At 41.7% G+C, this 71,794-nt stretch overlaps 2 protein-coding genes across 7 annotated transcripts; one reads left to right on the forward strand and one right to left on the reverse strand.

Annotated features, from left to right (window-relative positions):
- Positions 1–9,446: 9,446 nt before the first annotated feature.
- On the reverse strand, positions 9,447–39,306 carry EXOC5 (exocyst complex component 5). Of its 2 annotated transcripts, XM_075753273.1 has the most exons (19): positions 39,140–39,305; positions 35,239–35,330; positions 30,397–30,544; positions 29,803–29,997; positions 25,453–25,517; positions 24,994–25,022; positions 24,732–24,841; positions 24,229–24,273; positions 23,989–24,129; positions 22,820–22,902; positions 22,139–22,348; positions 21,838–21,873; positions 20,795–20,942; positions 18,692–18,800; positions 17,859–17,979; positions 17,023–17,109; positions 13,720–13,828; positions 12,297–12,512; positions 9,447–11,827 (listed from the first exon to the last, which is right to left on the reverse strand). In XM_075753273.1, exons 1-19 carry the CDS (start codon positions 39,164–39,166, stop codon positions 11,639–11,641), a joined length of 2,160 nt encoding a protein of 719 aa, XP_075609388.1. In that variant the 5' UTR covers positions 39,167–39,305; the 3' UTR covers positions 9,447–11,638. The 2 variants fall into 2 exon arrangements, with proteins under 2 accessions (XP_075609388.1, XP_075609389.1); XM_075753274.1 differs by lacking the exon at positions 21,838–21,873 and having other exon boundaries at positions 39,140–39,306.
- AP5M1 (adaptor related protein complex 5 subunit mu 1) lies at positions 39,301–49,464 on the forward strand. Of its 5 annotated transcripts, XM_075753276.1 has the most exons (8): positions 39,336–39,472; positions 43,253–43,898; positions 45,394–45,621; positions 46,057–46,196; positions 46,922–47,007; positions 47,111–47,226; positions 47,482–47,578; positions 48,392–49,464. In XM_075753276.1, exons 1-8 carry the CDS (start codon positions 39,405–39,407, stop codon positions 48,472–48,474), a joined length of 1,464 nt encoding a protein of 487 aa, XP_075609391.1. In that variant the 5' UTR covers positions 39,336–39,404; the 3' UTR covers positions 48,475–49,464. The 5 variants fall into 5 exon arrangements, 3 of the variants coding, with proteins under 3 accessions (XP_075609391.1, XP_075609393.1, XP_075609392.1); XR_012835524.1 differs by lacking the exon at positions 48,392–49,464 and having other exon boundaries at positions 39,301–39,472; positions 47,092–47,226; XR_012835525.1 differs by lacking the exon at positions 48,392–49,464 and having other exon boundaries at positions 39,301–39,472; positions 47,092–47,226; positions 47,361–47,491.
- Positions 49,465–71,794: the final 22,330 nt, after the last annotated feature.

A 71,794-nucleotide genomic window follows, 5' to 3' on the forward strand; every position in this document is an offset into this window, starting at 1 on the left:
GTGGGCCTTTGTGGACCATTAGTCCATTTTAACCAAATGTGGCAGAGGCACGGCAGATTAAAAAAAAATTATGCTCCAATAAAATTTTTGTGCAAAACATTCAATGCAAAGTTCAGAAACACAAATTAGTGCCTCACTAAAGCAAAGGCTGCAGAGCAAGCTCAGCAGTAGTTTGTTGTTTATCCCATCTGTTGACCAGTCAATGTGTGTGAACTAGTGTCCAGTTAGCACATATATTAACGTATGTGAGATATGTGAGGCATTAATGTATATCTCACAGGGATCCACAGCACAGACTGCCACTCATCCACCCAATGTTGGGGGACACAGCATAACACAGAGGGTACTCTAGAGCAATTTAAGGGAGTCTTAGGAGTCTCCAGGGAGAGGAACCTGTTGGACATCATTTCCCAGGAAACCAGACTTGCATTTACTCCACTGTTCAAAGAGCAACTCTGACACAAAAAAGCAATTAAAAAAACCCTGACAAAATAGATATTAATTCCATAATCAGCAAATCAGCCTTCTGCACCTTCTTTCCAGTGCTGTAAAACCCATTGTTCTCTACAGCCTGAATTCAATCTTGACCCTGCTTCAAAAGTAGAGGGTGGGACCACATGACTTTCTGAGGTCCTTATTAATCTGAATTATCCTGTAATACCTAGGAATACAAGCACTAAGAACTATACCTGCCATACAGCTTAGCCATTGTTGAATTGGCCAGTTGCAAAGGTTAGACCATAGGAAAATCCAAGTCAATAAAGATTAAGCTCCCGTACGACACACTGGCACAGTGAGTCTATGGCATGCTCAGGTACAGGAAACAGCTAGCGATTCCATGAACCAACTATCAAACATTAATCACAACAAGGCAACCTTGGGCTGGAGAGGACCCATATTTCATTCTATCAAGGCTGACATCAACCACAATTTTGCAGAATAAGAAGCCTGCCTTCAGGTTACCACAGTGCAAAAAGGTGATCTTTCATCCTGTCACTCCAAATTGTTCTGTTTTACTGAGTTGAATCAACTAGGCTCTGTTAGCAGTTGCCTCCTGTGTTGCCAGACGGGGAAGCTCAAAGCCACCTGTGAATCAGGAGGGGACAAGATGACAAGCAACTGCTTGACTGATGAAGATTCTGTTCTTGGAATAGTTCCTGTCTATCCTGCCAAAACGTCTTGGCTGAAGAGTGTGTGGTGGCTTGGGAGGAGGGGTGAAGAGAGGGGAAGGAGTGCTGAGGATCAAAACTGCCTCCAGGTAAAGTAGGCCCAACGCAGTGTCGAAAGAGAATGGCAGGTCAGATGGAAGCACCCTAGGAGAGACTGGGCGTCTGAGAGGATATCCAGCCAAACCCAGGATTTTCTTCAGGAGGAGATAAATAATTTCTCCTTGATGTTAGTGGTAGCCTTCAGCCTTAGGGACTCTCAAAGTCCTAATCTGAGGGAATTCATTTAAAAAAAAAAATATATATTAGGAATCCCAAGTGGTCCTTTATTGGGACAAAAAGATGTTTTGTGGTTTACAGTTCATAATGGAGAAGGACAAATAGGATGGCTAGAAATACCATTCACTGTTGCATATGGAAAAAATTCTCTATTTCTTCAGCTCCCCTGGGATGGATAGCAGACAATATTTCTGTAATGGCCTGACAAGCACTGGCGAGAAGATGGATCCAGGAAAGCATGAGGGCGAAAGTAGTGAGAACATATGAGGGCAGCTCATAAACAGAGCCCTGCAGGAAGCAGACAGACATGAGGTGCACCCCAACAGACTGCCAGAGTAGCTCTGAAATGTCAAACAGCCTGAGAAGTCACTCAGAGCAGGACCAGCACTGCAGAACTCCACCTATAAAGGAAAGTTCACTGTATTCAGTGTGGAAGAAGAGACCCAGAAAATAAACTGTCAAGGACAAGGGAAGAAAGCCCATTTCTAAGAGAAGCCAGTGATGGAACAGACGGATGGCATCTGTAGATTGTCTAACTTGTATCGTACCTCATTGTGCAGTCTTAGACAAATGCGCAATCATCAGTCGACCAAACGGTCAGACAGCAGCTGTCACTCATGCAGGCAGAGCTGGGATCCAAGGGGGAGCAAAATGAGAGGGCCTGTTCTTCTCTGCCAAGGACCAGCAGGTGTGGAAGGAGAGAGATGCCAAGCAGAAGGGAACCAAGCTAGAAGAAAACTCATTTTGTTTGAAGTTAGCCAGTGTCAGATTAAAGAAATCAAAGACTTGTTTAGAGTAAAGCAAAGAGAAATAAAGGAAGCATTTTTCAGATTTCAGTCCAAGCCTTTTGTCCAGTTTAACCTCTTTTCTCTTGTTCCTCCATTTGCTCGTTTTCTTCATCAGTCACAACAGAATGGCTCCTCCAGAAGAGACTCATCCCTTGGTTTTGAGATCTCCAAAGAGACCAAGATCAAAGCAATTCAGGAAGCACAGTTTTCATGCCTGCATCACCATGTACACTAACATGCTTCTTCACACAGCACTGTCAATGGTGATAAATCCACAAGCAACACTGTGCCATAGCAGCCAGAGCTACTCTGCAGCCTTTGTAAAGACAACTACTAAACACCAAAAGGCAGTATTTGCTTGCTATCAGATTCTCTGTTCTCTAGTCTACCATCAGACTTCCAAATGAAACAAAAATCAGCTCTAGATTCTTCCATTTGCCCGGGAAAATGAAATCCAATGGGCCAAGCAAGCTGAAAGGGCTGAATGCATTACAGTCTTCAGGGGTCAAAATAACAAGTATCAGTGGGCTTCCTTGGCCTCTACAAATAGGTGAGGCAATCTTACCCTTTAGGCATCTCATTTTAGCTGGTTGAAACAAGTTGCTTGCATCCCTTTATAAGCGATGAAGTGGCTGAGACTCTTCTAGGAAGCAAATCATCTGTCCTACTTCAGTTATATGCGAGGATTAATCAGACTTTGGAATAGCTCTCCTCTCTCTTCGTCCATGATACAGGGAGCCTACACAACTAGCACACTACATATTTAAATATTTAAATTGACAGAGTGGGAATTTGGTGATAGCAAGTCCTGCACGATGTTACCATGCCTTGAGAACTGTTCCTTTTTTGCCTCTTTTGCCTCCAGTTACGTCTTGCATGGCAGTGCAAAGTAGCTGTGTCCTCTTCTACAATCTTGTTTCATCACAGAATTGACTCCGTTCCATTTTCCCCTTGGAAGCCACATAGTTTGACATCCAAAAAAACCCATCCCACTAAATTAAAACAAAAAATTAAAAATGTTATGTCACTTTCCCCTAGCTTCCTCAGCACATCTAGTTCCTTTTATGTCTATTTTATACAGAGTAAGTTCTGCTCAAGAATGAGAGCCATTTCTCGTCTTTTATGGCCTGAAGCAATTTGCTGGCACTTAAAGGAAAGTACACTTCCATTCAAAGATCTAGACAAGTGTAAGAGTGTATCTGACAGCACACCATATAACTCTCACAATTTTTTACACCAAGTTGACAGATTCTTACGAGTTTCTAAGAGTAAAGGGCAGACGTTTTCTGAGCCTGATTAGAGTTTTATTCAGTCCTTGAAATAAAGAACCAAGATGAACTCTCTCCCTTAGCTGATATTGCTGCTGATTTCTGCCCTCACAACATGACTGAACAGTTGAGCACTAAGCACTCCCGTTGAATCATTATTTTCTGCCTTCTCTTTTTAAGCTAGGCCCCTAACGTTTCTAAATGTACCATTTTTTTACATGAAACAAAACAGAAAACTGCCCACCTTCCTGTTCGTTACCTCATACGGTGGGTCTGAATTGAAAACACCAACATGGAGAGAATTACGCATTGCACAAAGAATAGCTTGGGTTTTCTCAATGTGCGTGGTGTCTTAAATGGGAAACAAACTACGTTTTGGATCATATTGCTGCCACACGAGGCATTCTCCCTCTGGTGGTCTGATCTGAGGGTACGTTCCGGAATAATTTCCTAGAGGGAAAGTGACAGCTCTTTCACACCCTTCCCCTCCTCCCTACACACAACCAGCAGTATTATTCTTACAGGATCATTATTTATCAAGACCAAATAAAGTAATTTCCTTTAAAGCAAAGTGCCTTCATAGTATAAAGACTTCAGAGTGATCTTTGCTCGTCTTTGTAGGGGCTACCACCGCCTACTGCACCTGGGACATGTCTTTTTGTACCCCCAAAGCCCCTTTAACCTACCTTTCAATTTTCAAAAGAAAGAGACACTCTTTGTTTCTAACAAAAGCACCACCTTAGCACCTAACTTGCCAACAAATTAAGTGCTATCAGCTAAACAGGGCTCCACTGTCTGCTCTGAGTTATCCACCAGTCATGGTATGTTTTAATTTGATTAGTGATTGGGCTAAAAGCAGCTAAATAAAAATTATAATGCCCAAGAGCCACTTAGACTTGTTCAGACACTTTAAATACCAAATCCCTTCAGCAATATAACATTATCTTTATAGACAAAACTGAGTTTAAAAGTACAAATCTAATTGATCTCAAGTGCATTGGAATTACTATATTTAGGCACTGGATTATGTGCTACAGAAAGCCTCATGCTATGTAGGCAACAAAACTAATTGTGGAAAGACAAAGGTATGTGTCTAACGTGCTTATGGACTTTTAAAAATTCATATTTTCATTGAAGCTGGCAAAGTTACAGCTGCTCACCAGCAGTGTATTTGGCACAGCGCCCTATATGTTGAGCAAACATAAGCCGGCTATTTCTGGTCTCTTTCAGAAGACCTAGACTTCAAGGCCTACCTCAAAATTACTATTTAAGGCTCTCACTGTTCAAGAAGAAAAAAGTAAATTAAAACCCAGCAAATTGATTCTCAACAGCTAAGCAAGACTTTCTTGACTTTAGTCTCAACTGGGGGCTCAGTTCATGTAGGTATTTATGGCAGATGCTCAGACACCATATGGATAGCGTTACACTTTTAAAGGATGCCATTACACTTTTAAAGAAGCTTTTCAAATATTATAAGCTATTTCAGAATAAACGAGTTACCTAGACAAGAGGAAGCAGCAATCTATCCCCATAGCCACTTCTGAGATTAATATATACCAGCATGTACTAAAAAAAGACACAGAAACAGAGAGATTCACCAGAAGTTGTGTCTGGCTGAAAAGGGAATTCATTTTAGAGTCTTCAGATGGATGCATGGATTCTGCCTGCTGTGAACTCGGCTGCTGCGTGCAACTCAGTTGCCTGCCTGCAGACAGACATCCCTGGGAGGGAAAAAGCAACAAAATCCATTTTTGCCTGAATACAACCCCATACCTGCATCTCAGAACAAAACAACCATCAAGATACACTTGCAGACAACATGATTCAAGATATCCCTCTAAAACGTAATGGCTCACCCCATGTTGTACTTTCTGCTGAACATGGGATTTTCCAGTGACAACAAGGACCAGAGAGGAGTCTCTCCTCTTTCTCCCCCTTTATAGAAGGAGATACATTCACTAGATAAAAACCCCTAACTTTACCCTCAGAAGCTGCCAGAAAAATGCATGAAGAGGGAAAACCAGCAACCAGCATCACAGAAAACAAAAGATGTCTTAAAAATAAAAAAAGTTAACAGTGATCTTCAGAGGGAATCCACGTATTAAGCACCTAAACCGAGGCTGTACCCCAGTGTTAATACAAGGGGCTGGGCTGGGTCTTGGAGATTTCATTTCAAAATGTTTCCTAACAGGCTAGGGAGAGCAGGAGTGAAAGCGATTTGGATCAAAAATTCCACAGAAAAGCAAACATCTTTCTAGGTTGAAGAGTATTGGGTTGTTTTTTTGATGTGGGGGAATTTTTTTTTTTTTTTTTAAAATGAGAAATTAAAATCATACACATTGGGAAACAAAGTTAAGTTAAATCTAGCCCAGCTTTGCACATTTTAACAATTCACTCTGCTGTCTGTAGAACACAGCAATATAAATATTGCTATCTCTGTTAAAATGAATTATTGACAATTTTAATACATGTTGCACAGTACATATTAATATAGAAAAATACATGTTATCAGCAGTGCAATGTTGACCATGTACTAATCCATTCCACCTGCTCAAATATTAGTGCAAATAATTATATATTTGTAATGCATCATTGCTGTCTAGTTTGAATCTCTGCCTCCAGAATAAATGTCTCTTCTCTGAAGTTGTTTGCTATTATGAGTAAAATGTTATATATTCATACTCAAATTGACTTTGGGTGGATAAGTAAAATGAGCAACCTTCAAAAACCCACTTGTCTAAGACTTAGCAAGTCTTTTTAATGAATTGTTTACAGTAAAATGAATGTTATAAAAACGTTTTAAACAGAAGCTCATGTTAGCTGGCTTCTCTACAACACTCAAATATCACACATCAAAACAGTGTAGAGTTCAAAATGACCAACTGGCAGCATCAACCGAGGTGAACCTTAACCACGTCTTTCAGCAGGAGGTATTTACCCTGATCCTGTGCAGTTTATCTACGTATAAATTGATTCTGGGGACATCTTCTCTCCACAGTCTCACCTTTCTTTTCAAGCAAAGAGGTGGCCTTGGTGGGGCCGGACACCTAGTACAACAGCTCCTGTCTCCAATAGACTGATGGTCAAAATAGGAAAAGCAGATGTGCAACTGAGACACTTCAAGGGCTCGCTTGTGCCAGGATAGACCCTTGGGTAGAAGTGAAGTTGGAATAGGGCTGAGAAGGACAAGGGTAGCCCTGAGAACAGAGGAGATGAGGTTGAAGTGAATAAATTGCAAAGGAAGACTGTGGTGCTAACAGCCAGTTCACAAAGAGGTAGGGAGCAGAAACAGCCCCAAAACCTTATAGAGCCCCGTTGTGCACAGAAAAGGGAGGAATGAAAAGGACCGACATCTCTTAGTGCATTCTATCCTTGCTAAATCCAGGTTCAAGAACAACAAAACAGTGTGAAGAAGCTTTCAGCGACAGCCGCTGCTGCCATGACACCTGTCTCCCAAAACAGCATTTCTTCACGCTCCAGCAGCCTTATGGACAATTTTGGGTTTCAGTGAAAGAAGAGAGAGAAGTTTTAACTCTTCAAGAAGAAAAATCTGAAAGTATCACCTTTAAGATAATACTGTATGTTAAAAGATCAACTGAACAAGGTCTCCTAGAAGCCATGCTGCAAAGTTAAAGGTTTCTCTCTCTGGTAGTGTGGTAACAGAGGGGAAAGGATAGTGCAGTCCTGAGATCTGGAAAGGAAAACAGGGCATAGGGATGTAAAGCTAATAGAATAAAAAGTAAAAGCCAAGGCTGCCACATACACTAAGGCCTGTATTGACAGAGCAAGCAGTGCCCCATACAAGAGAAAAGACGATAGGCAAACACAGCTGCTTCCCCACTCTAAGATAAGCAGAAGACATGGTATAGAAATCTCCTACCACCAAAGAAATTAGGATGGAGGAAAAAAACAGACAAGCAAAGCAGTGAACATGAGTGGGCAGGAGATCTGGTTCCCTCCCCTCCATAACACAGGTGTAGAAACACTGGGAAAGAACAAACAAACAATGTGCCAGCCTTGATGTCCAGAGAGAAAATACTCTGAGGTAGGTAGATTTGTTTTCCCATCTCCACTTAGAACTAGCACAGAGGCGTTGGTGCTGGTAGATAATGCCTCAAAAGCCAAGATCCAGCAGAACATGAGGACAGAAAAGGTGCTCTTACCTTTCAGTTGTCCTCTAGAAGAGTAGCTTTTGATGCTGATGGCTGGCTTATCATCCCTGCTGCTCCTGGGACAAGAAGTGCAAAGGAGAAGAGTTGCTACCTGCATCTAAAATTAGACAAGTAATTGTTTAGGTATCTGCTTCCTTCATGTAAGAAAACCCATCACCTCAGCCTGGTTTCCCTATCCATGACACGTTCAACTCAAGTGCTAATCCAAATTAAGATAGTTATTGCCATGAAAAATTAACCCAAAGAACATCCCTCTGTTTTGAAATTTGTCAGGACTAAACTGAGTACATCAGAGTTACTGACATGCACGTATTGGCTTGAGAAACCTGGAAACAGGCCAACGTGCACTGGACCTGTGAAGGAACCCAACGAGCCTTTCCCTCTTCAGGGCACTTTGTAAGATGCAGCATTTTTGCCACATTTCCTACAGAAACTGAGCAATCAATTCAGAAAACACTCAATCACAACATCCCAGCATCACATAGATGGTGGAAGAACACTCCTTAGATACCGAAATTGTGAGTTATCTGAGGTAGTCAACCACTGAAGCAACCAGTGATTTAAAATAACTGCGAAAGCTAAGATGAAAAAAACCTCAACCCAGCCCAAGTTCTCTTCTTGATTGCAAGATAAACTGACCTGCCACCAGTCAAATACCTTGCCATTCTCAAATCAAGCACGCACCCACCATTATCCAGCTCACTGTAGCCTTCAAAGAAAAAAGAAAAAACAAACACAAACCAAAAAAACCCCAACTTGCTCAGCTCTGGCAAATTCTCCTTCCCTTTAATCAGACTGCATATTGCTGATGCGCTTCTCCTCACAGTGGCAATTAGCGGAGCTCACATTCACAGCATCACTACCTGTCCTTCACAGCACATTTACGCTCGTGTATGGATAGCCTCTTCCTGTTGAATCCAATGGTTTCCAGGTGAATGAACAGCTCCACAGCAAAGTATTTTCACCAGTCCCCGTCCTCTAGAGGCTCATTTCATTTCAGGGATTTTAATTCTGATCCTGCTTATTCTCCTAGGTTGATGTGCATGTCAGGTTTCTATTAATCACATTTTAACCTCCTCCTTCCATGTGCTATGCTACTTCATTTAAAATTGCTTCTTCTCCATATCTTTTTAGTTCATGTCTTCTTCACTTCTTACCTTCAATTTCTAAATATCTAGATCTTATTTTTCCAAGCACTTCCATTTCCCAATATTTTTTTTTTTTGTGTTGAGAAGTACTGTTACTGAACAACTCCTTCCTGCCCTCTGTGCATATGCAAACAGAATACAATACTAAATCATGTTAATAAATTATAGGACTTGTAAAAACACAGCTTACTTCCCAGCCTACAACAGTTTACTGCAAAGCCATTTTCCCCAATTGTAGACAACATAATTACACACACATATACACACCTCCTCTCAGGCATTCATTTGGCTGCCAGCCTGTTAAATGCCTACGTTCTAAGAGCGAACATTAGAGAGGCAATACTTTAAGTCATTACGTGAGCATTAAAAGGCATATTTGTATTTTGGATCGTACTTTATTGTATTCAGAAGCTGCTGGAAATATTTTCCCAAATTACATGCTATAAGAGCTCTAAACTTAAAAATGTGTGAAAATTATAGTTCCTCGCCCCATCCCAATCCAACTTGTAAAGTAAACTTATTGACAATGTAGTCTTCTCTAGAAATAGAGACTCTTTCAGTGTGTGGATGGGGAGGTCTTTTTTTTAAAAGGAAAGGGAAAGGGAAAGCTCACACCAGTGATAAATTTGATCAGTAAAAGTACTTTTATTCTTTTTTTTTTTTTAAATAGAAGGGCTTATACAATTGAGTATAAAGATATTTGAAGAACATGGAAGTGAAATGAAAAAGTATCTGGAGGGAATTCTTTTTATTGAGGAAGAGTTTACATATCTAAGTTTAAGTATTCACCTACTTTTTGCTGCCTCCTGTTAACAGGCATAATGAAAATATTGCACTGAGCATATGCATGGAAAAACACAGCTATTAAAGCAAGAAATATGGTAAATACATTTCGTACAACCTTAAAATAATTCAAACAATCATACAACAAATTCTGAAGCACTTCTGTGATCGGCAATCTTAAGATGATGTTCACTGTTCTGAAGTGTTTACAAATTGACACTTTTTTGTAGAAAGATTTTGTACTGGTTAATAAAACTACAGCCTTAAAATTGTTGGCTTTCAGTTACAGAGGTAACAGAGAGGTATTATCTGAATTCACATCAGAGCTTTTGAAAAAAATAAATGGCAGCAGTACAAGCATGTTCCTCCTCCAGTGTCCAAAACTCTTTGTGGCTTTGCCATGGCCAAGGAATAGAGCTACGCAGCTCAACAAAGCACCCAGTCTCCCCAAATACTTTGAGACAGTCTGGCATCCCTTGTTTATTGATATAATGCTCTGCTAAACATAAAATGAAGCAGAAGAACCTCAACTAACCAAGAGAAGTTCCCAATCAGTCTGTCAATATTGACTGCACCTGGGAAGTTATTAAGAAAAGAGGAAAATAACTTTATTTGACCAACCCATAAAGTAAATTTATAGAAATGCTGCTCTGAAGATGGGAGAGAAAGAAGTTTCCGTAACATACGTTGAGCCCACAGTAGAAATAAAGTGTTACAGATGATTTGTTCAGGGATGATGCAAGTTAGATTGAAGACACAAACCACAGCAGTTCCAACCCGTTTTCCACAAGAGCTCACTCCGAACAAAGGTCTATTTACAACAGTTTTCAACTGCTCGTGGAGAAGCTACCCCAGATGTTTCAAACATCACTGTTGCTTTGATTCACTCTATGCACACTCTGGGTCCATTTCAGAAACACCTTGAATAAATGCTGGAGCATAATGGACATGAGTAGCCTGTCTCCAATACTAAAATTATGATCAGTGGAAGAGAAGCTTCCGCACACTTCAACATTTTATATCGCTCAGGCACTGAGGATCAATTATCTTCAGCACAGGAATTTTCAACGCTAGGTTTTTGCTAGATTTGCTCTCTGTTCCTCCCACATGTGAACAATTGGGCTACATTTTATCCTTTCACTTTGTTATAATCTGAATTTATTTACATACAAAACAAGAGACAGAAGAAAGTTCTCTTATATTAACCCAACAATGGGCACCTTCACCTTGCAATAAGGACGCCTTAGACAAGGCAGCTGCATTTATTTTAGGAGCATGTATAAAATTCAGTGTGCCAGCATCAGAGACAAGAATGTCAGATCACACAATGCCAATACATTCTGGTGGGACCTCGACTATTAGGTGCAAAAAAACCCCAAAGCCAAAGCACCAAAAACACCCCCAAAACTTTGCACAACTTTTGTTTAGAACACTACGCAATTAATAAATTACATCCTTCTGGGACAGTGTTGCTTTTACTCCTACATCTCAAAGAAATTCCAGGCTAATTAATTAGAGCAAGAAATTACATTGAGCAGGATATTTTAAATGAAAGAAATTACTTAGAAACACCAATCAAAGATAATTTGATTATGATTAGCTGTGCTGAAGTCAAAGTCATTAAAACTGATGAAGAATGTTTTTACACTGCTCTATTCTATGTAATCCATTACCTACGCTATGCTCTGTAGTTCAAGTCTAACAAATGGTATCTGATAATTCAATACTGAAGACTAAAATGCTTTCAATGTACCACTTGCCTTCCTACACCAACATGTTTCCAATAAAAAAAAAAAAAATCAGTAGCAAGTAGATTTGCAAACTTATTCACCGGGAGAACTTTAGCTTACATGAAATACCATTCAGATTTTTACCTGCTCGCCTTCTACATAGTCATGTTTAAATATGGCTGCTGCTTTATTTTGAACAGTCATTACCCACAAAAAGTTACAACCATGGTTTGGTAAGAAATCATTCCCTGTGCTTTCTAACAACTGAGGCCTGCCCAAAGGTACAACATTTCTTTCCATGCTCTCAGCTGAAGTGACGAGCAAGACGAGCAGACCTATAATCAACACGCAGCTGAACAAAGGAGTGAAGGATGTTCTTGTCCAGGTTAGCAAGTTGTTCTCCTGAGCAAACTTGCTTTAAATTATCCGGAGCTACAACCAGAAGATTGCAAAGTGCATGCAAAGTATCAAAGAGTTGTAACACCAGCGCAATCTGTGGTTGAGAGAAAAACAGAGAAAGACAGATATTAAGTTAGAGTTGCTTGAACTCTTATGACACAATGTCCACCTAGATTCTCAAAATACTTTCTCCCTACAGAAGATTTACACGCATCATTCTCTCCTCATGTGTGCATAAATATGTATAGACACGCGCACTTACACATCTGTGGGGAGATACGCATGCAAAGTTATACACAGAACAGAATAATACGAACTCAATGCTTCTTCAATATACACACGCAGCCTACAAGCAATAAAATGGTATCAGGAAACTGGTCTTTAGGACACGCTGGTATAAAGAACTGCTAGTATAGTAACCGAATATATAACATCAGTATATAAAATGGTGATATTCAAACAGAAACAAACTATTTTTATGAAGAAAAAACATCTGATTAAAAATAGAGAGTCCTGATACTAATTTCAACATGGCTGTACATCACCAACGTGTACGTGCTTACCTTGAAGTCTTTGGCACACTTCCTATATTCAGCCACATCACAAATAGCTAACATGCCTCCCATGCAACTGTAGGAATATTGCTGAAGGTGTTCATAGATAAGTCGATGAAAACGAACTCCAAGCTCCATCAAAACTGTGTCCACATTCTTACCATCCATAGAATTTCTAATCTTTTCCACCTGCTTTCTAACATAGCCACAGACTTTAACACAAGCCTAACAAAAAAAAAAAAATAAAATTAGGTAACTTACTTTCTAGAAATGCATTCTTCTTGAAGTGGCTTCCATATCATAAGCTGAACATCAGTCACTAAGTCTTTACACTTCCCACAACACATCACTGACACTAGTCTTTTTCAAATTAGTAATTTTCTAACAGTTTTAATTTGCTACATAAAGATAAAAAATGCGAGTAGAAAGATGGATGCAAGACAATATTCAATTAAGTTATAGTTCATATCAGGCCAGAATAGAACAGTTTAATTTGGGCTTTTAATTCAAACAATGATCAACCAAGCTCTGTGTGCGTGGGGATGTGATTAAAACTCTCATCAGCTGCAATTATAAACCCTAACTAACAGCCATGCCACGTAGTACAAGACTCTGTGTCCTACTGCTCCACTTCACAGAATCATAGAATGGCCTGGGTTGGAAGGGACCTCAAAGCCCATCCAGTTCCGGCCCCCTGCCATGGGCAGGGACACCCTCCACTAGCCCAGGTTGCCCAAAGCCCCATCCAACCTGGCCTTGAACACTTCCACGAACGGGGCAGCCACAGCTTCTCTGGGCAACCTCTTTCCAGTGCCTCACCACTTCTCCCGTTCCCACCTGGCTGCAGGCATTCAGGTGGCGCTCTCACTTCTTCCCATTGACTGTAGTTTGCTCTCTACTCCTCTCTGCATTATTCCCTAACAAGAACCTAATGTAGCCTGGCACTACACCTTCTCAGCAGCTCCCAGGCTGGGATGCAGACAGATCTGGTGGTAGAGACAATGTTCTGCAGCAAAGAATGTTTATACCGTACCCACAATGCTTTGTCACGCTCCTGTCATTCTAAGGGGAAAAAGTGTCCAGGAACTAGACAGTACCTGATGCTTGATTTTCTGAAACTGACAGCTTAAAGCTAATTTATCAGCTAAAAATCTTGTTCCAAATCTGAGCCTCTTGGGCAGGGAAACAATGTGACATTTTGTCTAGCACCTACTGATTCCTGTCTGACACTAGATACAAAACTGCTAATGTCCCTTTTCAGCTTGACAAAATGGTCTACAACAGAGTTTGGAGGTGCTTAGCGTAAAATGGAATAGCTATTTAATCAAATGCATATGTTGCATAATGCATGTTCGGTAAGGAACATCTTGTACCTGGTAACACTTGTGAGCATTTGAGGCTATACTGATGAGCTGGGACTTTGTTTACTTACATTAGTATATTGAATCAGAACATTGTTTTCGTCTTCTGGTTTAAAATCTGTCTTCTTTTGCTCTGCAGCCAAGATGTGCTTCATCTGTCCAATCATACAATTCAGTGTCCTTTAAAGTTACAAATACAGATTGGGTTTTGAAGGGAACATTTTAATTTCCTTTATTTTTATATTTACATATATTAATATCATTCTGTACACAAGCAAGCAGCATAAAGCAATGAGGAAAACACCCCTCTACCTAACATTTGAGTAATCTACAGAAGATACACTAAAAGCAAAGATTTATTGTAAGCAGTAGGGTACTAGGGCAGATCAAAGGAAATACTTCATCTAAACATACACTCTTCTGAAGCTGCAATGCAATACTCTAGAGAAGATAAGCTTTATTTTAAGTAGTTAAAAAAAGGAGAATTTGCAAAAAAACCCAACCCCAACAACCGTAAAAATACTCTTTCCTCCAAGTTCAGTGTCTTGGAGCACAGCACACAGCATGCTGGCCAGCTGGTTTTAAAGGGGACACATTAATTGTACAGTAATTCATTCAAATCCAGCTCTTCAGAGAAACTGGATAGCATTCTTCAACGCAGAGGGAACCAGAAAGCTGAAGGAAGCATTCCAAAGAGTTTAGTAGAATTAGATCATGTTGCATATTACTCAGAAGCAAGCATCAGAAAACACTTGAAAAATGAAGGGGGGGAAAAAAAACCAACAACCCAAACAAACAAAAAACCACCCCCAATCCTGAACAAACAACCTCTTCCTTTACCAGAGCTTGGTATTTCTTTTGTTCTCAGAAATCTAAGAGAGTTTTACTGTGTCATTTATTTCTCCCTCACGGGATTTATCTTTTCAGAACATTATCTAAGGTCAAGGCCCTGGTTTACTTTAAGTCCAAACCAAAGGTCAAACAGCAAAGCAACTGAGAAAGGCTGCACACACCTCTCAGTGCCTACCTTTGCCAGGAACCTCCGTCTCTCCCTTCCCCCCCCTCCCCTTTTCTTCACCACCCTCACCCCTCCAACCTCCCTGAAGAAAACACAATCAAGGCCATCGCATGCTTTAAAGGATTCAAGTTGGGGTGAAGGGCAGAAGAATATATGTATCCAAAGAGGGAAAAAACTTATTTTCTATGCATAGAGCTCAGACTTGCATTTCAGATGTACTTCATTCAACATTCCACATACCAACAGAAATTTAAAGAAATTATATCTGGCATTCTCCTCAATTTCCATTTTCAACAAATACTCCCGGAAAGCTGTTTACACAGAATACACACTGAAAGAAAACCAGTTGAACTGATTTTGTTTGTCTAATAAATGACTTTCACAGAGGTAGACAACTGCTACGAATGCCATTCAAGAAGCTGCTATTAGACTCTTTCAGATTGGATAATGTTTAAGCCATCAACATTTAGAAATTTGCTTTTTTAAAACTAGATCATTCCTTTAAGCAAGACAATCAATTCTCAACAGCATCAGCAGCACCACAAAGCAGCATGTAAGCAGGCACACAAACTCATTTTACATGTAACATTCATCTCAAAACTAATCTCTTTTTTATATGTGCCAAAGCGCAAATATTTTTGAAGTCTCCGTCCACGAACCCTTGAAGGTACCATTTTTCCAACAGGGACTTGTTCTCCTATATCTTACTATCACTTTTAAGAGATTAATTATTTTACACAAACAGTTACAAACTATTGTAACACTGATGACTGATCTACACCTGTCTAGATCTAAGCTTATGGCCTCAATGGTTCAAGTTGCTGGAGTGTGTCCAGAGAAGGGCAATGAAGCTGGTAGAGGGACTGGAGCACAAGTCTGATGAGGAGCAGGTGAGGGAACTGGGGCTGTTTAGTCTGGAGAACAGGAAGCTGAGGGGAGACCTGATCGCTCTCTACAACTACCTGAAAGGAGGTTGTAGCCAGGTGGGTGTTAGTCTCTTCTCCCAAGTAACTAGCGAAAGGACAAGAGGAAATGGTCTCAAGTTGCAAGTTGCGTCAGGGGAGGTTTAGATTGGATATGAGGAAAAATTTCTTCACCAAAAGAGTGGTCAAGCATTGGAACAGGCTGCCCAGAGAGGTGGTGGAGTCACCATCCCTGGAGGTGTTCAAAAAATGTGCAGACGTGGCACTTCAGGACATGGTCTAGTAGACATGGTGGTGTTGGGTTGACAGTTGGACTCGATGATCTTAGAGGTCTTTTCCAACCTTAAAGATTCTATGATTCTAAGTATTTCAAACCTTGTGTTTAAACCTCTAAGGTCACTTCCAGCAGGAGCAGCTATAAATCTCAAATGCCACTTACACATCCTCTATCTCCACCTTTCTTTTTGCACCTACAGAAAATGCAAGTGCAAACAACATACCGAATCTCTTCCCCATCTCTCTGCAGAAAGTACCCAGCAGGACACAAACACAATGCCTGTTTTTCCTATACAGTGCTGCTCTCACCCCTCACCAGTATCGCATGATCCTTACAAAAACCTCAATAATCATTTTTAGAGTAGACCTCGTTACCCACAGGATGGCTTATTTCCGTTACCACAGAGAGAAAACAGGCACAGAAAGCTTAGGTAACATCTTCTATGTTAACTAATGCCACCTTAAGATATGGGAACGCTACATGCTTCCCAGACCAAAGTAGGGCATCGTACAACAGCTCCATGTCCTAATATTAAAGTTTGTTAGTTTGTTATTTTCCTCTGCTGCAAAACAGCTATGATTTTAATTTACAATTTTTATAACTATCCTCTCATTTTTATTTGGAGAAATAGGAAAAAAAAAAAAAGAAGAGATTAAATGAGTCACTCACAACCTCAAAGCAAGTCAATGTCAGAATCAAAATTATTCCAGGTCTACAGACTTCTATGACTAGGTCTAATCCATAGCACTGCACAGATTCAAGCAAATCATCTAACCTATTTTTGTCAAACTTTGCTCTTAATGGAAATCCTGCAAGTCTTTAACCTATTTCAATCATCATTCCTTTAAAGTTGAAAAAAGTAGTTTGAGACAGTAGGGTAAAACAGAATTATTGCATTCTTTCAACATAACCAAAATCCTTTAACGTCCTTCCAGAAGTATTTATGGGTCAGAAATGTGCCATGAAAAATATGACCCTCTAAACAAACAGAATCTAAGTTTCCTATGCACAATAATGCATACTTCTGGATTTAAAAAGGAAAAAAAAAAATCAATTTTGTGTTCATAAATAATTCTTCATTAAAAGGAAAGCTAACGCATCACAAGGGAGTTTTACAAGAAGCAATGATTAACAGAAAGTTGAAATCTGTACTTGCCTATCAATGCCCATATCCAGCTTCACTTCCATTTGTTCTATGATATCCTTTTTCTTCTGAAGGCATTCAGACAATTTAGGAGAAGAACTGCAACAGCATAAAGGGTTGGGTGTGTGACAGAGTATTAAAATATCAAAACAAATTTGTCTGCTGACAACAGGATTTTGTGAAGATTTCCCATCCCATCAGAAAGGGCTAGTTTACATGAAGTTAGCTGGCTTCAGAACAACCAACCAACAACCCGAACAGCCATCTGACCCCGAATAGGATTTGCTGAGTGCCAATGGGCAGTTACTGCAAGGCATTTCAGGCAGCACTGTGCCAACTGAGCAGTGCCTCTCAGCAAACCCAGCTTTTCACAGGCACTAATTCACAGTACATCAGTGTGCTCTACCTCGACTGTATCCATCTCCTAGCCCCCAACAACACTCAGCTTTTGTGTCGTTCACAGGTGGCTCCCATGGCATGGCCAGCTGCTCCCCCTGCAGAGCCTGCGAGGCTCCCCTAGGAATCTCAGCAGCCCCAATATTGCCAGCTCACCCCAAGGACACCCTCTAGTCCTGGCCTGTAATGCAGCAGTGAAGTCTAAAGAGCAACTTGCCTCTCTTTCCTATCAACACTCTTGGAACTCCCTCTCTCCCATTAGTTCTCCAAGATACTGATTTGTTTAACTTCCCTTCTTCCCCCTCTCATTACAGCATTTTGCCTTCCCACAACATCAAGCTGAACAACTCCAAGAATAAACCCCTCGTAAGAGAGATGAGGAATGAAAAAAAAATTGCTTTCTTCACCAAAAATGACTGTTCACAAAGGAAATGATAATCAAAATAAGGTACCTGATTAATGGCATCAGATGATCGTTAAACTGCTTGTCAAATAAATGGAAAATAGTATTGGCTTGGTGGACAACATCCAAGAAATAAAGATTTGCGTTCTTTGAATCAGATGAAGGAATGCCTTAAGCAAAGAAGGTTTCATTAGGACTGTAAAGATATGCAGTTCTTACAATTAGCATGATGATTTTTTAAATATGTGGAATTTTTCCATGAATGCTTAAATCACAGGCTTAGAGTTTCAAAAATTCACCATGGTGCCATATATAGAATACTTCTTATAGCTATATCAGGAAATAACCATAAGCACAGAAATATCTTGCTTTTAAAATTTCTAAAAGCAAAATGGAACAGCCAATTTAAATATTTCTTCAGAACATGAGTTTTATGCTTTCACGTGGGAAAGACAGGTTCTCACTGTCAAGATTTTAACTTCCTTAATACCAGCAGTTTTCTTATTTACTGTCACTCTTTAAAATGCACAGGTATACAAACAAGTATGGGATTCTTATAAAATGTAAGACACTAAGCCTTAATATAAAAATATTCTCCTGCTATGGTACAGAGAACAATTGAAAGAGGTAGGGAGTGCTACATCCCAATCTCTGTGACACAAATGTTTTTGAAGACAGTAGTGTGTTTCCATCTGTGCATCAATTCCCCAAATGGAAGTTACACTTTAGAATACATTAAATGCTGACTCCTAAACACACAAACTGAATTTCATTTAACCAACACACTCTGAACAAGGCCAATCAATAAGGCACAGCAAGGACCTGCAAGGATCATCTGCACAAAAAGGCCAATGAGATGAAATGCTCAGAAAATATACTCACCAGCGAGGCCTGTTTCTAATGCATAATCGATGTGTTCAGTACATAAGAAATCTACAAGCATAGAAAAAATTCTGAAAGCATTCTTCGGTAAGTCAGATGGATCAGAGAGCTTTAAAGAAAAAAAAAAATATCCTAAAGGTCAGTTCTACAAACATTTGAAAGTTTATCTGAGATTGCATAGGGGATAAGCTTAAAATGTAATAAGTATTCCAGAATAATTGGAATTTTATTCTAAATTAAAAGTATCCATACAGAGAACTATTCAGGAACAGCCTGTAGTACCAATAAACCCTTCAGCATTAACAAGTAAACTGAAGCTAGCATGCCATGGGATGCTACAAAAAGCAGAAGTATAAACAGTTTCTAATAATAATAGTAATAAACGTAATAATAAAGGAAGATATTAATTAATAGTCCTTAAAACACAATTGTCCAGCTGTAATCTCAGGAATTATCTAAACTGCATACTGCTGGATGCTGGGAAAACATACAAAGAAAAGATGACTCCCTCCACGCCCTGCCTTTTTTCTCTTTTACTAAGCTTCTGCCACTGGCCAGAGTCCGAGACAGGACACTGGGTTAGATGGACCTTAGTTTCACCCGGTGCAGCTGTTCTTTTAGCACTGCCACAGTACTGCAGAAAAAAAATAAAATACAGACTGAACTTCAGCTACATTTATCACAGTTCAGCTGGAGTCAACGGAGCATGAACATTTTTATTAAGTGAAGTAATGCCCACATACACACAGAGCATCTGTACCTTCATGAGCTGTAAGCAACATGGGATTTTGGACAGCAACCTGTCAGTAAATCCCTTTTCTAAAGAAAAACGCGACAGGGCTTTTGCACATAAGAAATACGGCTTTGGTTTTTAAGGAATTATATGAAGACTTTATGAAGCGAGGAGTAAGAAAGATTATCATTGCAATTCAAGTTAATTTATGTAACAACACTCCAAAGATTTCTGCTGTATTCCCAAAAAACCAAAACCCCAACAACAAAACACCGTTACAGAGATTTCCAAATACCGAAATGTTGCAATATACAATTATATTCACAGAATTACCAACTTATTTTTCCTAAAGCAGTCACATTTGGGACACATAGTGTATCTGCATGCATCTGTCATGTGATATAAATATTACAACTAGTTATTTATTACAACTAGTTAGCCAGGGACATATTTAACTTCTTTTTCGCATAGTTTATTGCCCTGACCACAAAAGAAACGCTAGCAGCACGTATGATAATAGAGAAGTTATACAGCAGTAATTATAAAAATCTCCTTACATGCCAAGATCTTAGCACTGGTTTCTACCCCAATACTGTTGGTTTTCAGATGAAGTATGAAAAATTCTGATCCCAAGAGTAAAGGCCCCTCTAGTATATAAAAAACTTCTAAATATCTAAAATGTCAAGTTTTTCCACTCTAAGCTAATTTAGAATGTTAGAGGCATTAAAATTTGTTAGAAATCAGTTCAGTTAGCTAATAAAAACACATTAGCATTTAAGTTTGCAATTAAATTCAAGGTGTTTTGTTTACACTAAAGTATCAGAGAAACAGTAATTGACAGGTAGTAAAATCAGCTATTTAATCAGAAGGAAAACACTTCTTTTTGTGAGACTAAAAATATTTAAAGAACAGTAGATGGTTACCAAGGTAAACCATGTTAAAGATTATTCCTCTCAGCATTTTACTGGTGATATCTGATGCCAGAAGAAATGGCACTCAACACACGAAAACAACTGTTGAACTACTATTTATATTTTTAAAGCAGGAAAAAAAAAATACACTGAAGGCTTCTCAAGTCTTGGGTCTAATTTAGTAAGACAAGCAATGTAGACAATAGGTTTAACCCTCCGCAATTCTTCCAAAAATAGATAGTATTAAAAACCAGAAAATAGAACTAGATCCACATTTAAAAAATCAAACCTTTAGCCTCCACCATGAACCTGATTCAGTGAAAAATACAAAAGAGAATTAATTTGTTTAATAATGTCCTTCCTTTCTTCCTACAACACTTCAACTGAAAACTGAACCTCAAGATTTAATTTCACGCACAAAATTATATCATTAATGGAGATCACCGGAAGCAAACTCACCCTGTGACATCTTTCAAAAGCTTGTTTAGTTTCTTGCAAAAGGTTAACCACCACTTCTTGCGACAGAAAAGTTTCCCCGTGTGTGTCAATACTTGGCCCCAATGGCAAGTTTGTACGTTGCCTTATTCTCTCTTTCAGGTCTTGAATACTAGAACAAAAATATGCCAAAAGAAGATTTCACTGGATGGAAATTTTGATGCTCAAATTCAACAATGATTTAGGGTATTTTAGTTGTTAACTTAAGAAACAGAATCCAAGACACGGTTTAGTATATGCAAGCATTAAGACAGTCTTGCAAGCTTAAAAAAGTTGCCAGTAAATGCAAAACTACCACCTCTGATGCCACAGTCAACTGTGTTCTACCACAGCATGTTCACACCACGGCATCAGCTATTCCCCACTGTGGAATGAGAGCAGTTTCAATTGAATCCTACGGCACTTACGCTCTGTGGACAAAGTTTAGCCTCCATACTTTCTGTCCCATTGCACTTTCAAAACACTAATGAGAGCTTTCTATCTCATCCACACCCACAAATCCTCTCATCCTCATCTACAACCTCAGCAGTCCTGATTTAGTCAAGCATGCTCCAACACGTTTCCATGCATAAAACAACCCATAAAGTCAGTCACTACAATCAATTTAATTTTCCCCAAGAAAATTAAATTTTCATCTTTGTTTTTTAATTCATTCAATTACTTTGCTGCTGCTGTTCTCTCCAACTCACTTTTCATTCCTCACACACTGAACCCAGTAGCTCTTTGAAAGGTGCAGTAGTCTTATCACCTCTGCTTCACATAAGTTTTAATTCTTCCTTTCCCACTTCTCACTATTCCTTTATTAGAGTTTCTCTACCCTGAGGATAATGAAGTCTTGTTTTACCTTTCTCTAAGTCCATTGCATCTTCTGGGCTCATTAAGAGCTTTCTCACTGACATTGCTATGGTCTTTTCCCCTTCCTAGGTCTTGGGAGGGGACCACAAGACCTGGGCAGGTGAAAAAAAATGTATGCTTTTAGATACACACGTATACATGCTTTTAGGTACCTTAATTTTGCTTCAGTCCTTTTGTGGATCTGGATCCTAAGTTGAAACATAGGTTTAACTGGTATTTTTCATTTCCCATGAGTGTATCAATACCATGCATCACCTTTCACATGTACCGAGAGCAATACACTTTTTAGCAGAAGTTAACATAAAGTGACAGCAAATTATAAAAAGCTGTAGGTCATTTTAGAAGCCTACTCTTTTGCAGTTCATCATACGTTTGACATGGCAAATACTGTGTTTCTCCCCTTACCACCTCCCTTCCATTTTAAAACTATGAAACTTCACGGAAGAAACTTACCCTCCAGTGCCAATGGACCTCTTCTGGTGGTTTTTGGAATCATAATAGCGTTGCAGAATCATAGCACTCCTACTTTTCAAATAACCAATTTCCACCTCAATGTAATTCTCCAAGTAGGAAATGAAAATGGATTTGATAAGCTTAGACAAGAAAGTCTGCTTATCAGTACCCAAGTTAAATTCCATCAATTTGCTTGACAGATTAGTAGTCCTTTATGCAAAAAGAAAAAAAAAGCCAAACAAAAAAAAAAACACCAAAGAAGGGGAGAGGAGGAAAAGGTTGAATTTCTATGAATTACAGCATTACATGTTTGTAAAGTACATAGCACAACAGAATCCTGATTGTGATTAAGACGTCTAGCAGCTTTACATTTAAGTAAACAATTTTGCATAAATCATGTTTAATTATATACAGTACAATTGCAATAAAGTCACCAGTGAGATGTGGAGGATTGGCTTTTGCAGAGTTTTAAAAGTACTCTCACAGGTCACTATACTAAATACTTCTCATTAAAAATAATAACAGCAATTTAAATTTTTTTTTAGGATAGCGATCATTGTAAAGGTTAACGGCCATTCAAAAATTTCAATTTTATGAGAAGTTTACATTTTTCGCATCTCTTCCTACATCTTGATGATAAATCAATCTACAACAATAATTTTATCATCAATATATAAATACCTTGTATATAGATCATAGAGATTCTTAAGATACTGTTCTGCATCTGATTTCCTGTGTTCTTCTAGCTGGTCCTTTACATAACTCTGTAAAATTTGGACACATCTGTTAGAAGAATAAATGCCACAGGTCCTACGCACTACTTGCTAGATTATACATAGTTTACTGTGAAGTGTGTATCTTACTTAAGGTAATTCATATATTCTTTGTTTTTAAATCTCTAATTTACAGATCTTGCATTATCTACAGATTGAGTTAAGTGCATCTTTTAGAAGAAAATTATTTACTAATACAAGGCAGTAGTGCGTGAAGCAAAGACAAAAGACAGATTACTTTGAAAATGTGCTTGACCAACAAACACAAAATCCTCTCTTTTTAAGAATCAAAAGCACTGGAGGCCTAGGGGCATTTCTGCAGTTGACAGTAAGCAAAGGAGATGCTTACATACTTGCTTATCGTACTACATACACAAAGCAGATACAAGCTTAGAGCCTTCTTGCCATTGAATATTTGGATAAATATATTATTTACCATAAAATACTAAGTCAAAACTGACACACAAATTTGGGGTTGAGACAAGCTCAATCTCTACGTGATAAGGAGAACATCATCTACAGGGAAATTGCTTTTGCAACAAATAGTCATGCTGTCGACTTTACACACTTGAGTGTATTTGCAGGATGGAAAACTTAATATTTTCAACTATTCCAGGCTCCCATATAAATATTGCATTAGCTGCGAGACAGTATTCACAACATAAGTTATTTCCACTTATTCAATGCTAACCTCACACATGAAACCCAATTCCAAGAATGAACACACTAAAGATACTTATTAAATGTGAAACTTCTTTTCCTGACATATTCTTGGCAGGGGACATACAGAAGAAACCAAATATGCATATGACATCTTTACGAATTACCCAGTGAACATACTGATTCCCTTATAATTTCACATATGGAATTTGAGTATTTTCAGTTGCACTGTATTCAGAGTACAAGCAGCTTTATTTGATATAAACTTTATTATCTGAATTGTTACAGATCAATCAGCTGTGATTCTTCATCCTTATACAAGCCTACAAATACTGTAAATTCTCATTAAATGTTATTACAATATTTTTGGATGAAAAGTCTCCTCAACGAACTTCAGCATGTTAAAATTTGAAATACCTGAAGTTTAACTTCAAAGATATTTTGAATGAGTTTGGCTAGCACAGTCTCTGGATTGCTAAAGACTTCTCCAACTTGCTTATTCACTCGCTGGCAAAGAATGGCAGCATCTTCAAAGACGTCATTCCTCAGAAATGCACCCTAGGGTTTTAGAAGCACATTTCATAATATATTTACAACAATCTACACAACTAAATAAATCAACACCCAAAGAGATACATGTAAAACAAAATGCATTACCTCTTGACACTGTTTTATATACACATCAACGCAATGGGAATAGCCCTATGGGAGGAGCAAAACAACTCAGTGTTAAAGTTAGTTCTCCATGCTTTCAGTATAGAATGAAGTCAAGGAAATACAACCCCTGTGAAAAAGTTATTGCAAAACAAATATTCATCAAAAGCGTAGACTCTTTCAAACCCATTTTTGTCACAAACCTAACATAACTTCACTTATCACCACAGGTTTCAACGCTTTCTCAAGCACAGAAGTCAGTTCACACACACACAAGAAAAGATTATTTTAGAATGGTCTCTACTGACACTGCCTCCAATCCCCCATCATCTGCCTCCTTTATGCCCCTGCGTTTGATTTCAAATGGAACATCTCAGTATTTTTAAAGTTATATGTGTTATCTGAAAAGTTACATGTGTTATCTGATATGATGGTTTTACCCATTCAAATATATTCACTTAAAACAGGCACTTATCGTATTGTGGGTTAAACCCCTCAGATTTTACCTTAAAATGAAGCAAAACTGCTGCTACTTCTCTCATTCTGGAGATTTCGCCTCTCCGCTGTGCACTGGTAAACTCTTGAATTAGCTGGCACTCTAAATCATGGTACTTACCTGGAGAGGAAAAGGGATAACAACAAAAATCCATCAGGCTATGCAATACAAGCACCGACAAAAACTGTAATACTGACAGTACTGCATACTTCTGTAATCATCTTCAACAATTCAAATATAGGAATATGGATTGAACTGGATAGATAACTTACTTGCTATCTTTGATTTTACTTCAGAAAACCTGTTAACAACAAAAAAATACCATGATTAAATTCAAATCCACATCATGAGAAATCACAGACATCCTAGATCATGAGTAACAGGCACTCTACTTAAAAAGGAAAACATGTAACACAAAGACGATGGAAAAGTTACACACTTTATATCCATAAAAACCTATGAGCATCTAATTCAAATCTAGCATTAAGTCAGCACAGCAGAATTATCCCATTAAAAGTCTGTTAAGCAGTTTAGGATGTGTATGTAAAGATGATCCTACAACATGAGCGTGTGAATACAAATCTGAGAATAGAGGAGAGAGAAATAAGCACACAATCCATCTCAAAAGCTACATGAATCACTAAGTAAAGCACCAAAAAAGTAGACAGGGGAAGCATCAGAAAATTAGAGCTATGTGAATATTTTTAAAAGATTTTCAGATAGAATTTTACCTGTCAAAAGGCAGTTCCTGTGCAATCAAATGCAGTTTCTGAATAATATCAGCTGCCTCTTTAATCTGTTAAGAGTAAAACATGACAATTATTAAAGAAGGTCTGACTGTGGGCTATTCCTTTCCTCCACTGTCCGATTTTCATACACGTAGTTGCTATTTCTAAAGCTGGTTGAGTTGATATACCCGTGGAAGAGATCACCCCCTTTAAGTTCCAGTACACACTTTTATGACGCTTAAGGTATTTTTTTAACATAACATGATATAGGTCAAAATACGATAAAAAGTCTTTCATGTTCACACTGGGCGTGTCTGTGTAGGTGTCTAAGCTACCTGGACAAATACCTCATCGCTGCACTGTGCCAACATAGCTATGCATCTTGCAGACCAAAGATTCCTCAGGGCTGACTAGATCAGAACGTGGCCAGAGCAATTGCATGAAATTTTGCACCCTTCCATTTGGGAATAAAATATCTATCTGTAACACACAGCTGGCTGAACTGCAACATTATACTTTACAAGGGATTAGGATAAAATCTTACTGACTCACACCCCACCAGGAGAGATCTCTGTTGAACTCAGAAGTGAAATGTCTAGCAACCCTTTCAGACATGTCAGAAAAAGCACTAGGGAGTTCTTCAAAATTGATGAAATTAGCTGCATTGCTGTATCCAAAAAAGCCATGCCAATGCTCGGCATGGAAAGGGGAGCAAGGGGAAAAAGGGGATCAAAGTACAGCATAGCTGGAGTAGCTCACATTCTTCCAAGGAAGGAGAAATGGAAGCTGTATTAGAAATTATAAACTCTGAGGTCCAAAGCAAAGATCAAGATGAAGGTCAGCTAATCATGCATCTACAAAATAGAAACAGTCGCATGGATACAAAAGCTAACAAATAAAGTTAACGCAGCACGCAAATTTCTCCTCTGTCCTACACAGCAAAACCTTTTATCATTTATTCTTCCACAATCAATCAGCATGGGAGGTGCACCTAAGTAGCACTTAGCGACTGTTGCACTAGGCTGACTAGACCTGTAGAAAACACCAACTTGAAAGTGTGGGGAACAAGGCTGGTTGCAACTGAAGTTTATTGGATTTAAGCACACACAGAGTGTTGACTTGCCCAAACTGGACACAACTCTGGGAAGGTTTTACAGACTTTATTATGCTCTCTTGATGACTGGAAGGCACCTCAAAGGGGGTGATGAAAGCTCTGGCTACTACGTTGAAGCAAAACCTTTCTAAGCTGACACAACGGAGAACCCTGAGAAGATGCAGTTCTTGTTCTTCCTGTTAGTCATGTTCCAGGGGACCGGAGCGAGAGGAAAGGAAGTAATGAAATCCTATTCTCCCACCACTTACAGCAGATCGGAATTAAAACTTTTCAAGAATAGAACATGACACATAGGTAAGAATACAGAGCACAGGGATCACGCTAGGTTGGGCGTTCAGCAAAACCAGGGGCTCTCAAAGTATATCCATTCTGCTTATTAAGAGCAGCTTATGTTTTGAACTGTCAGCTTACAATAGCCTCTTAAGTCAAAAGCAGCTACGCTCCTCAAGTAAATCCAATGAAACAGCGGTTATTTCTATTAGCTTACAGCAACCTTAATACCTAAGTAAAAACTGTGATCAATAGTGATGTCATTAGAATAGTCTATATATTAGCAGTTATTCACCGATGTTAACAAAAAAACCCCAACACAAACAACCAACCAACCTCGATCAAAGTACCCCACAAATATAACATTTTCTTTGTCTCCTCTTCACACAATAGTTGTTAACTAACTTAGATTTTATTGAATTCAGAGCCTTTTCTTATACACAACAGAATCCATGACAAATCAATTTTCCATGGGTTCGGCTTAAATCTGGACATATTTCATTTTTAATTGAATCAGGCTTCTGTAAACTATTAAATCAAAATATATTCTGTAAAATACAACCTAAAGGCTAGAACACACCTGCAAAAAAATCTGAAAAATTGTGGACAAATAATAGCAGGAGAGAATTTTAACACAAAATATTTTTATGAACAAATTAAAAGGCATAACAGAATAACTTTGAGTACAGAACATAAATGGAGAAAAGGAGTTAAGAATAATAGTAAACACATTAAACACAAGACAATACTATTGCATGGTAAACAAGTGAGCTGCTGTATCATTTTGATAGTTTAACTGTTCTAACTGGAGTGATTTGCTCACTTCAAGACTTCAGTACAGGAGAGGGACTGTTTAGCTGGTAGTTCAAGGGAAATTATAAGGATTCAGAGGATGATGACACACAATACATAATATGGGACAAGACAGCAAGGAAAAACCTTCACAGAGACGCTAAGTTAGAAACTGCTCAGTACAGCTAGGAGAAAGTAACGTGGGAAGCAACAACTTGAGCATAGGGAAAAAAAGGAAGCCAACAGATTAAGAACTGACACTACTGAGAAAAATATGAATTCCCTAAGAAATAACTGCATTATAATTCTTTTCTTGCCTCTCCTTTCACAGTATCGCCTGCCCTAAATGTCTCAAAGAAAAACCTACAGTTGTAAGGGATGGCTTAGTACAAAAAAATGGTAACATCCTCCAAAACACTATCTAAAACCCAAATCAGTCTGAAGATCAGAAGACACTGACAAAGCATTAAGGTTTTACATTTAAAAATATTTGTTACTGTCTCCTACTTTAGAACTATTTTTAGTTCAAAGATGCATTAAGATGTGACAGCGCATGTCTAGGCAGGTTCTTTTATAAACACTACTTCTACTTACTATTTAAACCAGGAGGCAAAAAGCTACAGAACAGTACTAACCCATCTTGACTGAAATTAGTCTCAGTAAGAAAACTTGTATCTAGAAAATCTTGTTTGTGTTCCTACACACTTCCTCTACAGACTGGCACAAGACTTCTGGCCTTTACTACGCATGTTTTCCTCCAGATTTGCTGAATGTCTTGTTATTCTTTAGGGTGTATAAAGATTAATTTGTTTACCAATTTCCAGGTTTACCCAATTTATCTACCGTTTTTTTCATATCCTCTAACAGAAAGTATTATAAAACTTTAAGTGGAAGTTGAACTCTGTATGGGATTCTTCAGTAGACAACACATAATTCTCTTTAACTTAGGCTTTGTTATTTACAATGTTGCCATTAAACATTTTTAAAATGCATGTTTTATTTCTACTTAGGGGAAAAAATAAAAAATAAAAACTTAGGCCTGGAAAAGGCTGTCCATAGAAGAACTTTTGTTATGTTGAAACCTTTCTGTTTTACTTGGAAGTCAGAAGTTTTTATGTGCTCCTTCTTTGGTTAGGGCAAACTACCAACTGGCAATTACCATATATCCACAGATCATAAATCAAAAGTTACTATCCACCTGACTTCTTGGGAATACAACTCTGAAATGATTAGTTTTTCATTTCCCTGAGAGATACTTCAGGTCAGTAGAGAGGGGATGACTATTAACCTATTCTCAGGTCCTTTATGAGCTCTATTTCAAGCATATATTTTTTTTGCTGAATGTGCAAACCAAATTTTTTGCTGTTCCCACATACTGTAATTTTTTCCTGACTACAATCATACTACTGCACAGAATTTAAGGAAAGCAGGAAGATTCTTCAGGACACACCTCAAAAAAACCCACCACCACCAAGAACAAAAACAAAACAAAACAAAAAACCAACCCAAACCATCAACTTTACTTAGCTTTCAAACTGCATAGGGAAATCTAATACATGCCCTTTCGCTGACAGCTGGACACTTTTCCTTCAGTTTATTTCTATTAGCCACACCATTCAGATTATGTTTGCTTCATGAATATACTCTTAAAGCATTTTGTTTTTCTTATGCTTCAACATTTCTTTGAAGTTTTCCTGCCTGGTTCCTCTAAATTCAGAGGGTGGAGACATAACCACAGGACTATACAAAGCCCAAAGGCATGCTGTGACAAAAAGGTATCCAAGGCCACTGGACTGACCCAACAGAGTGAAGTTTCACAAAGAAGTTGCATTCAGAAACGTTCTGCATTACAGGGTGGATCTGAGGCAAGGGGTTCAAAGGAAAAAGGCAGATATTGTATGCATTCTAAAGTTGCCCTCCCAGCATTTCTCAAATCTCTGATAATTTCATAAAACGAAAAATGCCAACATTGCCACATTAAGCATCACTGAATACAAATGCTTTATCAGCAATCTGCAGCCTAGTGTTGTTAATTTACATTTCAGAACAATGCAACTTTAACAAGTCAGTCACTCACTGGTTTGAAGTCTGACCATGGTAAGTCATGGTAGCAGCTTGTAATTAGGGCAGTACTGCTTATTGCTTTGAACTGCTTTCATCCCGCTGACAGCTCTTACCTTTTCAGAGTTTGTAAAAACATCAGACTTCAGCTCTCCATCCAGAAACTCATTAAAGTATTTCATCAGCTTCTGAGCCTCCACAGCCCGTTGCCGTGGCGTGTTTACCCCCTCCAGTTGGTCGCCAAGGTGACAGACCTTAGTTGCTACATAGCTGATGTGCTCATCTAGTTCTTGGAAATGCTGGAAGGCAACCTGGGAGAACATAGACACAGACACAAAAGTCACAATTTCCATTTACTGTACTTTAGGAAACACTGTATTTACTTCAGTAAGAAGCATAGTGAATGCAGGCATTGGCTTTCCAGGTGTTGTATCTCAGAACTACTCAACACCAATAAGCAAGCACACACAACCGCTTAAAGTTGAGTGTCTTCCTTTAAACTATTGTGAAGACTCGCTACTTTCAGAATAGCTAACACTCATTAATGGAACATGCAGATAAGCCCCCTTTGACAGGGGAAATTGTTTTCCATCAAACCCTCTTTATTCTTATCTCAAAGAGTAGCATGCTGTACGAAGAAATGTTAACAGAGCACGTGACGTTTTTAAAACTTGCACAGCTTAGCACTGACTACAGTTTTTAGATTTTACCTGGTTGCTTTTCTGCAGCTCTTGTACTTTCTTGGCAAATTCCTTAGCTTCCTTCTGGCATTGCTGTTCTAGTTTCTCCACCTTTCTCTGAATCCTTTCATCCATTACCTGTAATTCTTGGATATGATTTACAAATTCTTCCAATAATCTGATTTAAAATGAAATAAAATACAGGAAAGCAGACTTTAGTTTGAAAGACACTGTCTTCAGCAGAGAGCTAAAAATAAATAAAAAAAAAATCAAAGAGAAGAACTTGCCTACAAGGGTGGTATAATCAAGTCTAACTTACAAATGCTATTTTGTTTTAAATTACATCGCCCTGGTTGTGTAGAAGTCTATGCCCACATAAAAGCTATATGATCACATAAAAGGTAGGCCAGGAGACAGGGGAATACCTAAATACCAATTGCTCAAGAACGTGACTCTGCCACAGGTACAAAAGCCCCTATATCCCCATCTTCCATAAGTAAGTCTCATAAAGAGTTTAGGCCAGTACATCCCTTCAATGTAAGGACTATAACAGGAAAATATTTTCTACTGTACATATTACTGTAAACTTGTAAATCAGCATCTTATTAACAGGCAAAGAATACAATCATATAGTCTTTTAATGTTTTGGTTATAACCACGTTGCTTCCTGACTTCACTTCTTTTCTTCCCATAACATACACCATTTTGAGGGTTTTTTCCTACCCTTTACAATCACTTTAGATTTTTCTTTCAGACTCACAGTTTATTCTTCTCAAACACAGTACAACTGAATGCATTCTTCAATTTCCTCTACTCTTTTTCATTCCATTCTCAATGTCTTTTTCTTTCTCATTCCTGTTTTTGTCCAGTCGTCTTTTCAGCTTGCACTTTTCTAAACATCCCAGTCACTGATACTCAAGGAATGGATTATGCCCAGATCCTCGACAGCCATAAAACTCATGCTAATAACTGAAAACATGAAAGATTTGAGAACTCTGCTGTGCAGGTTTAATGTCAAAGCAGGAGAGGAGAGGAAACAGGAATCCCTTCCAGGGAGCTATTTCTAGACTACTCAGGAATTTGCATTTTTCACACGTACTCTGTTCAGCAGGTATACTGGGAATGTGATGCCCTTCCAAGCTGCAGCGGTGCTGAAAGGCAGAACGAGCACACTGTTTCTCTCCCGGTTCCCCACTCACAGACCAGAGACTCAGCAACCAGAAGGAAGAAGCAGAACGTATTATTCCACCCTCACATGACTCCTTCCCAGAAAAAACTACAGCACCTCTATTGGCCAACATCTAGAGCTTTCCCTGAGAACATACTAACGTGATTCTCTTTAGCTGGGAGGGTCACTGCACTTTCAGTTTTAACTTCTGCTGCTAAAATGACTGGCTTTTACGCTGCTGCTTGGAGCATGTGAACTGCCTTTTTGCTCACTGTACTGGTCTGAAAACCTCTTCCAAGTGCCATCTTTACAACAGTAATGACTTAAAAGCACAACTTATTAAAGAAAACTGGATTGGGACAGATGTTTATGACTTCCTTCCTCCACTTCCTGCTTGCCAGAAGCCCAAGAGTAAGTATGTTGCATTAGATTCCACAGAAAACTAGAAGTCACAACTTAAGCTTACAGAAATATTTTTAAAATAAAAGTTAAACAATCGTGACACTAAACATGCTTTCAAACAAAAGCCTAGAGAAGTGCAGATAGTTTCTATTCATTTTAACAAGCTGATTCGGTTCAGTTTGGGGTTTGTTTTTTAAACAGGTATTGTACCAACTCAGCATTTATTCAGCAAAAGTATTCAATACAGTGAGAGAGGAAAGAATGCTTGAGTAGGAAAGGTAGCTGCTGGTCGGGTTTCTCAGAACAAAAATAAAGAATCCAACATTCTTTCTACCAAACAAAAGCATCATCTTAAAATAGAAAAGAAAAAAAAACCACACACCAAAAGGTCTGTTTCTTTTTTATATTAATTTTGGCTCCCTGCCCAATACTACAAGATCCCACAAGAAAAAATATTTACTCTTGCAGGATTCTCCCACTTGTCCTGAAAAATATGAAAGCACTTCACAGAAGTTAACACAATCAAACCAGCAGAAATATAGAAGATGGGTTAAACTGAGTTGGTGTTGGTACAAATCATTAACTACCCTAAAATATATACCAGGCACAACTGTGGGGACAGAGCAATTTTGTGGATTTCCAGGCTTCTTCCTGCTTAACTCACAGGTAAAGCTCTGCATAGGATACAGGCCCCAGACTGAATGTCAAGGGTTCAAGCATCTTGCTAGAACTCCAACAATATCCTTCCTCTTCTCATAGCCTCCACAGAGCCAGATTGCTCCAGAAGGAATGTCCTGTGACCATGCTAATGAAGCTTTTTCTATCTGCTTTTGGCTAACAGAAGAACCTTGTCTACGAAGTTAGTAATTCCTAAACTTCTTAAGAGTTCCAGCTCAGGTTACTACAAACAATCTCAATCTGGAATAAGATCCTGTAGGTGATAAGTCACTAAGGAGCAACTATTGCACTTTTGAATTCGTATCACCATAATCTAAATTAACATTCAGGCAGCTAAACTTTCTGTTGAGCCTGCTAGCTCAACAGCATTCCAGTAACTGTAACAGGAAGAAGGTCAAGCTCATCTCCCAAGTTATAATCATGTGAAAAATGAAAACACTAAAGTTAATTACATCTCCAGAAAGAATACCACTATGGGTACAAAAGCTAAAAAGTAGCATATATCAAAACAGAAGATCCAGACGTTTGGAGTAGAGAAGCTTAGATGTGGAACACTGCTGTATAAAACTGTGCCTCTGAGTTACCAATGCACCACCTGATGCTGGCCCAGTAACCACAGAGCTGGCTTTGCACGGTGAGGTTTCTCAACAGAGCCACGGCAGCTCACTGCAGATAAGAGAAGGTCCTGCACTACCTCCTCCCCCACTTTCCCTCCCCTAGCCTTCCTCCTTTCCACACCCATATTCCTTCCCACCACCCACTCACAGACACAACCTCCTCCCTTTGCACCCGCTCCCAGGCTCTTGCAGTCCCCCAAAATTGTTAACCCAACTAGAAAAAAAACCAAACAAACAGTTAATTTATTTTTCGTGTCAGGTTAGTTTTCTGCCATTTTAGTGAGTTAGATTAGTTTATGGTGACATCATGTGCCTAGAGCTAGCTCAAGATGAGACATCACAGTGTGGAGCCAAGAGCGAGGAAGAGGGGCACAAGCCCATCTCCATTCAGCAGCCACAAGCTGTTCATTTGATTCAGACTATACAAACTCATGCCAATTCAGTTGTGTGGTGGGTTGACCCTGGCTGAGGGCCAGGTGCCCACCAGAGCCGCTCTATCACTCCCCTCTTTCATTAGACAGGGGAGAAAAAGTACAATGAAAAAAACTTACGGGTCGAGATAAGGACAGGGAGAGATCATTCTCTAATTATCATCACGAGCAAAACAGACCGAACTTAGAGAGGGAATTCATCTTATTTATTACTAAGCAAAACAGAGTAGAGGAATGAGAAATAAAACCAAATCTTAAAAACACCTCCCCCCACCCCTCCCATCTTCCCGGGCCCAACTTCACTCCCGGCTTCAACCTCCGCCCCCCCCAGCGGCACAGGGGGACGGGGAGTGGGGGTTACGGTCAGTTCCTCACGCGGTGTTTCTGCCGCTTCTTCATCCTCAGGGGGAGGACTCATTGTTCCCCTGCTCCAGCGTGGGGTCCCTCTCACGGGAGACAGTCCTTCACGACCTTCTCCAATGTGAGTCTCCTCCACGGGGTGCAGACCTTCAGGAGCAAACTGCTCCAGCGTGGGTCCCCCACGGGGTCACAAGTCCTGTCAGCAAACCTGCTCTGGCGTGGGCTCCTCTCTCCACGGATCCACAGGTCCTGCCAGGAGCTTGCTCCAGCGCGGGCTTCCCACGGGGCCACAGCCTCCTTCAGGTGTCTCCACCTGCTCCGGCGTGGGGTCCTCCACGGGCTGCAGGTGGAATCTCTACACCCCCTCATCCTCCCTCCATGGGCTGCAGGGGGACAGCCTGCTTCACCATGGTCTTCACCACGGGCTGCAGGGGAATCTTGCTCCGGCGCCTGGAGCACCTCCTCCCCCTCCTTCTTCACTGACCTTGGTGTCTGCAGATGTTCTTACATTTTCTCCCTCCTCTCTCTGGCTGCAAAAGCGCTCTCAAACTGTTTTTCTCTTTCTTAAATATGTTATCACAGAGGCGCTGATTGGCTTGGCCTTGGCCAGCGGCGGGTCCGTCTTGGAGCCGGCTGGCATTGGCTCTATCAGACACAGGGGAAGCTTCTAGCAGCTTCTCACAGAAGCCACCCCTGTAGCCCCCCCGCTACCAAAACCTTGCCACACAAAACCAACACAAGTTGAAAACAATTTAAGTCAACATTGCCAGGTTCCTGCCTTTCTTGCCATCCTACCTGTTTTTTCCCTTTGTTTGCACCAGGACTGTAAAGTATGGAGTCTTACAACAGGGCAGCTCAGGGAGCTAAACTAGCAAGAAACTCATTACATTGACTTAACTATCATAGCAGTGAAGCCTCATATTATGCTTTAATCTGGCAACTCTAGTGCTTTGGAACATTCATGTCTGACATGGACAAACATCATCAATTCTCCTTCATTCAAAAGGTCTAAATGAGAAAGTGACTTTCCCTACTCTTGTTACTGAATAATTGGTTCTGAATAATTGGCTCATGGTCACAAACTCTAGCAATTCTCCCAAATGAAAACCTCCTTGGACACACACCAACACTATGTACAGGCTTTTTGTTATATGTGTAATAAAAACAGTACCATTAGAGATACATTCGCTTTGACCATTATGCAATTTTATTTTACCTTTTTGGATCAAAAGCTTCTCCACCTCTGGAACCTCCTCCAGGTGTTCTCCATGCCAGGCGTTCAATGTATTCATCTGCCACAAAAGGCTCCTAGCCACAGAATAAAAACTCCTTATTATGTGCCACAGCAGGTTGTTCCTTAAGCAGCTGCTTACACATCATTTTCAAAGTGTTTAGAAGCTTTACTACAATCAAGAGCAAGTACAGCATTGACAATTACCCCATCACTTCCTATGTTTACATACTTAATATATAGAACACTGTTCTTAATATGGTGGGTTTGAACATCTAGTCTAGACATTGTCAGACTACTAGCAAAGAATTTGCTGCAGGTCTGTGAAGAGTTGGCTCTAAATCACCTGTCCTTATTTCCAGCTGAGCATAGGGCTTGTCATTACAAGCGTCTGAACCATGCAGCACCTACACTGATTTGAGATATTACATCACAAGTCCCAGCCATCAGCTGCGCAGCAAATCAGGTAAGAGAGTTGATCTGTCTAAAAAATTACGTGGCAAAGTAAGTTTCCTTTCCAGTTGCTCAAATCTCTGATGCAGTTCACAACATGGCACCACAAGCAGAACTGACCAAGGCACCATCCCATGGCAAAAACAGTACGAGATTGCCACTGGACACTACGCAACATCAAACTGCAGCTGCAGAAACAAAGCAGATAAAAAGGAAAAAACAAAACAAAACAAAAAAGCAAGCATAAAAAACAGATGATGGACTTGACTTTCCCAAGAAGGAAAAACAAGGCATGAGCGATGCTAAAAACACAAGGTTACTCAAGTTTATTCCATAATATTTGCTGGATCTTCCATAAAAAAAAAAAGCACACAATGGTGAACAGTTAAGATTATTTTTCTACCCAACAATGCCTTCTGAAGCCAGAGACCTCATTATAAAACCAAATGCCCCTATTTTAGTTGGCCTAATACTCAAGCCAGCTCAAACATTTCTGCACATAGTTAATATTAAATACCCAAAACATCATCCAACACCTATCCTATAAAAAACCCAGTATTTATCACTTCAGTTTCACTGGCAATCTAGCAGCACTGTTTAGGTGTTAACATCAGCACATCTAAGATCAGTAAGCAACGTATTCTCACAACCACCAGGATTTCATGGAAAGCTTTTAAATTACATGCAGCAATGGTTCTAAAACCGTGAAACACAACCCAACACAGAGCCAGGAGCAGCTCTGGGTAATAGTGGCAGTTGCCACAGCTCATCTCTGATAATGAAACGTGGACATGCCACCACTGCTTTTGGTAAAGCTTGGTTTCAAAAAATAAAAATAATAAAAAAGAAACAGATGTCCACATGTATCAAATTGGTTCTTGTATCAATAGGTCTAAAACCTTGTCAGGAATAATAGGGAGGGAAAAAACCAGCATTATAGTATTATTTCAATAACTAAAAATAAGGGTTGGAAAGCAAACATTGCCAGTTCAACATTTGCCATTCTTCAAAAATCGCACTATGCCCTATCCGGCCAGGCCCAGCTATTAAAGAGAAATATAAGAGTTTTTAAAATATACTTTGCAACATGCTGAATCCAGCTAGACAGAAGTTTCACCCTTTTAACAGATCACCCAGCAACTCCTCATTGAAAGACTGACTAAAGTAACTGTTTTGCTCAGCCTCTCTGGTTAAGCTTCAGAAATATCTGGATGATATCACAGGCACACAATTTCTCTACAAGACGCTCATCTCTTTAACCCAGTTCTTCCTGATACACAATGTTAAGTTTCCTGTATGTGAATCTTTTTCATCAAAAGTTTCACAAATGGCGTGCTAAAAATAATCTACTTTATTTATAAAGAATCAATGAAGTCCAATGGTGTCATTGTAAGACATGATTTCACAGGTTCCACTGCAAATCCAAAACTTTAGTTTTGTTTGTATATCGTATCTTCCATATACATTTGCTCTCTTTAATGCTATCTTGATAACAGGGTTACCTATAGCTGACAGCCTAATTCCTATTTTAAGTCTCCTATCCAGTTCTGCAGAAATTGCTGAAAATCAGCTATTACAAATGCCATTTGCAAGTCCTTTGCCTGTTATCAGATGAGCCCCAACAGTCAATTTCTTCAGCTTTGAACCCCCCTCTAGCTCTAGATGAATTAAGGTGATCCTAGCTATTCAGCCAATACTACTGATTTAATAAGAGATATGCCTGAAGTGGATGATAACCTGGTTTGATCTGGTCTGTATAAGTGAAACTAAACTGGACCTAGCCACATTAAAATCCAGTTTAGAAATAATCATTAAGTTATGCTATGAGTTATACGTATGAAATTATGAGTTATACGTATGAGAATTGAGACCACTTGTGTCCATTTTCAGCAAGGATCCTTCTACACAGTGTCACATATCTATCCTGAAAATGACTCTCAAACACACTTTCATGCAAACATGGCAGGCAAATACTACCCTCAATATGCAGCTAAAGGTTACTCCCATAATAAGTATATGTTTTCATGTTCTAACCTTCATGGCAGTGACTTCAAACTAACATAGTAGGCAACATTAATTTAGTGAACGCCAATAAAACCTCTCCTGCCTTTGGACTGAAAGAGAAGCAAAAGCAGGAGAGAAAGAAATACTGGTTTCCATATTGGAAAACATAATTTCAAGCTCTATCTCTTGGCAAAAGTATCACCAACTTTGCAATTTCATCTTTATTGCTATTGCAAAATGGAACAAATTATTGCACGATCCAAAGCAGCCAAAACATACCGTTTTCTTTCCACATTCAAATTATCTCACATTTGACATCCCACAAAGAACAGAACTGCAGCATCATCACATTGAGTAATCAACAAACTCCTAGGACCGCTAGAGAGGTGCAGAGAGGGTATAAAACCTGGCATCTAGCTACTTAGAACACGGTATATTAGTCTTGCCACTTTTTTAAACCATGCAAGCCAAAAGATGTGAGTCATAACACTTGTGTGTCATAACAGTGATTCATAAATACAAGCGCACACAATGCATTTATATAAACCACAGATACAGGACCTTTCAGAGAAACAGGAAGACCTTTCCTGAAGGCTGGGCAAAGCGTGTCCCAGTGTTAAGACACAAAATGAACAAGTGGCTCTTGAGTGACTCAGAGCAAACACAGGATACCTGGTAACGATACCACATCCCCATGCACTAGCAAGCGGGGACAAACACTTTGTGTTTATCACAGCTCACATCACAACAGCCTGTGGGCCAGGCCAGGAAAGAAGAATTTGCCAGGCTCCTGCTATATTCCTGCCCTGCTCGTGCACGGCCTTGGGCAAGCTATTTGGCTTCTTGTGCCTCAGTTCCACAGCAGCTAAAGGAAGGGCAAAGTTATTTCCTTATTTCAGAAAAGCAGAGGCTGCGCTGAGATACCGCGGTGCTGGGCTCAACTGAGTACGTGCCTTCGGGAGAAGAGTCGTGTTATCTGCGTGGTCGGGCCTGGCATGGCCGGTGACCCTGCTGAAGGCGGCACCCCTTCTGCTGCAAAGACCTAGGAGCCCAGGGGAAGGAGGCCGAGGCGTAAGAAGCACCGCACGCCCTGGCCTGAGGGAAGGTGAGGGACTGCATCCTCCCGAGGCATCACCCACCCTCCCCCCTCATTTCCTCAGCCTCCCAACACCGACACCCCGTTTCCTCAGGCTCCGGCACGGCGCCGCTCGCCCCCCGCACAACCCCTCACCCCAGGTAGCAGCGCCCGTTTCCCTCCCCGCGGCCTCGCCGCCCGAACAGGAGCTCGCCCGGAGTGTCGCGCCGGGGAGGCCGCCACATCGCCTCAGAGAGCCGACCGGCCCCGCCACCGCCTCCCACCCCCCAAGCCCAGCGCGGCCCCCTCCGCCCGGGGAAGTCCGCAGGGAACGCCGGCGCCGCCCGCACCCACCTCGAAGAGCTCGGCCGTGGTCGCCATAGCCGCAGAGAGGGCGGCGGGACTGCTCAGCGGCCCACCGCCGCCGCCCCGCCGCTGCCGCCCATTGTGTCCCGCCGCCCCGGCAGCAGCAGCAGCAGCCGCCGCGGCGCCGCCTCCGCCCGCCGGAAATGGGCCTGCGCCGGGCGGCCACGGCCGGGGAGGGGCCGGGAGCTGCGCGCCGCCGCGGCCGCTCCTCCGCAGCGCCCCGGCCGCCCTCAGCGCCGCTGCGGCCGCCGACATGTCCCTGCGGGCGCTCTGGCTCCTCAGGCACGACCCTGGGGCCGGCGGCACCGTGCTCTTCTCCAGGTAACGGCGGCGCGGGGGTCTGTGGAGACCGGGGAGGCGGGGATGGGCCCGGCGGCCTGGGCAGGCCCGCGGGTCAGGCCGAGCCGAGTGCCCTCAGCGGGGCCGGGGCTCGGCGGGGGTTTTGCGGCCGTGCTGGCAGGCGGCCGCCTCTCCCCGGGCTGTGTGCTGCTTGTCGGGCCCCCGTAAGGGGGGGAAGGAGAGAAAAGCTGGCGGGTTCGCGTCGGAGGCGGCGGTGTTTTCTGAGCGGCCGGGGCTGCCTCGGGGCCCCGAAACAGGTGGAAAAATACCGAAATAGCCTGATGCCTCATAAATCCCTTCGCTCTTCAAAGCGCTGCTGGCCACTGTACGTTTCTGAACCCGATTTTGAAAATTTCTGGGTTCAGATAAAGTGATTTTAACTAAATCTTTTTTTTTTACAACTTCTGCATTTTGCACATGACTTTCCTTTCTCTGTTCCTCTATCTGTTAGTTGCTGTAAAGATTTTACCGAGTTCTTCTCTGTCCTAACATGGAAAAGGACAAGGTAGTGAATATGAAATACTATCAGATAGACAAAATGGGCAAAGTGGAAAGCATATATTTTGCTTATATTCTCTTTGTATTTTTTGTAGCTGTACAAAAGTACAGTATTTTCAGGCAGAAATTGAACTTTCAATTTGATTTTAATTTTTACATACAAAGGGTTTTTTTAAGTTAGTGAGCCAAAGGAGAACTTTTTATTCAGAGGTCTTACAGAGTTTTAAGTAAGACTTCGAGCTAGGCAGGCCGCTTTTGTTGGTCTGGCAAATGGTGTTGCCATTTCCGCGTACTCTCGGTGATTTCAGAGGACTCAATTCCAAAGAATGAGAGGAAAAATAACTGGGGCTAGGGAAAGGAAGAATGCTGAGACCTGGATAAAGAGATGTGACTTACAGTCCTAGTCTGAATTCAGTAAAACTGAAGAGAGAACCTAGAAGGAGGAGGAAAAAAAAGAAAAAAGAGCAAGCAGACTATCTTCCATCTTCAGGTGCAGACAGATCTCTACATTGGACATTCCTCTGATTGTTTTAGGATTAGTATTATAGTCCTTGTATTACCTACAAGACCAGAGATGAGGCCTCCCCTCTACAAACACAGAGAAAGAGAAAGCCTTGTCCCAAAAATCTGAGAGTGTAATCACCATGGAGGAAGGGGGGGCTAGTGACAGGGATATGTGAAGTAACTTGTCACACAGTAAGCGGCAGAGACAAGGAATAGCACTCCTTTGAAAAGGGCAAACTATACTTGATACTTCAAGTGATTTCCAGACTTAGATCTTTCAAGTTCCCAGAGAAAATAATAGGGCTGTGGAAACCCCAAGTTTATCCTCCTAACTGACCTTAAATTCAACAAAGCACACAGACAATATAAAGAATGCCGGATCACATGGAAACTGTTGGTTTCGGGACTTACGCACTCAGCTGGAGATACGTGAGCCCTGATCTTTAACCTCAGAGAAGACATCTGGGACATCAAAGCATTCCACTTTTTTTGAGCTGATCATAACTTAATTCAGGCAAGAAGTATGGTCTCTCTTGAATCACCAAAGCTCATTCATCCCTGGAAACTTTCATCTTTTTAAGTTTTCATCACTTTCTAGAAGGGAATACTGAAAAACTGAGATCTGAAGGGCTAACTAATCATCTAATGACTCAGCTAAAGCTGGGAAGATTCAGTGGGAGGAGAAGATTGCTGTGGCATGGGGACAGCTTCGGCAAATGGAGCAGGCAGATTGGGACATAAGACAAAACTAGACTGAAATACCACATCTTTCTTTGTTTTGGAAACATCAACCAAAAATAAGAGATGCTCACCAAGGTTATGTGTAGCCTCTTATTAACAACTTTGCCCTGGAAGTCCTCAGAAATTTTCGAGCTGCAAAACCACCCCTGTTTGTTTGCTCTTCAAAAATAGATGTGAGACTGCAGGGAGGCCTTTCACTGTCATCTGTATCCTGTTTACGGGTCTTGTAGCTCTGGCTTCTCTCTGCCTATGCTTGCTTTTTCCTTACTGAATAAAAAAAGCTCTCGATGCCTGATTAAGAATCAAACAAAAAAGCACAGTCACTGAAAATAAGCCTGAGGAAGTGTAGCTGCCTCCAGCAAGAGACTCTGCTATTCAGTTAAGAAAAGATGGTGTAGGTGGGACTTGGAGGCAACAGGATAAGAACCATGCAAGTTTTCAGGGGCAGAAGGAGAATGGTACATGTGCAGGTCACAGATAAAACAAAGTACCCCATTGCTGCGATTACAAGTTCCATGGCAATTTAAGAAACAGACCATCAATGTGTCTTTAAAAAGATGGTACAAAAAAGGGGAATAAATGAAGGCATTTATGTATCCATGCATTTTTTTCCTCCCATATTTGTTTGTAAGCATGGCTCTGAGTGCAACCATGCAGCCTGAGAACAGATCTGCTACAAAGTGATCCATAAAGTGATTTAATTAGTTGCCTGGAGTGCAACCTGTGATATGTACTTTGAGGGTCTGTGGATAACTACTAAGGGAATCCACAAAAGAGAGCATAGAAAAGCTAGCCTGTTATCAAACTTCATGTAAGAGAAACTCAGGGGAGTCTGCAGTTCAAAAAAAAAGGATGACAATCAATGCGTTAGTGGAAGTAACAATTTTTCTTTTTTGGCTATTTATTAAAAGACAACTCTTCAGTTCCTGTTGATAGATTTAGGTTAGCTTGGGAAGAAATTAATCTCTCTCTCCTTTAAAAAATAACACTTCTTCAGAAGAAAAAATCCCAGACATAGTGTTAAACAGCTAGTATGATTTTTCTCAAATATTATCTTTAGGAAATTTGCAATGAAATATATATGTTGATGTAACCTAGCAATTTGAAAATATACAAAACATTGCGTCTTTGTGACATTATGATAGTTAAATCATTTTTCAACTTAAATAGTTAAAAAAGAAATTATGAAATGAATATAAAGCTTTAAGTTACATATATGCAAATACAATGTGGAATCCATTTTGCCCCTCCCCCCAAACCATGCAGCCCTTGCTGGAAAAATTGGACTTAAGTACAATGAAATCTTTTTGGATTTATAATATTGTAAAGATTTTTAGGTAATCTTGTTAAATAATTAAAGCAACTGATTCATATCAATTGTGTAAGCTCAGAACAGCAATGAAAAACGTTTATATAAGTAACTTCCATGATACTGTCTTGTAAATATAGTATTTAGTACAGTAGCAAAGCTGTAGCAGTAGGATACTCTATCTAGGCAAAAAGCTGTTATAGTCGAATTTTATGATGTTTTCTTAAATGTCTGAAAATTTGTCTTCAGCGTGATCTCACCTCTTAGAAAAACTTTGCTGTTGAAGTTTCGCTCAGTGGTGTGAGTCATGCTTGGGTTCATTAGCGACATTTAAACATCCTATACATTTGTGCAACAGGAAGGGTAGACAGACAAATTCACGTTTTATTAAAAAAAAGAGCGAATGTATTTGCTGAAAGTATTCAGTAAAAATCCACCTGCTAGAATGAATCCTAATTACTCGTGAAATAGTTTTATTGACAATGATTTAGATTCTGTTCCCATCACTGTCTCTATCAAGACGCTGCTGGCTTCTGCTTACACAAGGTTACTTTTAGGACCGGGGGCCCTGTGGGAGTTATTTGAATACCTAAGAGAAACCCATCCTTGATTATATCAATATTCTAAAGATTTTTGTAATGCTTTTGCATTTGATATTTTGGGTGGGAAAAGATGAGTAGCACTAAGACGCTCTTATTTCCATGTCACAGACGTTACCCCACTGTTGAAATACGCGCTGAGACCTTCAATGGGTCAACACATGTGCCTGTGCCATCTGACGGTGCTTTTCTTAAAGCCTTGCTTTTTGAACTGAGACTTGTAGATGACCATATTTTTGTGGAGCATCGAGATACTTGCACTCGAATCAATCATTCATCAGTATATTCAGTTCGCACCGAAGGAGGGGATCTCTGGCCCGTGCTTGCTTTTCAGAAGAGTGGTCTGATATATGCGTGTCTTCCACTAGTTGAGGAGACGTTGGAGCCACGGCCACCCCTCCTCACCGTTACTGGGCTCTCGCAAGGACTGGCTCTTTTGTTAGGCATTGTGGACTACATCTCTCCAAGTCGGAAAAATGAAGCCGAGATGAGTGCGAAAATAGGCCAGCTTCGAAATTTGCTTATACAGGCCTGTCCGCTTGGCACCCCCTTAAACACAAACATACGCAGCTTAAACAGCTCGTTTGATGACATTCAGGAAATGCCTACAGATGAGAATCAACCGGCTTGGAGATCCAACACGTATAAAGGCAAACCTCAGGTTAATGTCTGTATCACTGAAAAAGTCAAGTGTAAGCAGTATGACAAAAGAGATGTTGTGGACACGTGGCAAGTTTATGGAGCTGTAAATTGCAAGGTGAGAGCATTTTTTGTGCAAGTCTGACCAAGGTATTTCTCATGCAAGCACACTGGGAAAGTAAATACACATGTCATTTTACTTTGGTATGTGATCAGTGAATTTCTAATACTGTAATATTTCAAAGTGTAACAAACTATTACTTGTTCGACTGATGTGTTAGCAATGTTTTTTATTTTGATCTTTACTGTTTTTTCCCCTGCATACTATTTATCACACTTAAATTTCCAGCAGTAGGCACATTGCATGTATTTTCCCAAATTTTTTTTATTTTCAATTAGATAGGGAGAAATAGTTTCATACAGTTTTTGCGTATAGAGGCTAACATAATTTATTTCCAGCTATCTAGAAGTAGTAGTAGTTTATTTCCAGCAGTCTAGTAAGCAGTGTGATAAATAATGATTAGTAACAGAGTTTCTGAATGAGTCTTATACAGGTGTCTTTATGTAAGTGTTTTTAATTAATTTTCCTACCAAACGAAAGTTTAATCTTCTATCCTACTTTATTCTATTGCAACAACATTTTGAATCCACGAATGCTGTTTGTTTGGCTGACATAAGAGCTTTTGATACAGAATCTGGCTGTATAATTATTTTGAAAGTTTTTTAATGTGACAATAGTTTTTCATTGTTTAATACTAAAAATTGTGGAATATTGACAAAGTAGATCAATAATAATTATGAAATACGTTTGTGTTCTCTATAATTGATGTATGTAACATTCTTTGTCCTGAATTATGCTTGGGAAGCACGCTATGTTGTCACAGTACCCTATATTTGTAACTGCCAGCGTTTTAAAAGGAGAAAGACCTAATAAAGAGGATGATGGTAATTTAATTATTTGCAAGAGGTGGGATACTCATCTCCGAAGGAAGCCAACCTAAGTACTGCGCTTCCGATCCCACCAGCCATGCTGGTAGGGATTATGTGGGTGAACAGCTTCCTGCTCTCAGAGGGACAAGTTTCTAGGTCATCTTGCAGAGTGGATGGCCTTACATAAGAAGCAAGCCCTGGTGTAATTGTGCACTGCTGAGCTGGCACGCGGAGGGACGAGACAATGGATGCGCAGCACGTGGTTGCCGTGAGAAAGCTGACATGGGACCACAGTAGCCATTAATAGCATGCTTGAATCCATTAAGCGGATGTTGTAAAAGTAACTGAATTAATTAGACTATCACCAAGTGTGTTTATGTAACGTTCGTAATGATGTAGCTATACGGTAAGTCCTTGGCTTGCTTATCTGCTGTTTTCTGGCTAAAGAGTACTTGTCAGTTAGGAGACATTTAGCTAAGACTGCATCACTAGCCCTACTGTGGGAAAGGCCACAGAAATGGGAAATGGATTTTGTTCTGAAAGTATTTGTCGGTACTAATGTTTGAAGCCAGCTGAAAATTTTTAGCATTATGTTTTTGAATGCTTGTATTTGATTTTTTGAACATCTAATTCTGACTCAAGGGAGATATTTTAGAATAACTTGTTGACTTCATTTTTTCAAGTGTGACATAGAGGGATCTGCACCAAACGTAACTCTCAGTTTGAATCTCCCGACTAACGGTCCTCCGCTCCAAGATATCGTGGTCCATCATTGTGTGACTTCTGTTGACCCTGCCATGCTGATGTCCAGTAGTGTCGAGCCACTGGATGATTCTGTGTATAACGGACCTTACAAATTTCCTTTTGTTCCTCCTTCAGATTCATTCAACTTGTGTTACTACACTTCCCAGGTAATAACATCCCTGGCCCTCGTTATTTTCCAATCTTCCAACAGGAATAAAAATACCTGTGTTGTTGAATGTGTCTGAATGAGTTTCAGTGCAATTCAGGAAGGTAAAATGCTTTTTATATAATAAATCACTTGGAAGGCACTTCAGGACTTGAGCCATCTAAGTCACATTAAGGAGGTGCCAGTACCTTTGCCTGCCTGGCATGGCTGCTCTTACTTTAAATGATGCCTGAATTAGACAAAATGAATCCCAGTGCATATAGCGCAAATCTGTGTATCACAAGCAGCCTGTAGAGTTTGGCATATACTGTTCAAAAGCAGTCAGCAATTAACGTGTTTGTTATTTTTAAAAGTACTTTAGCAATTAAAACAGTATATAACTGATCTTATGATGATGGTGTTAATTTATCTTGAGAATGAATATAGTTTTTTCCAGGTTCCTGTTCCACCAATTTTGGGATGTTATCAACTCATTGAAGAGGGATCACAGTTAAAAATAACGGTTAATTTAAAGCTTCATGAAAGCATAAAGAATTCTTTTGAGTACTGTGAAGCCCGTATACCTTTTTTCAACAGGTAATAATAAAGAAATCCTAAATAAGTTTCTTCCATTTCTCTGTGATCTTCCTGAAATTAACCTGTCAGGAGTCAATATAACAGATTACGATCCATCAAAGTACCACCAGTGGACGCCGACCTTGCAAATGTTGGGAAGTCCCCTTGTAATTCTTGTAATTTCCAGAGTACTTGGTAACGTTCTGAATTCTTCTGTTGGGCATCCTGTTTCACTGTGGTATTTTTTGATGTGAAACCCTGCCACAGTCTTCCAGGTGGATTAAGTCTTGAGATCTCTTCCAACCCAGGGTTACCTGTTCCTTAAGACTGCTAATCCTAGCTACAGATCAGCTTATCAAAAATACAGTTATTTAAAATTAAAACGATAGTTTCCATTTAAGCCTCTCTGACAACTGCCATGACTACGCTGTCACATAATTATCATGAAAATTTAAAGATGAAATGATACAAAGTTGCTGATCATAGTGTTAGTAAAACACTATCAGTGAACTAAAGACAGTAAAACATCAACAGCTCTTCTATGATTACTAGGTTGAGACCATGGTGATTTCCTCCTGCTCTGTAATTTCTTTTCATAAATTAGCAGTGTGCTCAGATAGGTATGATTTGTCTGTATGCACATAAATAATGTCAGCATTTTATTGCTTTCTTTAACAAAATGGGTGTTTACAAATACTGAATGATACTAATTCCAATGGTTTTATTTTCCCTCTGTCGTACTGTAGGGGCCCAATCTCTCAATTAGAGTACAAAGTTAGTTACGGCCAACTGGATTTGTCACGAGAGAAGAGCCTACTGGTTTGGGTCATCGGTAAGCAGCATACCCCTGCGCACTCCTCCTTCCTCCCCCAGTCAATTTTGTATAGTGTAGGCACAGCTGTATAATTTCTTATAGATGCTGTTTCTGGCTGTAGGACAGAAGTTCCCTAAATCTTTAGAAGTTTCTCTGACTGGAATCGTGTCTTTTGGCACTGCAGGCAAAGAGCACCCAACTGATTATGTTTGCACTGGGAACACTGCTTATGTAAAAGTAAGTCACAGGCTCTGTGAAGAGAGGCCTTAGTAGTAATTTTTTTATTATCTTAAATTTGCTATGAAAATACATTGATTTTAAATCAGACATAATTGTTCTTAGCATGGAGTTTTCTGTCCTCTTGCTTACAGGATTTGACATCCTGTCATTTTGGAGAATGCTTGCACACCAAGAGTATGTAACTCAGATTGGCAGTATTTGCGCAGCAAGCATGACAATATGCATCTGATTGTGTTTTCCTGCTTTTTATAGCTGTATTTTAGGATCCCAGATTTCACCCTTACTGGATGTTATGTAGACCAGCATTCTATTCAGATCTTTGCACCAGGAAAACCCAAAATTACTGCATGTGAGTTGTTAACAATGTCATTTATTTAACTGAAACTGTGTATTGAGGTTACGAACTGGATGTCTGGCCTCTTGTTTAGGACACTTTTGTCAAAGGCGTGATACATGGATCGGCAACACCCAGGTACAGAACTTGGCTCCTGCCTGCAAGGTGATACTGCTGTTGTCAGTGTCATCAACTTCCCTTGGTGGATGTGGCTCTACATTGAATCTGTGGAGCAGAAACCAAATCTGCTTATTTTTGAGTTAACGCGTGACTATTTCCAAGTCTGCACCAAAAATACATTAATTGGGAACACAGTAGGCACTCATTAAATCTGAGCAGTGCTGTCTAATGGAAGCATTTTTATTTGTTGCTATCTGTTACAACTTCTGTCAGTCATGCTAGCAGAGGTCTGTAAATGCCTTTTGAAAACTGTGATTTACACTGTTAATTTTGTGACAGGTCACGTTCAGTCCTAAATTGTAACACAAAAAAGCAATGTTTTCATACTGTATGTTTTATATCGAGTATGCAATTTATATTCATTGAACAAAATCCAAGCCATCCACCTGCTTTTGACTTAACCTCTGTTTGAATTTTAAGCTCATGACTGATACATTAGTAAAGGTAATTGAAGCTGAGACTTTAAATGTCTCATTATCAGAAACGATTTTCAAATAATAATAAGAGCCTTACAGTTTAAAGAGGCCATTATACCTTTTCTGTAAACTAGTAAGGATGGATTAGTAGTCTTTTAACTTGGATGAAGGAATGTCTGATTGTAAGGCATCCTGTAATGCTTATTTTTCTTGCTTTTCTTTTTGTTTTTAGCCCGGGAACTGATTTCTTCTGATTACTACATCTGGAATTCCAAAGCACCAGCACCTATGGTGTACAAAACCTTATTTGAGTAATTTGCTTGTGAATTATTTTTGTATTTAAACAAAACAGCTAAAGAGAGTGATGTCTTGATACAATGAAAATAAATATTCTCCGCACTTATACTTTGTATGTTTGCTTAAAAATTTCTGTTGAGGAAAAACAAAAGAAGTTGCTTCTCTTAAAAATGTAAGTTGGTTTTAAATTTAGTCCTGGATAACAGCTTAGGGAAGACAAATTGAAATGTACTTGCTGTGGCCATTTTTACTTTCCCTAACATTAACTGGTACAAAATAAGTACCTAGTGATGCAGATACAGACTGGTATGACGGGGCATGTCTTCCGGGAGGGCTCCTGGCTACTTCACTTGTTTTGTAAACCAGAGAGCTCACAGGACGTGAAAGCTTTCAATGTCTTCTTTCTGTCGTGAAGTCACAAGAATCTCATTATACCCCAGATTAACAAGACAGTTAAAAGCAAGACTTGTGTTATTTTCACAAGATGCGTACAGAATACATAGGAGTCGATAATTTACAAGAATTTTAAGAGAGGGAGTATGGCATGAGCAGTGCTTCTAAAAGTGGAGATGATACAGGAGTCTTTATTGCCTCCCGTTCGTAAATGCAAACTGCATTGCTCTGAAAGCTAGTGTTCATGAGGATCCAGAGGCGTGAACCTGGTTTTTCAAATCACGAGACTAACTCTGAGCAGGGTTAGCTGGAGGCTCCAAAAAAACATCACTGAGCCATTTTCCCTGAAAAAATACATGGAAAAGAAAAGGACTCAGTTTACAGAGGCAGACCTCTAATTTTGAGAAGAAAATTGGTATCTGCAGGAACACAGGAAATGGACTTTAAGAGAGTTATCAGGAAATGAGCAAATTCTGAAAGGCTTGTGAAAAACAGAGAACCTGGAGAGCAGCACAAAAGAAGAGAAGAATGCCGTCTAATAACTGAGCATGCCGGCTGCTCCTGCCGTACCTCTTGTTTAACTGTACGCTGTGTGATAAATAAGATTAAAACTTTTCTCCTTGCATAATCACTAAGCTATAATTTAAAAAATGCTTAGATTGAGATAGTAATCTAATTGGTTGGTTAAATGTTCTAAAGGGTGGATTAATTCATGTGAAACATGCCGTTCAGCTGAAAGCGCTATCCAAACTTAGACACCAGAGCTAGGCTATGACCCATTTCACACAGGTGATGTGTCCATTTCAATGAACAGGCAAAAGGTGAATTAATAATTTTCCCCAGAATCCGGCCCATTCGTGTTAGTCGTCCGCATGCCTGGACACCACGATGTGAGTGGGGGTGTACGCTGGGCACCCAACCACAGGATTTCAGCGCGCGGCGTTTGCTTTCCATCCACCCATTGGAAAGATGAGAGCTGTCTGTTCCGCACAGCAGCACCGCGGAGCAATGGCTTTTCTTCTTCGCAGCATTTCCCCAAGAAATGCTGTGAAACTGGGTCTGTCAAAATTCACAGCACATTAGAAGAGATTCCCCTCACACTCAGTAGCTGGGGGGGGCCTTCCCAAATCCAGTTCCTTTTTGTTTTCCTCTTGTCCGTGTGTCTAGGTTAGGAGAGCTGCAGTGCTCAGGAATGGGAGGGGGCTGCTGCTTTAGATCACTTTGCGCACACGGATCAGTGCAGGTTTGGATGGAGGGAGTGGGTGGGTGATATTCCTCTGCCAGCCCTGAGCAGTTTTCTACAACTTCGTGCAAGCCATCACCTGTTTTAATTTATTAGAAAGGTTTGGCTCCATAAACCGCTGGATTATAACTCTAGCACCCATGAATGGGTCGGGCAGCAAAACAGATCAGGTTAAACTGGCGCACACCTTAATCCAACAGTCTTGTGCAACAGCTGTGAGACACCCACGCTGGTGGAGAAAGTCAGATGAAGCCTTTCTCCTGGCCTGATGGCTACGCGCGTCTTCTGGGAAGGGCCCATGCTCATGGATGCGTTATAAACCTTAGTAAGCTAGTAAAGTAAGCTTAGTAGTAAACTTAGGAAGCTTAGTGAACTAGACGGCTAGCAACTCAGGTCTGTCATGACTTGAGGTACCTTTAGCATGACCTGCAGAACACAATGCATGGAGAGAAATGAGTGATGCGTGTAGAGGTTTCGGGGGTCTCCAGGGCTGGACAGCAAAGAGGGGCACTGGGGAGACAACGCTGCAGTTACAAATAAATAAACAAGGAGCTATAAATGACTAAACCCTGCTGTGCATCTCTGTTCCCTCGTAGTTCCCCAGACAATTTCACTGTTTCTCTACGTACTCTGACCATTTTTCCTGTTTTAAAAGGGAGAAAAAACACTTCAAAAACTAAATCAGGAAGATATGATTGAGAGCTCACATGAGCCTGAGGACTCCATGGTGGAGGTGATACCTGACAGTAGTTCTGGTGGGCTGTAAAAGTGACCAAGCCCTGTGTCAGTGGTATTCCTTTAGCTCTTTAAAAAAAAATCAACAAATGTTTTATATATTTTGAATTTCATTGCAGGCATCAACTGTATGAGATCTATGTAGATAGCTTTGCACAAAGACTTTCAAAAGGAGTGGCCAAAGAGTTCCCCAGACTTAGTGTATTTCGGAGGGCTAGAAGAAAACTAATGTGCAAACCCCTGAAAAGAATAACCAGAAGGACTTAAATAAATACTGGCTTGTCAACCTGACATTTTTCCCAAACAAAATAAAGGGTATAAATAAGAAGTTAATACAGAACTCACTTCATTAATAAAATGAACGTGCTTAATTTCATTAAAATTTTGGGATAATGCAATTAATGCCAATTGATATGAATTTAAGGCAAATATATACAAACAAACTTTTTAGATGAGAATGCACATTTGGTTGGCAAAGAGAATCGACGTAACAGACTTCTAAGAAATTAAAATAATCCAAAGTGCATGTATAACCCATTAAAGAGTAAAAACAGGCTGACATTTCCAAACGCAGTGGCAATGGGGAACCATCAAACATGTTTTGGAGCCCGACTGTGTTATTTAACGCTTTGTGGAAGGTGTGGAAAGAAATGGGGGATTTGAAGAAGAAATGGAGAATGAAGTTTGCAGTGGGTGCAGTGGCTGAGAAGCAGTAATAACTGAAGGGGCTGAAGCCCTCATTCAAACCCTGATGGTTTCAGTGTCTCAGGAAAAAAAAAAACAAACAACTAAAAAAATAAAGGTATATGTTCCGGCACAAGCAGGTGCAAAGGTGTGGATCTGAGAACAGATGCCATCGATACAGGATGGGAGGAAAAGGGGGCCAAGGAGTGTCAAGAAGACCAGGTATGTGGCTTAGGTGTGCATTGCTGTGGCCAGGAGAACCAGTGTGCTCACCGAATGCACGAGGAGCAAAAATGCAGGAAGAGTACCTGGCGCTGGTGTGATTCTCATCAGCCCGCGTGACCCCCGTTTCTAGAAAAACATCCAGACTCTGAAGTTTCTCAGCGCTCCTGAGCTTCTCACTAAAATCTCCCTTGTTCTTCCCCCTCCACCCCCTTGCCATCGCTGGTGTAGCCTGCCTCTCCCTCAAAGTGTGGTGTCCAAAGGGTTGTATCAAGGTGCCATGGTGAGGAGAGGGATCTCCTCAGGTGTCACGGGAACTTCTTCCCCTCCAAATCCTGAATCATACCAGGAGCGAGACAGGACCAGGAAGCCCACCTTCCCTTGACTGGTAACCAGTGCTGGAGAACAGCCTCCCAAGTCCTGGGGAGCACCCTCCCACTACAGTCACCTCAACCATATCTCCTGAGCTTGTCAGTCATACTGGGAGACAGAGTCAAAAGCATCACCAGTGTCCATGTATGAAACAGCAAGTGTATTGCCCCCCAAATTCACAGGGCCTATTCCTCTCACCGCAGAAGGGAATTGGTCCATCTACCACGGTTTGATGTTGTCAAATCTGTGCCGGCTGTTACTTATCACTACTCAGTAATTCGGTGCTTTTCTAGTTTTCTGGAAGCCCTCTCCTCCCACCAGGATCCCAAGGTATTTGGGAACAGCTCCAAGATGGTATATGCCAGTTCCTCAAGTATTTTGGGGTAAATCCTCTTACTTCAGATAATTTCTAAGCAGCTACTTTTTCTACATAATTTAGCGCTTCCCCCCCCCTGTGTTTTTATCCTGGTTTTAACAGTGTTAACTACCTTGTCCAATGTTAACAAGTAAACACGGAAACAAGAAGACATTAAACTTTTAACGGCAGTTGTCCCCTATATATTCACGCTATCCCAGAAATTTCCCACACTTTGTCCTATTTGTACAAGCCCAGCTAAGTTTTAAGTCATAACAGAGCTTGTGAGTAAGTCCATGTTTGTCCTTCACTACTTCTTCTGTCTCCTTCACACCACCTTGTTCTCTCATCCTTTAGAGGATGGCAGCACTTTAGAAAATACCCTCTCACCTGGGCAACCTTGTCTCTGACTTATTGCCTGTAGGCATCACGTACCAACTTTCTGAACATACTGAAATTTGGTCCTATTCCCCTTCTTCCCCATGGCTGGAGTTCTCCAAGCTTTATTTTACTGTCATTGTCTCCCACATTGCCTCCTGCTGTCCCATCACCTGTTGGCTCCTCAGTCCTCAGGCTGGGATCTGAACCTGGATCATGTTGTATCTATCTGCAGCAAGAATTTACCAGGTAGTCAGCATGGACAGAATACAAGGTATTACCAACGGCACCTTTTAGGGTAGCGAAAACCAAGTCTACCCAAAGCCGTGTCCATCCTGAGAGCACCATGGCAGGAAATCCCTGCAGCCCTCAATCCCAAAGGAGCCGTTAGATGAGAGTTTTGTGGATCTCGGTTTGGGAAGTGCAAGTTTCCTTGGAAGAGCTGCCGTAGCATCTTATGGCTGTCAGTGGGAATCCCACAGCGGCATCTTGGGGATGTTCCTAAACTCCCTTCCTTTCATGCCACCCCAAGTTATTCAGGTTCAGGGAACACAGAGTAAGGTTTTAACTCTCAGTCTGACTCCTGTTGATATTAATGCTAAAATTTCCTTTGGCATGAGTAGGACCCTGTATGGGCCCAGCGTAGGCTACTCAGATAGGTGCATTGTCTCAATTATCTAAAATTTTCTTTCATAATTTCCACAAATCTCATTTTGCTCTTCGATGCACCAATCTGCCAATTTTTGCAAGAATAAGATGATGATTCATGCAGGGGAGCAGGATCTGACAGAAAAAAGGCTCTCTTCTGAAAACGTGAATTCTCTTTCTTGTGAGCAAACTGGCAATAGAGCCACTGGTGCTCTCCACCCACACCCAGATCCAAAGGACCAGAGGTTCATTGCTTACTGCAGCCTTCCAGGAGACAGGACAACTAGCAGCATGTTCCCAAGAGGCTTTCAGGAGAAATCAGCACCCTTGGATATTGAATGCTGGTCCGTAAGGGGCTGCTTCATCTGCAGGATGTCTGGAGAGACAGCAGTCCCATCGGTCCATCCCAAATCAATGGGGCCAGACAGGAGCTGGAAAACAGAGGAGCTGTGCTTCTTCCAGGGGAAGGGATGTCCCAATGTGCCCCGAACCTCACCTCTCCACCCACAAAGGGGCTGCGGGGCTCTCCCATCCAACATGTGCCCATTCGCACAGATGCCTCATCCTCAACGCATCAAGCCAAATGCTGGTGGGGAGGTCTCAACCCTCATGGGTTTTTTTTTTCAGGGACTCACAACTCAGAATGCAACTAAAAATCACATATTTTAAGGCAAAGGCCTGCCCCCTTTTCCCCTTCTTGCTTTCACAGAGCCTCCTAGAAACCTGGTTGAGCTCTAGATAATTTTTTGAAATCCTGATGCCATCTGTAGTGACACGTAACAGCAGAGAACTAAACCCAACCTATTTTCTTCCCAATGAGATCAGCTGGTCGCTTTTGATTTTCTCTAGAAACCTATCTCTTCAGGATCTTTTTTTTTCTTTCTTCTTCTTCTTTTTTTTTGTGAAGTCAAAGTCTGTTTCCCGTTTGGTAGGTGACCTGTTTAATGTTTTCCCTGTGTCTGGGAACTCCTTAGTGTAATTAGCGACCTTTGAACTCCACAACTAATCCTGAGCTATTTTGTATTCCTTACTCATCTTTAAGGCTGGACCTTTCTTTTCTTTTGAGTCCGCTGCCACAATTAAAGAAGAAACAGCTGCATTTCAAAGGGATTCCAATTCCAGAAGCTTAATCGTGATTGACATGTTCTTATTCTAAGCTATAAGAAACTCTAAGAGTCCTTTCTTGGGTTAAAACTTCAATCATTTTCTAAAAAATTATCTCAATATGGATTTTATTCATTTTCTTTGATAACCATTCTTTGCAATTTTTTTAACTTGAAAGATGCTTTGAGTTTGCAATGAATATGAACTGCGCCCACCGAAAGAATGAATGGTGTCAGGCGCAGGCTAGATGCAGAAGTGGCTAAATTCCATTTATTGTCAAAATCTGATTATGAAACCTGACGTCCGCCAGGTAGCTTGACATCCTTCCATGTGCCCAAAAGGTAGGAGAGGTGGAAGCACCTGCAAATGAACCCCAGGAAGGCTGGGGAGGGAGACGGCAAGAAAGCGTTCTCCAGAAATCTACATTTTTTTAACCTGTTTTTCCCAATTTTTATAGCGCAGATTAAAAAGCCGTTGCCTTCTAGCCCTGGAAGAGCCCTTCTTCTCTCTTCGAGAAATGAATTTTCCACGAAAAGTCGCAGCAAAAAGCGACTGCCATAAACCAGGGATAATTCGTACGGTTTAAAATCATTGCCACACCACCACGACAAACCCTGAACAAGTCTGCGGTGCCTAAATCTCTTCCGAGGGCTGATCCTAAAAAACGATGGCAGCCTGTTGGGTCCCGTTATTTAACTATCTCCATCTCACATTCGAATTCGGCGTGACCTCCAAAAGACGGGCTTAAAAAGAACAAAAAAACCCCCAAAGCCTGAAAATCTGTTTGTGTGCGTGTGTTTGCACGGATCCACACGCGCGGTGGGCACACCGATCCACGGGCGTCGCTTGCAGCCGCGGGTATAAACCTGCACGAAACGATCCCAAGGAGCCCCGGGTAAGGCAGCAGGCAAGACCTGGTGTTTCTAAGACAAAGGTCAAATAAAAAAAGGATGTTAATAAACAGCCCTCTGGTTTAAAGGGACTTTTTTTTTTTTTTTTTTTAAGGATTACATCTTAAATTCCAACAAATCAGATTTAGGAGTTACTGAAAGTGAAATTGATCCATCCCTCAGCCAAACTTTGCAATACTTTCCTGTTCTGACATCATTTAGATAGTTAGCTGTATTATCAGATTAAAAACCATTGTACAGGGCCGCTGAAAGGAAAAGGAGCCAAAAAGCTAAACACTGCCTGAATTCTGAACCTTTTAACCTGGCTGAAGTACGTTGGTCCCTGTTATGCAAATACCTTCAATCCTCTGCTAAGTTCAGTGGAAATAATTTTCTTGAATGACAGGTTTATTCAGCAAGGATTCAGTTGGCGATTAATCCCCCTTTGATCTAAGGTATTTCACTTAACTACCAGTTACCTCGTCCTGACAAAGTGCAACCGAGATTAGGGAGATCACTAGAACACGACCAGGGTGTGCGTTTATTCTCCCCAACCGTTCAAAGCGAAGGGCCAAGAATGCAATCTATTTTCAGTATTTGAAGATGGAAAGTCCTGTCTCCTAAGTTAGAAAGTCAATTGAATACCAAATGGTGTTTGGTCCTGACGGAACGGGACAAACGGCTGAGACGTCGTCTTCAAACCCAAGATATTCCCACTAACTGGTTTTTGCTATGACCTTGTTTTGCAGCCAGGTTTTTCCTCGCTCCTACAAAGCTGCCGCTTTATTTCAGATTAGCACATGGCGCGTGTAGAAGATCTCTGCTTTTGAAAAAGCAGATAAGGCACAACATTTTAATCTGCTCAATATTATTCCTTGGGATTCACCTGGCTTTTTGCTAAAAAATCCCTTTTCTACTTCTCCAGCGAGTACAGGCGTGGCACAATATTTTTGTGCCAAAACCTGCTCACGAAGGAAAATACATCGCCACAGATTACAGAAATCATTCACTGAAATAAAAGACTTAAGGCAACTGATCTGTGGCTGCCTGAAGTAATGTATTTTTCCCTCACTTACTCATTCACCAATATGTTGTCTTTTTGCTGAATTATGACATCATTTTGTAGAAGCGTAAATTGCAAAAATGCTGCAGCGACCCAGACGGCACCACAGGAGCGCGGTCCTGATCCGGGGCTTAGCTGGGTCAGCCCGTGAGAAGCTGATTACGGGATTGGGTGTAAAGCTGTATTTTCTTATTGCAAGTGGAAAGGCGGAACAATATCATTTGTGGTGGGGGTTTTTTCGGGGTTAGAGTGGCTGCCAGGATTTTTATTCTGAACTCTCTGATTTTAGGGGGGTATTGTATGTAAATACACCTGTGAGAGGGGAGAAAAATTATTTTATTCCACTTTTAGGACTTTATTCATCCTGAGATATTAGGCAGTTGCTCAAACAAATTCCTTGTCTGCAAAATCTGTTAAAATCAACCTCCTAAGGCGAAACTGTGTACATATCTGGGTTGTATTTGGGCATTTCTACGTTCCACAGGCAACCTTTAAAACATCCTTCAGATATGCTGTTGGTTTTTTTATTCCCTTATGTTAAATACTTTGAATTTTTAGAATGCTGCTCCACAGGGTGAGTACTTTCATGTGAAGGGGCTGTAGCCTGCGCTGGAGTCCCCCCCACCCCGGTTGCATCCCCTCCTCATTTACTCCCATTTCCAATGAAAATTTCCAAAGCGTTTCCTTGCGGGACTCCTTGCCCACAACAGCCGTAAAATCCCCCCAAAGGCTCATCGAAGGCCCCCATCACACTTGATCAGGTCAATAATACACAAACTAAGAAGGATTTGCACTCGAGACAGTAACAGCTTCTTAAGAGCCATTACAGTGTAGTGGGTTTAAGAAAGAAATCCTTTTAAGAAATGCCAAAATCTGGAGTAACGTGATAGTCTGTAAGGCTTTAGGATCTTTCTAGTAAATATAACGTTACATGTACTTACGATTCGGTAAAAATAAAAAGGGAGGATTTAAAAATATTTTTCTATATTTACTATATTGGCTATACGAACTCCACAACGAGCCAGTGAGGGAGAGAAATTAAGCTTTGAAAATAAGTCCAAACTGTTGTCTGCCTAATGCTACAGGATAACAAATACGACCCAGTGACCACAAGCAATCAAAGCAAAGACTCACAAGCCCCATGCTGATCTCTGTACTGCCTCATTGGTGAAAGGTAATTGATGACTCGATTTAGCTAATGACTACATTAAATTATTTAGGAAGATTGGGTTGTATTTATATGAGATATAGAAAATGCCTTCAACTGCATCACTCGCGTTTTAAGCAAAAAGAAAAATGCGGAGGGGTTGTTCTTCCTTTGCAGTGGTTGTGTGAGTCTGTGTTCATACAACATACACATATGTAAGTATATAGTATAAATAAGGTGGAAATACCTCAAGGCAAAATATCTGAATGGCGTTTATCAGTTTCAATGGCTGTTTTTCCCAAATTGAGCAATAATAAACTTTCATCAAACACATAATATAGGATGATATTCTATTCTGATTATATTAAAAGCTATTTCCTAATTAATCATAGTAATCTGTTGCTTAATTTCTTAAGAGATAGGGGTTTGTTCAAAACCAGAAGGCATCTCCAACATCTCTAGTGTGCGGATAGTTTCTCTTTTCAACCCCCAGCAGCATTTCTAGAGGAGAAACACCTTAAACTACTGCACAGAGCTCTGTTTTAAATGTAATGTACAACAGGTCAACCTCCTAATTTCAATAAAGGGCAGGAATATATTAATAAAGGAAGAACCTGATTCACTTCAGCGACGTTGCGGTTTTCCTGGGAAAGGCTGATATTCTTCAAAGGCCTTTTCTGCCCCCCGGTGGTGGCACTAAACCAGCGCTCCAGCTGCAAAAACCAGCCTTGCACTCTTAGTTGTCATTGATTGATGTTGCTTATATACGTCGCGTGGGTTATCCAGCAGGTCACTGGTTCGCTGGTGCAACTGGTTTGCTGCACCCTTATCTCGTGTGAGCATTGCAAACCCCTTCGCTCTGCTGCCTTGATTTCAGCCATCCAGTTCTTCACCTTTTTTATTTTATTCTTTCATTTATTGCTCCTCTAGGTAGATGTTTCCTCAGAGTCTGGCTAGAAGTAGCTTAATTTTGGGGATGGAAGAGGATCGGGAATGACTTTGTTACTGAAGCGTGGCCTTGGCAAATATTTAGGCTCATTCTCAGCTTAATTCTCTGCAGCGGCTCCCGTGCCCTCCGAGCCCAGAGCAGACACATCTTCAGCCCCGGCCACAGCAGCTCCCTGGGATGGTCCAGGTGAACAGAGGTACATCATGCTGGGGAAACCTCTGATAGCTACGACAAGCTGTGCAAAGGTTTGAAATGGACTCAGGGTTATATTCTCAAATTGCTATGAAAACACTTTGCCACTTGCAGGACTTCTCCAAGGTTTCTTCCAGTTTTCAGATGCCACACCTGGAAGACTCGGGAGCACAATATTATGAGCCTTTCACCCCTAAACTGCATTAAAAATGCAATAGCAAGCACGAACTATGATTTTGTTTCCATTTATCTACTTACTGGCAGAAAAAGTGAGTCCATGCTTAACCTCAAGCTTAATTGAAAGCCAGTAGAAACAAAGTCAGACTCCAGTTGGTATCGTTGTATTTACTGATACCAATGGGTAAGCTGAGATTGCAGACTAAGCAATTAGAAAAATAACGCTTCACGTTGCTAGAACAGACACGTTTGGCCTGAAGTCACAGAGAGAACAAGCAGCATGAAACGACATCAATCCGTTCCTACAAAATCACTTTTCGAATCGCTGCACTCCCAATCCTTGCTCTAATGCATCGTTTATGCTTCTCAATCTCACTTGTGTTTGTCCAAGGAGCAGGCTGGAGAATAACCAGTGCCAGATGAAGGGAGTTTTATTGTCCGACCAATTTGAGAAGAGAATCGGGGGGTATCACCAGGGGAATAAGTCATCTCTAGACATTTCTTCACCTTCTCAACAGGTGCACATATCTGTTTCTGCAGCCGAAGGGAGCTGCTTTCCTACCTGAAACCGTAGATCCATAGGCAAGCTCCTGGTGGCACTTCTAATTCAATTAACTTACTCACTGGAACTACCGGAGAAACTAAATATGACGAGAACAAGAGGAGAGGCTGGGCCAAATTAATAGGATGAGATCCTTTTACAGGCTGGCCAGCAATGCTGATCAGCAGCCCTGAAAAGCAAATTGGAACAAGCAAATTGCTGTTGAAAAATTCTTTCAGCACTCGGCTGTTGCTACTCAGCCGGTCATTGCTGGGAGTCAGAGGTTGAAAAATCCCGGGTTGGTGCTGACAATGGAGGCATTATTATGACAAACATTTACATTTTATTTATTGAAGTGTTGGAAGTAGATTAGTCTCATCTTCAACTGCTCTGGATGGGCTGCACCATTCTGAGGGAAGACTAGTGGAAACAAGCATTTTATTGTGGGGGAAAAAAAAATAAATCATATTTCCCACTCCCAGCCTAATGAAAGGAAACTCAGGTTTTGAAGATTACACTCAGGAGAAAGCTTTCATCTCCCAGGACTCCTTCTTTTTAGGAAAAAGCACAGTATGGGGGATTTTTCCTGATTCCAAATCAAGTTGTCTTGAAAAATAATGTCATTTTATGCATATGGCTGACTTGACATGTGCTTTATGCAAAAGTCCTGCTGCTTTCCTTCATGGAGACCAGGGTAGACAGCAAACAATCCGTTCAAAGTGTCCAATCAAAGCTTTATACAGATGCAAACTAGTGTGTGGGTATTGTTTAAGTGGTTGTGTAATTGAATATAGTGATCACACATGCATGGGATATTCGTTAGCTTGTAAAAAGAGTAATTGCATGTTCATAGCTGCAATTTCCACTGAACCTTTTGACTTTAAATAAGCAGTGGAGAAGGAGAGGGAGGGGATGCTGAGCTGGGGGATCAGAGACAAGTAGCAATTCATACGCACATCATCAAACATCCTTCTTCTGACTTACGTCCCGGATTTTATTTTTATAAATAATGAAGCACCGATGCATCTGTAGGATAAAATGTTGGGGGAAAGAAAAAGGAAACATGCCCAGTTAAAGCCCAAATGAATGGTTTCAACTGGAAGAATAATTACAGCAATTAAGCGCAGTAGTTCCTCTCTCTCCTGGCAGTGCTGGCTCCAATGCAGTGGGTCACATGCCAGGACTCGTGTTTTTGGGGAGGGCTCTGACCTCAGATGTCCAAGCGGGGGGCACCATCTCCGGGATTCTGACCTAAAATGCTCGGGGCCTGCTGCTATAGAGGAACAATATCCATTGCCACCCTTCTCCTGGGCTCTTGTGTGATGAGGCACACAGCAGAGAGCGGTGCTGGGGCTGATGTTTTTCACAGTAATGACCTCAAATCCAGCTCTGTCCTTGTCAATTATTTGGGAAAGCTTAAGCCCCAAATCCTTTTACTCTCTCCTGCCGCTCCTGCCTGCTGGCCCATAGACAAGAGCCAAGGGAGTGCTTGTTCACGGGAAGATTTTTTTCAATTTTTCTGCGTTTTCCTTCTTCTCTCCTTGACATCTGGGGGCAGAGTGGAAGGAAAGACATGAGAGAGGGCAGCAGCCAGTCTTTGATCCTCGGGTCAGGAGAGTGCTGGCCCCAGGCCCAGGCTCGGCACAGACCCCATGGGTAGGATTTGAGTGTTGGGTGCTCTTGGCTAGCGAGGATGCTGGTGACCTGCATGCCCAGGCCCTGCCTTTCTCTAGAAAGCTGTGAGCCTTCAGCGCTCTTCTTCTCCAACAGGAGAAGCCACGCTTGTCCAGCCTGCCTTGGTGTGCGGTCATGGTACCAGGCAGGGGCTGTGGCAGCACAGTTATGAAGGGCAAGAGCATTTTGGGGGGGATCTGTTGCCTGTAGATCCCAAAGGGGGGCACTCCCTGGGCCACAACATCTCTCCTGCCCCACACTCCAGAAGTGGCAGGAGAATAAGTCCCAAAGCAATCCAGCAAGGAGCATCTTGCAGCAAACACATGTGCGTTCCCTCTGGCTCTTCCGAGGCAGCAAAGGCTAGAACAAGCCATGACAACTCCAACGTGTGCTGGAGGTTTGATGTCATGTTCAGCCAGCTCTAAGATCTGGGATGATGGCCAGAGTCCATCTAGATCTCCAAAGCTGCACCAGATTGAATTGCAACGAGACCACTCTGGCCAGCAAAGCTACTGTCCCAAGATTTGTGTGCCTACAAGGAGGTCTTGCTTTGTTTTCCTTCCGATGGCCCAAAAACTGGGCCATAAAACATCCTTTCTATCACTGCCCTTCCACGTTCCTTTTTCCCCTCCTGTGTATGCGTGATGGTGCAGCCCCAAAGCAAGGACCATTTTTGGTTTGTGTCTTACGCAATGCTATCAGCAAGTTTCACAAAGCACAACCTAAACGACTTGCTCAAGCAAAAATCTACAGGTGCTCCTGTCAGTGTCCTGCTAAAATGTATTCTGCAGTGAAACTTGGAGCATCATCATGCACTAAGGAAGGATGGAGAGGAAAAGTGTCCACTGGTTTTCTTCTGCAAAAGCATGATCATGTATGAAAGGAACTGTTTCACCTGTTTTAGGTGGGATTAGCAATAAACCTTTATTTACCCCCAGAGAAGGGGTGTAGGATCCCTTTACACACCCTTGTAAGCCTAAAGCCACTCTAGCAGTGTGAATACTTGGACTACTGACACCTGGTCCAAAGAGTTGTGCCACTGTATTAAATGCTTTGCAACTTTTTAATTCCAGTGACTTTATTTAAAGCATTCAATATTTTCTATCATTTTTGTTTCAACTTATTTTTAGCCTCTTTTTCACTGTCAAATGTATTGAAGCTGACATAATTATTGCTCTGACTTCCCCAAAGGCATGTATTTACCTACTTGTTAAAAGGCTTTTTCCATGCTGCCACGCTGTTGCTGTGACAAGATGACTTTGAAGGCACAGTAGGTAAAATAATATTGTGTATTGCACAGCAACCCCAACAACGAAATGTTAATTTAACCAATAAAGTAACCACATCGTAATTATAATAATCACTATTCCTTATCTCTTAACGGGGCTAAAAGTGGAATTCAGATTTGCCACGTAGTGCTTGTCAGCTCTGAAATTACTACACAAATCACTCAGAGCAGTGAAGTTTTCAGCCCCACTGACTTTAACTCATAGAAAGTGAGGAAAGGATTCTCTGGAGGAGACCGATGTGGTCTCATAGCCATTATCTTCCTCCTCCAGCTTCCCATCCTGCCATAATTTTCCTCATCAATTAATGGGATATTTGGATGGATATTTGAGATTTTTCCATCTTAGTACTTCTCCAGCTGCTGTTAATGCATCCCTCTGCTCCATAGTACTAGGGTCAAGCAAAAGAGCCTTCTCTAAAGCAACCAAACTCAAGGTATCAACCCTGAGGAGAAGGTGAAGGGAAACAACGTCACCAACAGCGCAAGGGGAGCTCTCAGTTTGGCCAAGCCCAGCTGGTTTCACAGGTTGGACCTACACTTCCCCATGGTTTGTGCTGGGCCATGCTGTGCTAGGGCATGGTCATCCTCACCTTCCAGACTAGGCTAAATTTGGGGAGCATCTGGCTCTCATCTCTTTTACAGGTTTTCATCTTCCTTCCATCAAAATTGAGGTTCAAGAGCAGCAATGCTCAGGCAGGTCTCACTCTGGGAGCAAGTCATCCAGGGGTGTGCGAGGACATACTCCTTGGTCAGGTAATTTGCAATCAGCCATAGGATTTAGCTATCATTCTTTTGTGCTTCTAAACCTCTCTGCTGGCTTTGAAAGTCCCATCCTGATTTTCATTCCCAATGTCACATAAATAAATGGATGGCAAGTTCTCTTTTAGACTCAGAAATGAGTTACTGAAAATATAGTAAATCTGTAGCGATGATTGACATTTGGGAAGGGAGAGAGCTTACAGTGGGAAAGAAAGGGAAAGAGAGATGGAGAGTCTTTTTGTGTTCGTAGGCATGGCAAAGAGATATGACAATGCTGCAAAAACTGTGCTTGCCCTTTTGCTGAGCAGCAAGTTAGAAAAACTGTGGTTCAGCGTAGCTTGAGGGAGGATGATCTAAAGCTGTACAAGGGAATTAGCATGTCTTAATCCATGGCCGCTCCCCAAAATGGCAAGCCAGGAGCCATCTCAGGGTGGTTATCTCAGCCCCAGCGAGGAAGAGTCTGGCACTGCAGACCTCACTGCTTGGACTTGCAGCGAAAGGGCAGTTGGCCCCAGCCCATGCCCAGGGTCCCACACGTGGTATGGGGAGACCCACAAGCAGACTCAAGAGCTCCAGGGACTGGGCTGTGCTTGGGAACTGTGTCCAGCTCAAGTGAAAGGGGCTTATTTTCCCGCCCTTACAACCCCTTTCTGTGGCAGAGACAGGATGATCTGGACAGGATGGAGCATTAGCTCAGCCCTCAGCAAGGGCAAGCTCAAAAGCATGTGATGGGAAAGTGCCGCAAACCCTCCTGAGATGTGGGGCAAGACTTTTAGTGCAAATAGGCCTGCACAGGCCGGACTAGAGGCAGCTGCAGGCAGAAGACCCCGTAGATCAGTCAACACAGTGCTAAGCCTGGACTAATATCTGCTCCTGCTCCAGGACGTGGCTTCCAGACCAAAGATGCCTGGGGTCCCACCGGGCAGGAGCCCCTGTGGTACAGGGGCAGCTGTTGTCCCCTCTGAGGGGATGGATCTGTAGGTGATGCCAGGAAGGTCTTGACATCCTCTACAGAGGGGCTTGATGAGGATAATTACATTACAGGCTGTGCAGCTTTGAGATACTTTAGCACCACGAGCCTGTGTGAGGTCTGAAAACAGATTTTTCCCTTCTCACATTTTATGGGGTGTGGAAATAAAGCCAATCCACATTCCTGGCCAAATCCCCCAGCCAGATGCCAATCTGGCTCCTGACTGCGATCCTCAAGCTAATATTAACTTGTCAGAGAGGCAACAACAGAAATGAAAAATGTGAAGAGAGGGTCTAGGTCCACGCTAGCGTAGGTTTTGAATTTTGCTCCAGAATTTTTGATGTGAAAACTGATCTATGGCTTTGCAACGCACCATAGGAGTCACCATTAAAAATCAGCATACCTAGCACTTGCTGCAGGTGGGTTTTCAAGATACCATAGTCTTTCCCTTGCCTTAAAAAGCCATGGAAACAGCAGTATTCCAGGTAGCACGGTGCAGTAAACCTTGGTAAATGTTGGACTTCAGTCCCTAAACTGAGCTGACCAAATTGCCCCGCAAGAAATGAAGCAGCTCTTGGTGAGACCAGCGGCTGCTGTAAGCCAGGGTTCACGTTGTCCTTTTGCACTACTAGCCAATATGAATCCAGCAAGACACTTCCTATATTTCCCATTGCTACTTCCAAAGCTGATCTTTCTTCTTTCTTCTCCTCTGGGGATATCGCAGGGGCTGGACACCAGAAAATTACCCACAGCGAATCCATCCTTTCCCCTGGCTAATGAGGAAACGTACCAGTAACTCTTTCCTCTGAGTTAAAAGAGAGGGGGGTTTAAGCCGTCTCTGCACGCCTTCTCATCACGCCAGCGCTCCCAAGAGCCTTTAACACCAAATCCGCAACACGCATGGCATTTCCCAGGTCTCAGTGGTGAGAAACGTTCATTGTCACCGGCAAATGCCACTTTGTACATTCTGGGGACTAATGGTGAGAAAATGTAACCGTGCCTCTTTTTAATTTTCTCATCAGGTTAGAGGCATGTACATTGTAGGGGTTAATTGTCAGAAACTTTAATTGTTACCCTATGACTCCTGCTTCCCTTGTGTGTTAGTGGCACGCAGTCGGGGCTAATAGTGAGAAAATTTGACTGTAGCTCTACCACACTCTCTTCATTAGGCTAATGGAACATTTTCCTCTCATTTTCTCCCTAGGGTAGCTGTAGGAGTGCTACCTTATAATTGTTGCTCTTACTGTAATTGGCAGTAGTAGGAGGATGTATAATCTCATTGTCTTTCCTGTGCGGTGGTAGATTTATTTATGACCTATTGACAATTCCCAGCCAGCAGCTGTAGCGCAGTGAGTATTGCATTAGCCTTTCCCCCCCAGCAAAGGGAAGACTACACAAAGGCTGTTATTAACTAGAAAGAACATGAACCCAAGATGTCCCACAGGACCAAATATTAACATCACCAACTGCAAATAAAGGCGTTGCTGACCCCGAAGATATATTGGTATCTTATTCCCAGGAATAAGACCAACCTTTGTGGATTCGCATGGTTTCTGGCATGCCTCATCTCACTGGTAAAACACAAATAGTTAAATTCATCTCCAGAGTTGCTTTAGCAATTAACACCAAAGATGGACCAGGCTGTCTTCATGCAGATGCCATGCTACCTTGCACCTTTATTTTGGTGAGAAAATGAGGTCTTGATTCAGCAGGGTGTGCAAGTGAGGGATATATTTCAGCCCCACTTGGCAAAGCACATAAAGACATGCTTAATTTTCATTTCCTGCTTTGGGATTTTGCTGAACAGGGACCTAGACTGGTTTGCCATGAATAAACCTGATCCTTCTTCCCAAACGTGACTGTTAGGATCCAGAAGCAGCTTGTAGGTCACAGCTGCTGTTGCCAGGTTGCTGAAAGATGCAGCTTTCCCCTGGATGACACCCTGCAAGTGGCTATTTCCATCCAAGGCTGACAGCGACCTTATTTATGTCTCTGTGTCCTTTCTATCTAGGACTCCTCTTGTTCTCAGCTCCAGAGGAAGGCTCTTGTTTACTCACAGACCAATGCAGCTTCAGACCTTCAAAAAAAGCTGGGGTCAGTGCAAGCCATGAAGCTCTCCAGGCTGGAGGAGCATCCTCCTGCAACAGCCTGTGGACAGGCGCTTATCCAGCGGGCCCAAGAGAGCCAGGATCAGGCCCTGAGCTATACCGTTATACTGAGTTATAGCAGCCACTGCTGCTCCATGACCACCCAGGGTGGAGAAAATAAATAAAGGTAAGTAGTGGTGTAAGTCAGTGAGGGATCAGAGCCAGAATGAAGGTAATGCAGACTCCTTCCATTATCTTTTTTTCAGTGGGTGAAGCGATGCTCTTTTTTTCCACCTCTCATCCTCAAGGCTGAGGCAATCAAAGTAACATCTGGAAAATCCCCTCTGTCTCCAGAATAGGGAGTACATGAAAAGAAAATCTCTCTCCTCTATGCTACTAGCTTTATTTATTTATTTTTTCATCTTCTCTCTGCTTTTCGAAAAAGCAACGAAGAGAACAAGAAAAAGGGAGGGAAGGAAAAGTACTGACCCAGATTCACTGGCAAAGCAAAAATAAAAGAAAGGGGAGGCGGGGGAGTACAAGATGTTTGTATCCTGATATTGCATTCATGCTTACGACAAGGGTCCTGCTCACCTTCACGCTGCTCAGCCAGGTCTATCCATGCTCCTGGCTCTTCCTAGCCCAGGAAAAGCAGGTTTAAAGCTGGTCAAGGGTATTTCTTAGCAGGCAGAATTTTCTCTCGTGGAAGTGTTTGCCAGCTACGCCCTGGAACGTGACCCAAGTAATGAGCTTTGCCATTCACCACATCGCGTGCAGGAGCTATTTTGGGAGCCAAACCAGCTTTCCTCCACTACTGAAATGCTTTGAACTCGGAGGGGTTGTCTCAGGGACGTCTCCAATGATGAGAGCCGTAACACCCACCCTGACATATTTAGCACAGTTCGTGGTGGAAGCTCTCCCAAGAAAGGCTGGGATTTTGAAAGGGAACCTCGTATCTTTGGATAACCCCACCCAGAGGCAGAGATGATAGAGGTGGGGTTGCCCGTGCTCAGCTGGAGCCTGATGTCAACGAGGTGGGAAACCAAAGCAGGCAGATGGTCTGCAGAAGCGAGAACCTGGGTTGTCCTACAAGAGCACAGTGGCCCTGGGGAATTGTACCCTGAAAACAAAGTTTCCAAAGAGAAACCGGCACATGGCCCATCCAGGAGGAGATGGACGCAGAGCCTGTGGTCTTTGCAAAGCCTCTCTTGAGCCTTGCATGCCCCAACACAGGCACCACCCTGCCATATTAAATCCCACCATTGATCCCACTCCTTGCTCTTTGTCCATGCCCAGACCCTGAAGCTGACTGCTTGTCCTTCTCACCACTCTAACAGGGTCCAGTCCTCCCAGTCTGAGCCTCACTGGGTGCCAGTGGAAGTTTTACTTGCACAAGAGGGAAAACCAGCCTGTATCAGCACAGGATCAGCCCCTACCAACGGCAGCACACACGTATCGATAGACAGGATGGATTTTCAGTGTCAGAAGAGTGGTTTTGCTTATCTTTCACTGCACACAGATGAGCTTATTAAAGCCAAGTAGGTCAGGCAGATGATATAACAGTATGATCTATGTGAAAGGCACTGGGAGGTGTTCATTGTGCTGAGGCACTCCACTCCTGACAAATTTATTCCTCTTCATACGAAAAGACTTGACCGAAGTCAAATCTTCTCAACAAAGCCAGTAGCAAGTTCCCCGCTGACTTCAGTGAGACCAAGATTCAGCATCATTCACTGGTTTGTACATTTTAATGAGTCCACAAAAGGAAGAAACAGCTTTTTTTTTTCTTTTTTTTTTTAGCCTGTAAATAAAAGCTAGAGCTCATTTGTGACTTTTATGGAGGACGAGTTTATTTCCCCAAGCTGCAACAGTTCGTGTCATTGCTGAACAGAATCGCTGTTGCTCTACCAGACCCAGCCTAGCAAACCTGAGCTAAGCCAGATGATCATGTGTTTCAGACTCACACCTGGGGAAAAGAATAAATAAATCTAACACTTTTACAGGCTCCTGAATCCAGGGAAAAGGATTTTGCAGTACATTTGTCTGTATTGTGGCTGGGCCTCCTTCCTCCTGGGGCAGCTGCAGGGATGCGAGCAGCCGCATCTGCCCCTTCATCCAGCTGAAGACTAACCAGATTTTCTCCTGCTTCATTCTCAACTGCATCCTCTCCCTGACCTGGCTGGCCAGAGCACGGATGCTGATGTAGCCCTGCAGGCTGGATACAGCCCAGGACTTCACTTCACCTCCTAGACAGAAGATTATTCTCATTTAGGTATTAGCTAACCCTGCGTTCTCACTGGTGGGCAGCTGGAAGTGGTACCCCCTTCAGCTGGTGTTAGATCCAGCAGAAGATGTCTGCCTCCGGCCGGCGGAGATAATCTCTCTCTCCTGTGCTCCCCAGCGACACGCACCATCCAACGCTATCAAATCCAGCTGGTGTGCGTGACTGGCTCTTGCTCAATCAGCAGCTTATTTAGAAAAGTCAGTTTGCTAATTGAGAAAAGTTTAATGAATTTTTGGTGTATGAAAAAAAAATATGATTACTTTATATTACCAATGTGTTCATTTGAAAAATTCATTACATTTATGTATTGTGTTTTCATGTAAATACCTCTGCCAAAATGTATTAGCAAAGAATACAATATTATGGTTCATGGTTCATGTGGTATCTGAAAGGAATAATTGTATAACTAATCAGTGAAAACAAAGTAAATGTTCCTCTTGAGTTTGTACAATAAAAAACTGAATTAAAACTATTCAGGCTCAAAAATGCAAATATGCCGTGTTTCCCATCAGCAAGAAAATAAAAAAATAATATTTAGAAACCTTACAGGAGATCCAGGGTCTCTGGGATTTTCTGACAATATCATCACAAGGCACCGGTCCAGTCTCTGTTCAAATCACTTCTCCGTAACACCGTCCTACAGCCCCACCAAACAGTCCGGGGCTGGTTTGGGTTTGGGTAGTTTAAGTTTTGGGGGTGATTTCTAACTGCAACTTTCTCAAATGACCTCTCCAGTGTCAGGGAAGAACGGGAGCAAGGTGATACAGGGAAACAACCCTGGGGGTCTCTCGGAGAACAACTTGCTGTTGAAATGCACAATACATTCAAAGCAGATAACTAACACTGGCATTTTTAATTCAGAGTCAAGCCTAGGGGAGGTGGCTCCAGCACGAGCCACAGTCACCATGACCGGGTCTGAAATGGGGCAGAGCTAAGGGAACCCAAATTTGCCCTCTGCTCTGGGTGCTGCTGCATCTCAGCCCAGCTCCGATGGCATCTCCCAGGAGCGGTGGGACTTGGTGGGTCGCTTCTCTCCGCATGACACCAAGTTAGCTCAGAAATGGTACGGCACCAGGGCACCGTCCCGTTACCTGCACAAGTCCTCACCTCAGTCCCAGGAGGGAGCGGGGAAGGGCTTGGGAAGTATTTCAGTATTTAAACTCCATGCTAAGAGCAGAGAAGAATCATGCCCAGCACTAAGCAGCTGGTGGCCATTCGCTGGGGAAGAGTCAGTGCAGCTCCCATGCAAACCCTCTGGGCTCATCTGGGGTTACCTGTAAAATACAGATAGGAAGCAACCAGCGATACGACTGGGAAGGAATATTGCTGAATTAAGGACACTAAAGTCCCAGTTATTTCCCATTTATATATCTCTTCTCATGTATATGTGTAGCCACAGCCTCTGTGTTTTCCACGATGGCAGGGAGATGTGGCAAGCAGGGAGAGAGGGAACACCAAGGGGAGCCCCCTGAAAAAAAAATCCACTTTCAGCAATACTTTGGGACTTTCTGATTTTCACAGCCAAGTGCCAACACCTTTTTCATCACTCAGGTACTAGCAGGGCTGATGGGCTTCACCCAGGCTGCCAGCAAAGCAGCCGCCCCTCGCAGCAAAACCACAAAAAGCAGAGGCAGAGGAGATTCAGCTCAGCCAGGCCAACTGCCAAGGCCATGGGTACGAGATGGAGAGCATCCAAAGCTGCTCACCTGGGGAGGATGCGTAGGTAGAGCTGCTCGTTCCCAAGGTAAAATCATCCAGGATGCCCGATGTGGGGTGACACAAATCCCACCCTCTTAATGGAGTGGGGACCCCAAACCCCCCACCCCTTGATGCCGCATCTTTCCCCAGGACCAGGCTCACTCCTGCAGAAGGGTTAATATCCGCACTGCTGAATTATTAACTGCCTCAGGGCACACACCGTGCTCGGAGCCGAAGCTGGATAAAAGCACTCACGCAGGTTTTTAAAGCATTTTGGGGGCTACCGCAGTAGCCTTAATCATTACGGACGCAGTGGCTGAAATGTATTAGCTGGTGACTTCTCGGTGGGGGGAGTTCAGCGCCCACTGCCAGCCTGTGCCCCGAGCAGGCAGGACAAGCCGCAAGGCCACCTCGGCGATTTCGGGCTGCTGTGAAAAAAATGGCCTCGTTCAAGTGTGCACTAGCTGTCTCTAACCACAAGAGTGTGCCTGGACCACAGTTTTGGGAAAATGTTACCATTTTGCTAAGATGTTGTTAAAATCTCTTCTTATCTGCAAGAGAAGGGTGATGGCTCTACCCTCCTACCCACACGGGCTCCCCCAAAACATCGCTGTCCTCTCTGGAAGCCACCCCACTCCTCCCAGCCCCCAACCATTGCTGTTCCCCCCTATCTTGCACTCGCTCTGCCCTGGCAAAACTGGGGTTTACCCGAACCACTAAGACAAGGTCTAGCTTGGTCCTGGGAGACTCTTGGTTCTCCTCTCATTAAGGACCAGCCATGATCCTCTGTAGGCTTGGAGAGAAGAAGTAGGATTGTGGAGCAGGCACTGTCTTTTGTTACATGTCTGAGTAGGGGTTTTCTGCCCCAAGGACATTTTTATTTCCAGGCATATAGCACTGGGCATCAGTAATGTTCCTTAAAGCTGTAAACTTTGGAGATGAGTCCCTCACAGGGGGACTGTGAGGTGCAGGGTGGATTCTTCTCATCAGTCTTTAAGAGGTGTCCTAACTGCTAACTTCATCTGATCTGGTTATTCAGGTTCTTCATTACAAATAGTCATTTCTAGGGCAAGACCCATCTGAACTGCTTCAGTCGGTGGCTGTAGGATGAGCAGGATTCAAAAGCATGTTTCAGCCCACGTAAAGGAAGCCAAGGGTGTCCAGCCCAGCTGTAGGTGTTGGTGCTCGTAGACATTGAGATTTGGTCAGCAAATCTCACCTCCACTGTCTGGATATGATACATTTTTGCATGATACTTTGGGGCAAGGTATCACCCTGGGGGATTATTTTAGGGGAAGCCAAACTGATTTGGAAATTCACTCCTGCTGTTTGAGACCTGCTTTCCATGCAGGACTGTTCATATCCGTATATCACTCACTTAGCTGGGCATGACTGCTCTGAGCGCGGCTTGATCTCAGATAATTTGAGCATCAACTCCGACCCCTTACGGCAAGCGCTCTGTTTTGCCAGTGTCCTCTGAAACAG

The sequence above is a fragment of the Balearica regulorum genome, chromosome 5 (genome assembly GCF_011004875.1).
Source record: "Balearica regulorum gibbericeps isolate bBalReg1 chromosome 5, bBalReg1.pri, whole genome shotgun sequence".
Classification (NCBI taxonomy): domain Eukaryota; kingdom Metazoa; phylum Chordata; class Aves; order Gruiformes; family Gruidae; genus Balearica; species Balearica regulorum.

What these genes read in the sequence shown, in the direction of transcription:
- EXOC5 (XM_075753273.1), bottom strand. Translation starts at nt 39,166, where the DNA reads ATGGCGACCACGGCCGAGCTCTTCGAG. An exon ending in ATATAAAACAGTGTCAAGAG is followed by an intron (nt 24,130 to 24,228) that starts GTAATGCATTTT and finishes CTAAAACCCTAG; the next exon opens with GGTGCATTTCTGAGGAATGA. An exon ending in AGGACTGAAGCAAAATTAAG is followed by an intron (nt 20,943 to 21,837) that starts GTACCTAAAAGC and finishes TTTTTGTTCTAG; the next exon opens with TATTCAAGACCTGAAAGAGA.
- AP5M1 (XM_075753276.1), top strand. Translation starts at nt 39,405, where the DNA reads ATGTCCCTGCGGGCGCTCTGGCTCCTCAGGCACGACCCTGGGGCCGGC. An exon ending in ATGGAGCTGTAAATTGCAAG is followed by an intron (nt 43,899 to 45,393) that starts GTGAGAGCATTT and finishes CATTTTTTCAAG; the next exon opens with TGTGACATAGAGGGATCTGC. An exon ending in AAAACCCAAAATTACTGCAT is followed by an intron (nt 47,579 to 48,391) that starts GTGAGTTGTTAA and finishes TTTTGTTTTTAG; the next exon opens with CCCGGGAACTGATTTCTTCT.